We start from the raw sequence: 71,408 nt of genomic DNA on the forward strand, positions 1-71,408 counted from the left end.
CTGCATACATATTTTGCATCAAATGGATGCACTATTGAAATGACAGTGGTCTTTAAATTTCTTTATTTCCACATATATGTATGTGTGTGCACTTACATACACATAAGCAGAGATTACTGCTGTGCTTAATGTGGATTTGCAATAACCTAGGTATATAATTGACAGAGTTTTACAATTAAATTTACATAGTCACACATTGTAAAGAATTCCATTTCTACTGTAGATGCAGCCATTAAATTTTTTAGACACATTTTTACAGTATGTTACAATGACTTGTTGTTAAGGAGACACATGGATTTCTATTGAATCCCACAGATGTGTAGCATGGTAAAATGTTAAAACAAACTGGCAACTCCACATACACACTTGCATTTGCATGCAAAAGGGCTTCCTCTCTTTCATAGCCTATGCCAAGCCCAGTGGAGAGGGCTGACTTCTGTGTGTTTTGGCTCTAACCTGCGGTAGGCCTGCATTCCTCTTCCTTGTTTGCACACTACCTGATCTTCCTGACTGGGTCCCTTAAACACTACAAAGTAATCAATATTAACAGTATAGCAAAAAGTTAATATATGAATGATACAGGTCATACAACTCCCTCCTCAATGTTAAAAAGTCTTAAAAAATTGTCCTCCCATTTCTCCACTGTCCTCCATGGCTTCCTTGCAAGATCTCCAGTGTTACTTTCAGAGATCTCTTCAGGTTTAACTTCACTCTGGTTTTATAAAATGCCTATCACAAGAAAAAGGAATCTCTAAAGTCCAGATCTTCTCCCCCCATTCTCAGGGGGAGGGGAAGGCAGTTTTCCATGTTCATTAAGTTATGTATTTGCATAGGTTTGATTTCAGTGGGAGGTAAAAGTGGAGGAGGAAAATATTAGTTAGAACAGAATTTGACAATGTTTAATGGAAGATTATTTTTGCATATTTTGTGATAAGGAAAATATGTGTTGAATGTACAGATGTTCTGAACAGCAAATAATGATGCTTCAGTTGACCAAACAATTTACAATAATGCCCTCTTGCTAAAGCATACTGATTTTTTTTTTTTAATTTAGGAGGAACTCATATTTACTGCATGTCACTGTCTGTATTGTTGTGATGAATGTTAAACTTCTGAAATTAATGAGCAAAGCTAGCAAAGGAAGTAACAATAATTTGGTTGGTTATTTATTTTATAACACAGAAAGGCTGACCAGTTTAGGTTGGATATTAGGAAGAAAGTTTTTACAGAGAGTGTGATCAGACATCGGAATGGGCTGCCCAGGGAAGTGGTGGATTCACCATCCCTGGAGGTTTTTAAGATGAGACTGGATGTGGCACTCAGTGCCATGGTCTAGTAACCACGGCGGTAGTGGATCAAGGGTTGGACTTGATGATCTCAGAGGTCTTTTCCAACCTGGTTGATTCTATGATTATTTTAGCTTTTTCCCTTAGTTTTGCTGGCAACAAAAAGCTTTTTCTTGTCTCTGTATATATCAGTGTTTAAAATCATAGGCTACATTTCAGCCACAGCGAAACAGTCATCTTTAAGCCCATTCTTAAATTTTGTGTGCACACATGTACATTAAAATGTTAAAAATTTTGAGGGTTTACTCAGAAATAATTTCAATTATTTTTCAAGTAGAAGGTGCAATACAAAAGCTACAATTATCATAACTTGTCCTGCATTTGTAGATTTAAAGTCTTTATCCTTCTGATTTGTTTTATAAATTAAAAATGGAGTTGTCTTCCACAATCTATCCCACGACTAGTATTCATGTACTGTACCCAGCACAAGGATAAAATAAGAGATAACATGTATCTACAGTACAAGTAGGATTTTTTTTTCTCACTGTGTAGCTTCTCTAGAATTCCTGAATTGTAGCAAATTAAATTAGACAAAATAAACAGGCATGCATACTTGCCTACATCAAACTGCCTATGTCCTATGCATAGTTATAATTAAAGCCCAATTTCAAAAGAACGTGCAGTCAAGATTTCTTCTTTTTTCTTCTGGAACTAGCACAAATCATACGTGGTAGCTCAGATTTTACATTGATTTATATCTTACACCAACCATGCGCCAGAGCAAAATATATATTTTAGTGCCTGTTTTCCTTTACTTTTCTCTGGTTGCAGTACAACCTTAATTTCTTGTCACTTTTATATAAAACATATAATACTGCAGACAGCAGTGGGTCATATGGAATAGGTCAAGGGGAAAAAAGACTCTATTCTTACCACCAAAAGTAACACATAAATCCTTCTCACTCATTCTTCAGCTGAGTATTTTGAGAAGCCATTTCATATACTTACAGCTGACATCTACTTGGCTTTAAGTTGGTTTAACGATCACGCAAATCCCCACACTATGGTAAATCTTAATGAAGAGTTCTTCAGTGGGAAGCATAGAAAGTTTTCCTTGATTTTCTTGATTTTTACATATTTTGAATGAAAATGATGACATATGAAAAGAGATATTTTAGGAGAGCTATGTTTGAACATTATGAGACCGTTTCCCATGCTTTATTTTTTGAATCCTGGTGGACTTGATTCAAACTCAGAGATATTTTACCCAATGGCTTTTCATCCAAAATTAAAATTCCACTGAAAGATACATGAATTTAAAAACTTACATTTAAAAACATGCATTGAAACTGATGGAAATTAAAGAAATTACATGAAGGATTTTTATGACAGCTGTTTTATAGTATATTTTTATAATAAAAAAATACAAGCTCACAGATGATGAGAGGAATTTAATAGATAATTATATTAGTAATTCACTACCTTTGAACTCCAAAGACTTTTCAATAACTTTGTACCTAATAACTTCAAACTGTCCAAAGACAGTTTTTAAGCACAGTCATTTGATGGAAAAAAAAAAGGCAAGCTGAAGACTGTGTGTCCACTGGCATGCCTATTAATAAAAGGAAAATTTTCTTGCAAGAGTGAGAGGTTTCATATTCTTTCAGTGGCCGTGGCATAGGAGACAACCAGAAGAGACCCCGTGCTACCCAGGGGTCTTGGTCTCAACTTTTATATTAGGAGAGCCAGTTATATCTGTAGTTTGACATAAACCAGGATAATCTTCAAGAGCAACTCACTGTCACTCATGAGAAAGAGATATCACCAGATGGTACAGCAACCTCCAACTGGGCAAGTGTCAGTTACTGAGACTGGCACTCCGCGCTCACACTTGTATGCGAGAAGTGACACTGTGCACAGCACGTAACCACAGCCCTCCGTGCCAGCTTCTACCAGTAGAGGTGTTCGTTCCTTTTCCAGCATATGCTGGGTCTTTCCTGCGTGATAAGTCACCATGGCCCCCTCAGGGAAACCCCCAAACCATAGCAGAATCCTCCTGTGGTTTCCAGAAGGTTCATACATTTCATCAGGTAAAGACAAGCATGTCAAGTTCAGCCCCACCCTCATCCCTCAGGAATTTACACTTCTTGGCTTCTATAACTGAAGATCAAATGTGATTCCTTGTGCAAAAGAAATACGATGCAGACACAGCGGCAGGCAGTTGTACAGGGTGGGAAAGATAAAGGATTTGCCATAAATCCAGGGCACAACCCCAGGCAGGGCTAGGCACAAGCGAATACTCCTGTACCTGCTCCATGAGGAATACATGCACGCAGTAAGTGTTCAGACTGTATTCCCACCTATCCTCCAGCTGCCAGTGACAGCAATCTTCCAGCACAGCCTCCAGCAGAATGTGACTGCTAGGACTATTGCTCCATTTCACTTTGGCAGCTGCTTGTTTCTGACTGGATACACCAAAGTTTTGTACCCATGACACCCAGTGCTCACACTCACTGCTGCATTGCAGAGGTTTCACTGGCTCCAAATATCTCCCCTCTCATTGTAGGCTGACGCTTCGGGTGGATTAGGAAGGTTTTCCAGTTCTTCACTGACATAAGAATTGAAGGACAACTAAATTCTGCTAAGCACATAGGCAACTCTATTTGGTTCTGTGGAGAAGAGCTAGTGATAGGCTACAGCCCACAAATCTTGTTACATTGCTTTTTGTATTTGTGTGATCCTGTTCAGTATTTTAAGGCCATAATGCTTTAATAGTTGGCTTGAGACAGCTGCAGCCAACTTCCTTTCTTAATTACTATGCTGGGGTTATCCCAAGACATTTTTCAGCTGTAAGCTGTGTCATAGCATGAAAACATTTGAAAACTGCTGATTTAATAAAACTACACACTGCTGGCCAAAAAAGCAAGAACCTAATTTGGAAATGATGTTAATTAGCTGTATGGCATGGTGTCACTAAGACTTTGAAAGACTTTGAAAAAGGCAAGTTTTACAGTTACTTCTATCGCTTTTCAAACAATAATCAAAAGCATAATAAAAAACCTGCAAATTTTCACTTTATGATCAATGTCAATCAAAATAATCACTTAAATGGTGCATTCGGTAACATTCAACTGTTTCTTAATGAAAACTATAGAATCACAGCACCAACATTTTACAAAGAAAATGGGGTGGGTGTTTGTTTTAGAGAGAAGAGGTCTTTTTCATTGAAAATTTTTTCATTGAAAATCTTTTTCATTTAAAGTGCCTAACCCAGCAGCTGCTATACACCTAGAACTGCACAGCAAAAGCAAGAGGAGAAACAGCAGCATTTCACCTCCTAGCCTGGGTGTCCTCCTGGCTGATTATCAGAAAGCAACACAGAGAAAAGCTCCTCAGGAGCTTCTGCTGGTGCAGACCTGCTGGTGCAGACCTGCTGCTCAACAGGATGGGCCAGAGGCTCAGCCTGTGAGACTGCCACCGTGGTTGCTGCTCATTTCCTGTGTGCTCTGGGTATACTGCAAATCATGTACTTACATATTTGAGGATTTATATGCCTTGCCCATCACTGCACTAGAGATCACCTCCCTAATATTACTGGCACTAGCAGCTGTTACCAGCGATGCAACTTCAGCATCAGCCTCTTGGTTGCTAGGTATATGCAGCAGGGAGAGTGCTTCCATTTTCTCTCCAAATTCAAACTCCCATTGCAGCAGCTGAGCCAGAATTTGTTAAACCAGTCACCAGGTTGGAAAAGTATTTTTAGTGTTTAATATTTGTAGTAACTTTGTGGAAGTACAGCTACAATATCATGGTTTTCCTCCACTGTGTGTAGATATAGGGATTGTCCTCTGATACAGGCAGTCATGTCAGGCCTGATGATCTTCTGCTACAAGCTGATTTCACACTGCTTTGGCATAGTAAAATTACCTTAATATGGGATTAAATGACAGTAATTTACAGCCATGTTGCCCTGCTGATGGACTATGAATTTACTATACATGAAAATCACACCCATTTTTAAATTTAATTCTTTGCTCTGGAACTTGGACAGTAAGTACAGATTAGTTATAAAAACACAGATTCTCTATAAATACAAAACTACTATTTGTCCTGGTTTGCAGCACCTAATCTAAGGAATACAAAACTTGGCATTATGCCTCATCAAGGCCTACTCTCTAAACTTAGCAGGAAGCAAGTGCATGTGCAGTTTTTCAACCCTGAAGTGACTGCCTAAGTCTCAAACATGGTATTCACATCACATACCACTTTTTCTGGTATGATGAATTTCACTCGTATGATACATCTTTAGACTTGTCTCTGAAAAAGAAGATGAAACCCCATTCTAAAGTCAGGTAAGTATACACATATGGTCCTTCCTACTGGAACATCTGTAATCACACACTGGTCTAAATTGTGGGGGGCAGAAATGTGAAATGTGAAACACCACAACAAAAAGCACAATCCCACCTTATTCCAACAGCAGCAGACACCAAAATTTGCTAATAGATATGCCTGCTAACAACTAACTAATCTCATTTACCCTACCTTTTTCTTCTGCAAGTATTTTCTTCAGGATAAATCCCATGCTAAAGCTGGCCTCCACAAGATGCCACAGCTGCACTTCTGCCCCATCCACAGGTGGAAACACTGCTGAAAGAAGAAGTTAGAAAATCTTAAATCCACATTCAGATTTTTTGTGGACGTCTGTGTCAAAGGAATGGTTCTGGCCTCAGTGTGCTCCATCCTCATTTATCTTTTAGGTTAACTGCATCTCACTGGCAATGTGACAAGACCATCCCATTGCCTCTAGAGCATCATAAAATGAAGGTTTTGTAAGCACAATCTAGAAATGGCTGTGCACAAATGTGCACACACGCATGCACACACAAACTGCTCTCTAAGGGGACCCCACACCATAAGCATGACACAGTTGGCTCAGAAAGCAGAAAAGAAGCCGTGGGGGTGAGTTGAAAGCAAAGTTACAGACATAGCCACTGAGACACTAATCTTCCACCTCAGAAGGTGGCACACGCACTTGTTAGACCCAGCAGGACCAGGCAGCCGCTGGAGCCACAGCCAGAGCCAGATATCTTGGCAAATTAAAAATACATTGAATCTCACTCCAGTCCTAAGAGCAACTTTTCTCAAATTCTCACAATAAAATCTTCACCTAAATTTGCTTGGGAACTTTAAGATGAAGCAGAACAGTTTTCTCATAAGCATAATGTACTTCACAAATGAGGAAGAAAACCATCCTTTGAGGTGTTGCAGGTTTACACATGCCTATCGCTCCCGGGTTCATAGTTCATACAATGGCAAAGAGTATCAGAATCAGACCCACCATCCTTAGAGTAATTCCTATTTTCTCTTTTTTCTTCTCTCAGTTAACATGTTAAAAATTGGCATGGCACAGCCCACCACACCCCTCTTTCTACTTTACACAAGGCCTTTTTACACTGAAGTGGAAACAAACTCTGGAACAAGTGAAAATCCAGAAAATACACAACTTGGACCGGTGTTCAATTCTGTATCACAATACTGAGTAGTTACCAGGTGGTATTAAAAGTCAGACTGATTATGTGAACCGATGTCACAAACTTATTAATAAAAATAATTAACAAATGTTAAACAAAAGATACTGAATTCAATTCAGAATATCAATTCACATTAAGACTTTTGGAAAAAAAAAAAGAAAATGCAATGAACTCACCAGAGACAGGAAGCTGAAAGTGGCTGTTGAAAATAAACGTTACGGAAGTCAAGTATTCTAGACGAGACAGGGGAAGAAAAAAAGAAGAGTGGCGTTCTGTGTTCTTGGCTTTTTCAGATGGACTTTTTTTTAGCAGATTAGAACAATTATATTCTTGAAAGGACAAAAAAACCCAAAACCTCAAGAAGTAACCAGAGACCACTGCACATTCAGGCCAAATTAGTCCTGGCAACTGGGTCTAGTTCATCTGGAGGCAGCACTGACAGCAGACCCAGATGCAGTGTGACGAGAAAGAGTGGAGAGGTTTAGCGTAAGTCAGCTTCCTGGTGAGAGCTTCTCAGCTCTGCCTGTGTGGGTTTGTTGTGGGTTGGTATATGAGTGTATATATCTTTCTCTCTGTGGTGACTATGGGAGCAGCTGTAAAAACCTTGACTGTGGGGGAGGGGGGCAAAACCTCCAGCCTGCAGAAAGCTTTCTCTTTGCTGCTCCTACAGCTGCCTCCTCTCTGCTACAGGGGCTAATGGCATAGGGCAGCCCAGCAGCTCCCATGTGAGTAGAAACGGAGCAGACTGACAACTGCCTGGTAGTGCTACATGCAATTCACACTCCGGTAGCATGAACGAGACTTGGGATACTTTTCTGCAAGCTGGAATATGGTCCTGCCTTTAAAAGGAGAGTACACATATTTAGTTGACTTTGTGCAAAACCCAAGACAGGCACTTTTGGGCTGATTCAACATTGGCTTTGTTGTAATAGAGTGAGGATCCCTCTGAAGCATTGATTAGGATTGATTAGTAGTATCATTTTATCAGTATGTTCTCTCTTCTACCAGCATAAAGAGGCTGAGCAAGTGGAGGGACTACAGTCATTGAGACTCCCACCTTTCCCAGCATAGACAAATTGAGCTGGCCAGATTCTCATCATTTGCAGATTTCCTACACTGAAAGCAAAGCTGTGATGATAGTTTCAGGATTTCAGGTGTCTATGGTCTACACTCCAGGGGCTGTCAGCACAGGATGTTGTCCATTTTATGTGATTAGGCAATCAGACTACAGGGATGGCATTCCTGTCCCATATTCCTTAAGCAGCCCAAGCACACCAGCACAGCAGAAGAGCTGCCCCAGAGCTGAACACGAGGGGCCCGGATGACCAGCGCAGTGGACTCTCTGGTCCTCAGGCAGAGCAGTGGGTTCCCATAAGCTTTGAAACCCAGAGGCACAGAAATGGAATCCAAGTACTTTTCAACAAATATTTTGGGTCAGTAAAGCCACTTCAGACCATCTCTAGCCATGAAATAGTAGGAACAGGCTGCCCGATCCATATTGAAAGCTATGGATTTTATGTTCCTTGCAGGAGGGGAACTCTCTGAAGATAGCTAGAATTTGTCCACTTTAACAATGTGACAGTTCAGTGCATTCCAAGATAAATCTTGCTTCCAAGAAAGATTAAAAAACAACAGAATAATTTACAAGATAAAGCAAAAAGGAAACAAAAAAGAAAATTTATGTGTAGATGAAAGGCAGTTGTGCCAAAAATATAAATAGCTGCTGAAAGAACACAACCTATGTAAACATGCTGTAAACCCCTGCTGATACAAAGCTCGCAGAACAGTGCTGCACAGTTAGGATGGGGAATCAATTTGTTTCTTTCCCTAGGAAATGAAACTGATTCAGTTAATTACCAACAGGGATGAAGGTCAGGAAGGATGGCTCAGAGAAGGCATTTTTGGAATTCTGTTGTGAGAAATAGAAACCCAGTCGGGCAATTTCCAATCAGAATTTTATTATATGATAAAAGCAAATTCAGCTCTGGGTGATCAGGGAAGGGGTTCAACAACTCCCAAGGCCTGTCACACCCAAAGAAGACACTTGTTCTACATTTATTTCCAGCTACTACATGAATATTCATTATACATAAGTATAAACATTACACATTGTTAGGTACAGTGAGTATAAACATTACACATTGTTAGGTACATGAGTATAAACATTACACATTGTTAGGTCAGACATTCCACAGATATTTCTTAACCAGAATGTTATCTATAAGCATCCATAATATATTGTTAAATCAGACTTTCAGCAGATGTTTCCTTGTTATCTATACAAAGTTATAAATTTTAAGAAAGGTGCTATTATCTAGCTAACTAAACAAAATTCTCTCACTATAAATCCTACACAAGGTAAAAGGGAGGTAACTTGTTTTATCTCTTTATAGGGGCCCAATTAAGTTTTACAACTTGTTTTTCTTTTCTCTCCAGGTCATTTGACCCTACACTGTTTTCTCTTAATTAGCTCAAATCATTTTCTCAGTTTATCACACTGTTTTATTAAAATCTTCAATCTTCCTTTTTGTTTGAGACAAAATTTTGGATAAGGGGCTTCAGTGCACTATCAGCTTGCATGAGAACTTGTGTTACTTAATTTTCACATTAAATATCTATTCATCTGTTTTTAACTGAGTTTGGGTTTTCCAATACCAGCGTATGCAATCAGGCAGTAAGTTTCCAATGCAGTTGTGATAAAGAAAATCAGACACCCAAACACTTTGAAATGTTTCCATCAGAAACATTCAGAACTGTCAGAAGCGGAGAAATAAATACTATTCACAAATTATACTGATATAAATGTCTTTGGTGATCATCACCAATTATAGGTCTGCCACAGAGGGCAGATACTTAAAAATGCAACTACTCCTTTCTGTTTCGTGCTGAGACTAATCCAGATGTGAGGCCATCTGGCTAAGTAATTTGCATTTCTGGAAAAAGAGTGCATCCATCTGTAAAATACTCCGTAAACAACTTTTGAACCGAGTGAACCCAGCAAATAAACAAGACTGGAATATAAGAAATGTGATCTAACATGTCTTGATTTCCACCCGTTTCCCTCCATTGTGCTTCCTGGAAGATCTTGACTGAATAACTTCCCAAAAATAGTTAAATTTGATAAATTTGAGACCTTTCTTAGGGATACACATGCTTCACACATTTGCACCATGACTTCACTTCCAAGTGACCTGAAACTCCAACAAAAGACCCTCAGCTCCATGCTCTCTGCACAACGTGTAAGCAATGCCAAAGGTAGGTGTAATCTTGCACCCTGACCTGTTTCACTTGATCCTTGGTTGGTTGTAGGGCTTTTTTTTTTTCGTGTGTGTGTCTTTCTTATTGCAATTTTTCTGCTCCCTTTCACCTCTTCATGCTGTGCAATGAAGGGGAACATCTGGCTGTGAGAAAATAGTTAATACATTAAAAAATACATCACTTCTCCTTTTTTTAAAACTCATTATGAGTCATTATCTGGGATATTCAGAAACGAACACTTTGTTGTGGAAAATAATTACAGGGCAGGGTGGAGGATTGCAATTTATTTTTGCATTGAAAAGTAAGCTGAGAGCAAAAAAAATAGAGTCTTAGACTGCAAGTAACTAAGGGTTTGTAACAAATTATCTAAAATGACATGACCCCGGGTTTTGATGCGGTTCAGTTTACAATGAAAGGTCACATTTGTTCTTCATCCACTGATTTCTGTCCCTCTTGGAGAAACCAGCAGCGGCTGATGGTAGAAGGGTGTTTGAGATTAAGGAAGGAAGCCGCTCCTATCCCCCCTGCCTGATTTCCTTTTTGTTCTCAGATTCACTCAGCTCTGATTTTGGTCTGCCTCAAACAGTATGGTATGTGCAATGCTCAGGAAGTAAACCATGACATTCTTGATATTCACTGTATTTAGCCCTACAAGCCTTTCTCCTGTCCTACAGGATCATTATATTATAGAAAATAAAGCTAATAGTTGCTTATATCTAGCCACTGCACCAGAGCTATAAACAACATACAAGAAGAAGTGTGCTTATTTTGTTTAAAAAAGAGCTTAATTTTTTTTTTTTTTATCCTTTTTTAAAGAGAGGCAAGAAAAATATATGTGGTCAAGATGCCAGGTGTGCATTGGGAAAACTGGGATGCGGCTATTTGCTTTCCCTCAAGTTTCTGGGCAGTACAGGGGAAATCAGGTAGGTTGCCTGGACTCATTTCAACCTGGAGGTGAAAGTACTCCCTTCCCAGGAACAGATACCTCAGCAAAAGGGAGGCTTTCTCACAGTATGGCAGAGAGCACTGCTGAGAGAGTCTTTAAAGCAGACCAGGCACAGCAACTTCTGCAGCATTACTCAATGTGAGAGCACTAAATCTGAAAGGGGAAATGAAAACACAGTTTCATAAGAACTTCCTACATGGATTCTGGCGGAACTCTCACGCTATTTACTATGCCTTGATGAATTTAGGCTCTGGTTCCTCAGCAAGCCAACGTTGTGTGTTAGACATCCTCGGGTTTGGTATTGCAGTGGCACAAACTGAAGCATGTGGTGATAAAAGAGAATCCAAAATCTAGCATGAGACAGGTTTCTGACACATTGTGTGGGCAGGACTAGAAGCCTTCAGAGGGTGAGTCAAAGCCCTCCAGCATACTGAGGCTGGAGCATGCCTGACAGAGAAGCCTAAATGAGGGAACCTGCCTGAAATGCCACCCCCTCCCTATGGACCCTCCTGCCTCCCTCCTGAAAGTTCAACCTTCAACTCAATCCAGATGGAGCCCCGTCCCATGCCACTGCCTCTTCCCCTTCAGTGACAGGCTTGCCCTATGCTTCAGGTGGCCACAGAGCAGCCCTCCAGCTACCCCTGCTCTGGGGGATTTGGCCCTTGGCCACCCAGTTTCTGAGTGTAGTGCTGAGATGGATCCAAGGTACTGAGCAATTCAGACCTGGGCATGCCTGAGCAGCATAGACCTCTGAGGCCCAACACAGATAACCCTGAGTTGTGCAACTGATGATCAAACTTGGGTTTAGCGTCAGCATTTGCATGCAGGTATCTACATTCATCCAGTCTCTTTTCAAGACTGATGCAGCTCCATACATTAAACCCATACACTTGTGCAGGTAAGGAAGCCAGAGATCTCCCGATTTTCTGAGATGAGAGCTTTCTGCTATCTTAACTACAGAACTACTCTTTATGACTTTTACGTGTTTTCTCACTGTGTACAGATTAATAATTAGCTATTTCTCTGGGATATTTCTGTTGAGATCATATTGTCAGCAACACGTGCTGTGACAAAACTAATGTTTACACACCTTTTTTTTTCTTGCAATCTGATACACAGAAGCCAGTGTCCTAATTTCCTAGCGCAATTCCTCCTGTGACGTCAGCACAAAACTGGTGGTCAGCACAAAGTACAGGAAGTGCTTTCCTCCAGAGCAACATGAAAACCTACATCCTCTTTCTTGAAAGTGAAGCATGCTTAGGAACTGTGCTGAGGGTTACTTAACTCCCCCATCTCTCATTCTGGGACAGCCTGTGAAAGCAGTCCCATCACAGAATAACAAAATGTTAAGGGGTTGGAATGGACCTTAAAGATCATCTAGTTCAAAGCCCCCCTGCCATGGGCAGAGACACCTCCCACTAGAGCAGGTTGCTCAAGGCCCTATTATCCAGCCTGGCTTTGAACACTGCCAGGGTTGGGACACCCACAACCTCCCTGGACAATCTGTTCCAGTGTCTAAGAACAAATTCAATCTTCTTCCTTCAAATCAGATACTATTCCCTAAATATCCATCCACCCTACTGAGGGAAGAAGATTCTTTCCGTGGTTGTCCACTTGTTATTTTTTTTGCTGGAGCTCTTGGGAGACATTTGCCCCCCACTGGGCAGTCCTGCGGCTGAGGGCAGCCCTCTCCAGCCGGCAAACGCTTCCACAGGCAGAACGTGCAAGCCCACATCTGTTTCTCAGAACCGTCTGACTTGTGCAGTTTTCTCTCTCCCGAGGGACATTTACACTTCCTTCCCCCATCTGGATTTAATGCAAAAATAATACCAGTGGCTTTGCCGAAGCCGTGGAGGAGGTTCCAATAGTTTCCTCTGTGAAGTCACACCCAACTAGAGGGTGCCCCGGCTTCAGGGCCAGCCGAAGGCCCAGAGTCCCCGATACCCTCCCAGCGCGGCTGCCCGGGGCAGCAAACGCTGGCGCAGGCGGGCAGCGCTGGGAAACGCTGTTTCCTCCTTTGGCTCCTCCCGGGAGGCGTCCAGCTGCGCTGTGTCGCAGCAGGGAAGTGCCGGGGGACGCCGCTTTCCTCAGCAGCCCCGCTGCAGCCGCCCCGGGGCTCCCCCTTCCCTGCGCCCGTGCCCCAGTCAGCGGCGGCTCCGGCAGCTCGGCCCCGGGCCCGCGGAACCGCGGGACACACGGAACCGCGGGACACACGGAGCCTCCCGGCACCCACGGCGGAGCTGGGCCCGTGCTCCCCGCTCCCGTCTCCCCAGCGGCTGCTCCTCCCCCAGCCCCGCTCCCGCAGCCTTGCCCTGCCCGTCGTTGCTGCTGTGTGTGCTTTAGCCTTGTCAGGAAAGGAAACGCCGGCACAAACCGGGCCTCCTGCCCCAGCTGTCAGAAGCCGTTGGGGTTCCTCTTGGTAAACTCAGCAATCTGAAGGCAGCAGCTGGTTTTGTTTTGAATGTACTTTTCCCACTTGCTCCTGTTTCAAAGAAGGAGATAGGGATAGTTAAACTTTGCAGCCTGAGACTCTCTGCTGCACCAGCCAGTTTCTCCTTTCTAGTCCATGAATATGGAGAAGTTGCCCCAGAACAAGGCTCAGAACAGGAGCTTGACATAGCTGCCCTGAATTGCTCCCAAAGCATTCTTTTGTGAAAGCCTCCCTGCCAGCCAGGGTGCATCATCCCTACCGGGATGTTTTGCTCTCCCTACAGCATATCAAGATAGCTACTTTACATGGTTATCTTGAAAAGCTGAAGCTCCCAGTCACCTGTGACTTGTCTATATGGCACTGCAAGACAGTGAAAGGAGATAATCTGGAAAGGCAAGAAGGATGAATAGGTGAGGAAGACTACTTCTGCCGTGATGTTGAGGTAGGAATCCGAGGCAATGCCTTAAGAGTTAGCCTTAAGAGTTAGCTGACGTGGAGCAAGCACTACCATGCAGAACTCCCACAGGCCAACTTGACAGGACTACCATTCCTCCATTTACAGACCAAACTGATTAAATCTGTGGCACAAGCAGAGGACTTCCACTGCTTGCTCTGCTGGCCATGTGTATGACTAGCCACAGATGTGTACACAGGAGAAGAGTCCGTTCTCAAGATACACAAAAATAATACTGATCCATACAGTTGCTTACCAAGCTTGTAGAAAGAACATTTGTCATCGCAGCACTGCCACACTCAAATGTTCTACTGCCCAAAGAAAGTTGTAGATATCAGATCCTGATCACACAGAGGAAATGCATCAGCATTTAATATTTTGCTATTATTTTAGCATTCCCCAAGTCATATAACATTTCCCTGGGCCATGTTCCCTACTCACAAGGACTATACAAATCTAGTTTCAGACCCAACACCATGACAGAAGACACAAAACAGCTTTGGACAACAGGGAGGAAAGAAAGCAAGATGGTGGCTTTTATCCTGTGGTCCCCCTCAGTCCTTTCTGTTCCCACGGCTTGAGTTAAAGGTCAGAGAGCATGACAGCACAAGGGTCTCAGGCCTCTAGTGGCACTGGGGATACGTGAATGTCTTTTTCAACCCTTGAAGTGGCAGGGATTGCCATAATGTCCATTGTGGATTGGATGCCAAAGCCCCATTTGTTCATCAAAAGCTACCAAAACTGCAAGTCTTCCCCACCGCACCCCTAAAGTCTGCAACATAGTTTTTTTTTTCTCAGTCAAGACAAAGATCTGTGTAGTATTCTTAAAATATAAGTGTTACATAAATAAAGCTAAAAGAGGACCCCAAACCTGAACATGGTACAAAACAAGGATGTTGAGCCCTCTCTACTACATTTAATTCAGCAAGACTTCTGAATGGTGTGTGCCAGTGACAGCCTGCTCTGAGAGGCTGGTTTGGATATACCACCACTGCTCTACTGGAGCTGAGGGAAATGGGCTGTCCCAGCAGTAGTGCCCCATCTATGCACGGTACCCTACTTCGTGATCCTGCGGCCCCTCAGGGTCTCTGGACACCTCTGCACTGCCCACTCACCACTCGACACGTTTCCCTGTCAGGTTTTGCAGATCCCTTCTAGTGTTTGCCATCCTCTCAGTTCACTGCCATGTCCTTACTTGGTGCCACCATCCATCCTCCAGCATAATGTCCCTCATGCTATAATGCCTTTCTTCTTCATCTCAGCAGTCTCTTGATGTTGGTCTGGATCCAGTAGCCAGCCTTCTCCACAGCTCTTTCAGGGCCTGGGCCTGCACCTGGCAATGTGGTCGCTCAAACATGGCCCATCTACATGCCTCCATAGATCTTCCCCACAAGATTCTTACAGCTTACAAGGCATCTCTGTACTCTGTAGGCTCCCTCAACATCTCTCTAATGAATTTTCAGCTGAGATGTGGGGGAGAAGGCTGCAGAACTGATTCAGCATCCCAAAGGCTCTCCAGCAGTCAGGGACACAGGGCAGACTGGCCCAGAGAGTGGATCCTCTGAAGGTCCTAACTGTTATTTAGGACAAACACAGGCCCCGTTCATAAGAAGGGTTCTCTGAGCTTATCCTCGGAAGACAAATGCCTCCCAGCTCCATGCCATGTAGAAGCCACTCAGGCTATAGGAAAAAGGAAACTTTTAATGATGCCGACTAGTGAGAAGCCACTGCTAGCCCAGCCAGGCCCCCATGATGCAGAACGTCAACCAATATCAAGAAGATCCACCCCCACGAGGGTTTTCAAGATGACTGTGCCACCAACAACATCCACAGTGGCACAGGACTTCACCTGACAGCACAATGCCTTTATATCCATCTCCAAACTGATATATCCATCTCCAGACTGATCTGTCCAAACAATCAGACAATCAACCTACAAAAACCAACACAGGGCAGCTAACAGAGAAACCCCAGTATTATCATCTTCAAACCTGAGTGCAAAAATAAACTTGACTTGCCCATCTTTAGCACAGAGCAGCAAGTATATCTTAAAAACAAGCTACCCCACCCACCTGTAAAGAAGAAAGAAAAGTCACCAAAATAATACTCTGAATACAGGATTCTTCCCCTGAGAAAGAAATGAACAGCTCGTGATATGTAATAACATCCTTTAGTGCCTGTCATACAGAGAAACAACAGCTCTGGTAAGGGCACAGTAAAAACTGCTGCCACCATCACTCTGTGTCGTTGGAAAGGGCACCACCTATTGTCGAGCTACCTGATATGTTCCACCAGCAGACACAAGATTTAATTATGCTTTAATAATCTGGGCTGAAAATTTCTGTTTGCCTCCAGCAATATTTTTATATTACCACACTTCAATTGTCAGTCTTAAAGTTCAAATTATTTCCCTAAGTAAGGACAGAGAAAAATATTCCATTTCTTATATTTAAATAGGGAGAAAGACTCAGAAATCCCCAGAGTGCTGTTGAGGAGCTGGAAGCAGAGGAGCTCAGGGCTATTCCAGGACTCAGAGGAAATAAGGGCATGAACTGAGACAGAGGCTAGTGAATCAGGATGGACTGTTTTAGCAAGGGTAGGAGTTAAGCTGGGTCTCCACATTGAACTGCAGTCCTGTCTCCAGAAAGAAGGCAAGTCCACTAGCAGTACCTCCACTTTAAAACGTCACAACTTGAGAGACTAATCCCCAAGCTGGTCCTTGAATCACACTGCCAGAAGGAAGTCCTGTAAGGAGGGAGCACACAACCAATAAGGCATTCACCAATGTTGTGGTCTAGTAACTGTGGCTCGGGATCAGCCATGTCAGATCTAAAACAAGATCTGCCAAGCTTTCTGTGTTCCCAAAACCTGATTTCCCTGCTCTCTTGAACAGCTTGTGTGTTAGGGCTTTGCTGTGGAAATGCACAAGGCTGACTTGTTTCTGCAGCAATCCAAACTACAAGGCAATTAAGTCATAGGAACAATTCTGCAGGAGTCAATTTGGGTCGAAGCCAGTTGTCCTTAAACTGAGCTAATAAAATAGGCTGCACTCTAGCCAGCACTTTGGTCTCAGGTGTCTTTCTGCACTTCCAGGACAACACAAAGGAATATCTGCATCTGACCAGAATAGAGCAGGCTTGGGAAAAGCCAGACAGGCTTACTTAGCTCCGAATCCACAACAGTACAGAGTTGTGCTTCCTCAGGATCCAGCCTGTCACTGGCCCTGACCTAAAGGGTCTTGCTAAATCAGCTCTATCCAGAACACTTCCCTCCCCCAAATTCCCATGATTCCAGAGGTCAGACTGGCCTCTCTCCTTGACGTACACCACTGCTCCACTCTCCCATAAGTAAGCTAGGCTGGAATAGCATATTTTCAGCTACTTCAGGCCAAAAAAAAAATCTGATACCATGATCCTCATTTTCAGTAATGTGAGCATTCAGCTCCCACTTGCAACACTGAAATTCAGGCCACAAATCTGTTCCTTTTTATGCCTGCAGATGGTTGCTTCATCTCCCTACAGATGGTATCCTGAAGCCAAGGCAAGTGGCTTTCATGAAGAACTCCAAGGCTACTATTTGACAAAATCTGATACAATCTGAAGCCTGGTTTTCCAAGGAAAGACAGAATGCTGTAATTGTGGCAAAAAAATCTTTATTAAACTAGATTTTGTAAATTCCTTTTCACATTAGAAATTCCAAATGCAGATTACAAAATTATTTCAGTAAAAAATGAAAGTTAAAGTTAACAGCAAAATTACAACTTTATACAAATAAAAAAATCATTTTTTATTTTAATTTAAAAATAGAAATTTATATCTTCCAATATACTTACTGGTCCTAACAGCTTTTACAAGTGGTAGCTGCAGTACTAGGTCTTTTCACATGCATATTCACATATAGTCATTTAATCCTCTGCACAATTTATTTAGCTGAAATAGCATGAACAGTTGGGCTTTGGTTGGGTTTGGGAGGGAGGTACCACATGATATTAAAAGCAAAAGCCAAAGTATCTTGAAATATTTTTTAAAATAACATTTTTGCCCTACTACTTTCACAATCAACTGAAATGTTTTTCAATGGTCACATTACTTCAGACAACTTTCTGCATTGCACCGCTGGGTCTTTTTTTTTTTTACTGTAAGATCACCCATCAATGTTAGCACAAGCATTAATTTTGTACAATAAAAACAGGATAATTTTCCTAAATTAAAATGTGGGATAACTATTAAAATGTTTTGTAAAAAAGACACCAAAAGTCATATATTAAAGTCATCACAATCACATGCTGCTGAAGAACAGAATAAAAAGTGGTACACAAAATAGGTATTTTAACAGTCGCACATTATTTTAGAGTGCTGGTGGCAATACTGCTGTTTTAATTAAAAGTGTAAAATGATACAGAATTTACATGATACTTCAGGATTCTCACTGATGTAACTGTAAAAGACATCAGAAAGGCTGGAACTTCTAAAATGTAACCTACTTTAAAATACCATTTGGAAACAATTATATTTCATAGAGTTCGTCACAGAATACATTATAAAACCAGTCAAAGAATACAAGATCTCCAGTGTTGTGTTTCTGGAATACTGGCAAGTAGCTGAAGGCATGAAGATCCTTACTGATAAAACTCTACTTACTAACTCACTGTGCACTGAACTCCTGCTCCATTCTGCATCAAGCTCAGCACAGCTTTTAAGCACATGCTTGAGATCCTAAAAAAGAAAAAGCTTGAGCTCATCATATTTTCTCTGAGTTGGAACTGCAGTGCCTCATCTTGAATTGCTGAAGCTGACAGAGGCTCTGCCACTATTTTCAATAGAGGCAAGATTGGTTCTACCCATGTTACAATTTTAAACCATCATCTTCCATCAGTGTTCAGGTGGTAGTCAAACAACTCATACTAGGTGAATGATCAGCCTATAACCAGACAGGGTTTAGTAAGCAGAGTACTCTAGCGAACCTCAACCTGTACCCAAAAGGACAATTAAAAGAGGAAGAGAGAAAACTACCCCAAACTGCTCTTAAGCTGTGAATTTCTCTGCTGACTTTTGACAGACTGAAAAAAAAATTCTCCAAGCAATGGGTGGAGCAATGGAGGTTTTGCCCTGAACATTTTAAACATATTTATCCAAATAGGACTAAGAGATGGAAAAATAATATGGAAGGACACTGAAGCTCAGCGGGGACAGCTGCTTTTCTGAAGAGTCCTGGCCCACTTCCAGACACTGTTTATGCACTTTTAATTCTTCAACCTCATTTGTCCCCTTGATCTTGCACTCTTAGCTTGCAGTGGCGATTTTGAAAGAGGCTCAGGAAGTGGCGACTTCAAAAATAGTCCCGAGCACATTGGTCAGAGCATTTTCTGGGGAAGTGAGAGTCAAGTGCCACCATTATCATCCACTTGTGAAGCCAGAAGGCAAAAAGCTGAGTGTTTCTTATCTCCAGGGTAAAGTTGTCAACTAGATTATGATGAACAGATGGACAAGACAACAACTCTTTCTGTTCATCTTTCAAAATAAAATCTAAGCTGTCTTTGTTCATGTCGGGAATGGTATGAATATGCTTGAATGAATCAGGCTCCCTCCCAAAAAAAACAGAAGTGTTGGTACTTTCCTGTTTACAAGCACATCACTGTAGGGTTTGGGCATCCAGAAGCTCAACACGCAACAGCCACTCAGGCCAATCAACAGGGCTGGTACTCCAAAGAGCTGTCCCAGAGAGTTGTACTTTAATTTGTTAAAAACAGTAGCACTAAGGAAAACCTGTTCAGGAGCACAAGGGACAGCTCTTGGTGAAAAATAAAAATCCTAGCTCTGCTGGGACAAGACAGCTGATAGTCTGAACTGCTGTCTTGAGGCCAACTGCCTAAATGGCACCTCAGTCCATTTTAGGCACTGTCACAGAGGGTGAAGTGTGGGCTTCACCACACAGGACATCGTGCAGTGGCAGCGCTCTGCTAGTGCTGTTGGGGGAACACAGGTCTTTTGAATTTCACCACTAGTTACCAGAGCAGGCCCGAGAGAAAGAAACAGAGAAAGGACACAATTCAGATGAACTAAGTATCCACAAAAAATATAAAACTTATTATGGCAGTCTATTATTTTAGAAAGAGTCCCTTTGATTAAGTATTATTCTAGCTACTCTTCCACTTGAAATCACCATGAAAACATTATTATATCTGTTGAAGCATGACAAACTCATTTTTAAGTCTACTGTGCATTACATTCACTGTGTATGTATCACAGTAAACATGGGTATTCAGGAAACACCATGTCTTTCAGCTTGTCAGCAACTTATACAGACACATTTTCAAGTGAAATCTATTTCCGTGGACAGCTTTTCTCACAGAAGTTCCTTGCTTATTAGTACCCATGCACACAAATGGCAGAACTTGCACACACATATGGATTCATACAAAAACTCTTATGTGCATGTAGGTCCTGCAAAAGTGGTTAAAAACTTTAAAAATACTCCCATTAATCTTTAACCTATTAATATTATTCCTAATACAAAACTCAGACCTGTTCTGAAAAAGCCTTAAAACAAAATTCATATTTTAAGAATATGAATATTTCAAGAGGCAAAGATGTAAATAAAAGTAGTAATGCATTCTAGAAGATATTTCTATTTTAAAAAGTGTTCTGATTGTCTACTGGAAACACTTGCCAAAAGTACAGATGTTTATATTTCATTGTGGAGATGTTTTGTTTGCAGTTTTTCTATGTTGTTTTGGATTTTTTTTTTTTACATAGGTATTTCTAGATGCTTATGCCACACCACCAAAACCAGAACTTTTGTACTCCCAGACTTTCCAGTCAGGCAATTACCAGTGCAGTATTAGCATTCACTTTGATGTTAAAAATACATTTAAAATGTTTCACAATCATATTTTCTACAAAGAAACCAAACTTAATACACAGAGAATGAAGACATCACTATTAGACACTTATTAAGTGAAAGAGTACTCAATGTGGTTCACTTAAAAAGCCATAAAATAAGAAACACTTTTAATCCAGTAGATGGTAAGGGCAAAACTGTAAGGGCATTTCCTACAAAATTACAGTATTAGCCATGTGTAAGAAGAGACTGAACTACAGCATTGTGGGTTTCCCTTTAACAGACCACACTAAGTCTGCAAAATTACCAAACACGGAGCTGGTCTTAATGCACAGGCCATTATATGCAACTTCCAGACTTGAGAGAAGTTTAGAATGGAATACAGACAATAGAACTGGTCAACCCATCACAACATAACCACTAAAGCAGACCTTTGAAGAAACCTGGAAATATTTAGCACTCAGCTGTAACTGTATTTGAAATATCAGTAGTTGCCCAGTTTCACCCTCTCCTTTTGTTCTTCTGAAGGGTTTAGCACAAAGTTCTGAATCACAAAGTAACTTTGCACAAGGTACTATGTTTTAAAAGCACAGAAGTCACGGCAATCAAAATGTGTGAGGGTCAAAAGAAATAGATTAGGTATGCTGAGAAGACACATTTAAAAATCGTACCTTAACTTCCCTTTAAGACATCACGTATTTCTCAGCAAAATTCTTGATCTGCATTTCTGAGACTTCAAATCCCTTAAGTATCTTCTTGTTTTGCAGGTTCAAAAAAGGATCCATTTCACACAAAAATTTTATTGGAAACATTATGACAAAACCACTTACTGTAAATTGAAATAATTTCTAATAAAATATCATCCTTTAAAACAGATTACAAAATACTAGTACAATTGTTCAAAACATCGGTCTTTTTTCTGTAATCTGGATGTAATCACACACCTCAGTTTCTATATTCCTCTTCTCCACAACTCCTCAAATGAGCATGACTTTCAGGCAGCCTGGTTTTATTTCTGTGAACCTATAAAACAAGAGAAAATGAAGCTTCACCATGAGAGCTATGTGCAATGCCATCTCCTTCAATCTTCAAACATATGGAAAGTGGTAAGGTTCTCAGTCAAGGATACGTGCATGTGAGTCAAGAAATCAGCACTATGTCCTCGCATGTGACAGTAAAGGAGGATTTTACAGAATCTGGAGATGCAAAGAGCTGGAAATAGCAGAAACTAAGATAAAAATTTAAGAAAAAGCTGCCCAGTATTCTTGGTTATATTCATTCTGCTCCTCTATTCCTGCTCCCCATTCACTCCCTCTTCTTTAAAAATGGATTTTAACTCTTGTATTCTGTAGAAGGTAAGAAGGAAATGGGGACAGAAGTCTATGTTATTTTTGAGTCACCTTCACAAAATGCTCTAGAGAAAAAGCAGCAAACACACTGATGCTGGCCCAGACTTGCTAAATTGCTATCCCCCATAAACTGAGCACTAAGGCAGGTATTGAGAACCAATAAAAAGCCGGATTAACAACTTTTCACAGTAAAGACAGCAACCTTGAATGGAAATATGTAATTGAACTATCTCAGAGGAAAGGATCTAACATGTAATAGGTGCCCTGTATAAAGTGCTATTGTGTCACGCGATTGCACTGGATTTGTGAAACAGCAAATTTACTTTAATCTGAAACAGCAGACCTGCCTTTATCTCTGTAGTCGCTTAATAGCATTCTAAAACTAACTTCAGTTTTCAGTTAGTTAAATGTGGGTTGAGAAAAAAAATGTATCATTAACAAAAATCTAAACTCACCTGAAGTTGTGGGTTGTGAGGTATCTGATAGCTGCTGGTCTGATGCGAGCAACTCCTCCCTGACTATGGCTTCCTCTTCCCGTGATAACAGTGAGATATGGTTTACCACCAGTCTGCTGGTGCTCTGTAACAGCAGGAATTGTAACAGTTAAAATTTTCCCTCAGCAGAGAGTTGGCATTTAGTATATACCTTCAATGCATTCTTCTGAAAACTCTCACTACTGATTCAGAACCTTGCTTTGCCATGCTGGCTATGCATGTTTTATGTAAAAATAGCCATTTTTCCCCTGTTCTAAAAAAGATACTCTGAAAAACAAACATAGTCAAGCTTTTTAAATCTAGATTGCTTGCAATATGCATGTTGTGATCATCACAAAATCCTTCTAATTTCATAGCAGCTTTACTGTTTCTGTCATCTAATACTTAATTGGAATTTACATCCTGTGACAAATTTAAATTGCAAAATTAAAAGAGGTGAGTGTAATTTACTCAATTTTTAAGTGACACTATTGTTTCATATTGTATCTTCAATTAATGTGAATAAAGAAATATCATTTTATTGAATAAAGAAATTAAGAAGAAAGAAAGTATAAATCCAGCATTTTTGACATTTAAGTCACACTTATTTGGATTACTTTCTGCTATGCTGGAGCATGATCAACTGATCAAAACCTTCCATGAGCTGTATCTAGCCCTGATAACAAAAGAAATTGCTCTCTTCCCAGAGATAACTTCTGAACCTCGACTGATGAAGAGTTTGAAAAAGAGGAAAAAAATATATTAAACTAGATTCTCAAAACGAGCCAAGATTTGCCAGTTTGGAATTATCAGTTCTCATGACATCTTTCCTCAACTACTCCCTCTCTCTCTCTCGCTTAACTTTATTTAGGTTTTATATCAGTTTACTGTCAGCAAAAAGTTCCTAGTATTGACCTCTTTCCCATGTCCATACACTGAAATTAACTTTTTTTTTTTTAGATTTAGGTGAATGGACTGCACAGAGAGCCACTACTATCAATTCCAGGACTCGTGATGTAAATGCAGTTCTGGAAATTTAGCTCTAAAAAGCATTAGGTTACAGCTTAAATTACACAAATATCATTGCAAGAATAGCACAACATAATGCAATTTATTGCATATTGAAAGAAAAGGATTATCTAAGGCCCCACTGAACACTTTTGTTTATACTCTGTGGAGTAGCAGATTCAAAAAATCAGGTTTGTGCAGTAGTATCTTGTGTAAGAAATATTTCTTATAAAAGCATTCCCAGTGTGCTTAAATTTATAGGGTAAACTAGCAATGCAGAAAACGTATCTTTTTACAGCAAGTACACTCATGAAGTACTTGAACACTCCACTGGAAGAAAAAAAATGAGCCCTCAAGCAAAACTGCAGAAAATCACAGGTCTGGAAGCAGCAGTATTCTGATCTCCAGAGATCCTGCCGACAAACTGATAGAGAAGTTTCTGAAAGATGGCTCAAATCACACACTTTCATGTAAAAGTTGAAGTCAATACAATCATTGTGGTTAGAATTCCAACATAATAATTTTTCTTTAAAGATTAAGAAAGCAACATAGTCCTGACAAAGTAATGCAAAGATGACACAAATGTTTGTATTATCACCTCGGTCAAAAATGTCAAGAAGGACAGACCATACAAAAAAAAAAAAAAAAAGATAAAACAGAAGAAAGATTTTCAAAGAAGTACGGGGGTTGGGAGTAGGGTGCAAGACAGAAAAAAGCAAGAATCATTGTCATGTCAAAGAAAAACAAACCATGGGTATTTTGAAAATAAGACAGCACAAAGCCTAGTTGTTTTTAACACACATTATTAAATTAAATTAATTCCCTCTAATATTGCCATGAATCATGATTTCTTAGTAGAAAATGAGGATAATAATTCTTAGGGAGTAAGAATTATTATCTAAACCCTACCTTCACTTTTTTCCTGCAGCACTCTGGACAACTGATTCACAGCTTCATCCACGTGGAGACCATGCAAATCCAACACATTCATAGGCAGCAAGGAAGAATTTACTCTCTCAAAGATTTGCACAGCAGCAGCATGGTTGGCTTCCTTCATCTTCTGCTCGTGAAGGCGACTCTTTATTCATAAGCACAGTGACTATTACACACCAAGGCATAATCTAAGCTCCACACTGGTCATTGGTTTCAAAATGATAGGACTGGCGGGGTGCTTTTAGCTCACGGTTTGAAGCAGTAAAATTTATAATTGCAACAGAACTTCTGCAAGAGGCTCAGTGAGACCTACTCAAAAGGAGACTTCATGAGACCTGTTCATAAGAAACTACTCAAAGCTGGCACAAAGAAGGAATTATAACAAAAGCCTTACAAGGAAAAAAAAATGCCAGATAAGGCACATAACCATAAGGTCTTTACATAAGCTAAAAAGTTACACTCCATGCTGAGTTTCAGATTTATTCTTATAACAGCAGATTTTTATTTTCTGCAAATATTTTGCTAAAATTGTAATGAAACAATGTCACAGAAACTGCCCAATAGTTAAGGAAAAACCTGTTGACTGTTATATTTGAGGTTAAGTCTTCTGAACGCATTCCCTAAATTTCAGACAAGCCAAGAGTAAACGCTCTTTTTTTTTTTAAACAGGTGCCTATTATCTCTCCTAATACTTTTGACAGATCTTTTATGATTGTCAAGGTCAATATAGCCCCTTCTGGAACGAGGGTCAAGAAGCAGTACAAAGTTAGTCATCTTACAGAGTAAACAACTACCAACTACTTCCCATGAACCTTGCAGTGATAAGTCTGAAAGATCAAAGCAACAAATTATGGCCTTGAAGATCTGCAAGCACAGTCTGAAAAGGAATGGAAGACTTAACTCGAGACTGACACGGGCTCAAGAGAACAAAAGTGACAGTCTTTCTTACACTTTATTAAAATGGATCATCTGAAGTGTATTAGTGTCAGAGCCAAGACACCAGCTCTGTAACTCTCACTTGCAGAGGATTCTCAAGACAAAGGCCACCAAGCATAAAGTATTTTTCATGAATAAAGGTAGCTTTTTATTACCTAAATGAAAGTGTATAATAAATGCATTTCCAGATTGTATTTGTTCATATGGTTAAGAACAGAACAAAAGAGAGGACTTGAAATTAGATTTCTATTAAAAATCATGGAGACCTTTGTTTAGAACTTCTAAAAGCTTCAAGAATGTATGAATAAAGAACATAAGTTCATTATAAAGACTGATAATCAGTATTTTCTACATGCACAGTAACAATCTAAACATTCAGAGTTATACCATTTATGTGAGAGCTTTTTTAATAAGCAAATTCAAGTGATTTATTATTACATTTTTTTCTGTATAATGCAATTCATAGGTTAGAATTAAATGCCTCTATAATGTGAATTCTTACCAAATTTTTATATGCTATTAGATCAGGGAAAACCTGTTGCCTTTGAAGGCATTTGTAACAGAATTTTTAAGAGTGGTGTGAATAGAAGGGTCTCCTGTGAAGGCACTAAGTGTACAGGAACGTTGGTTACAAGAACAGTTGATAATTAAAATCAAGAATATGATCAACTGCAATGATCAGCAGTAATCAAACTGGTACATACAGAGAAATGTGGCTGAACAAGACCAGAGAGCCTGTGCTCCAAGGCCAGAGCACACAAGCCTAATCAGCAGCAGATCTACATGCCAAAACCAGATGAATTGTGAAAAGCCTGACATGCCACACCTCCTTTATCCCAACCCAAGACAGACTGTAGCCATAAAGACAGACAAAATGAAGAAGCAAAGACAGCAGGCAGCAATCTTGCCCAAGATTTATGGTGGATGAAGCAAGCGTGATTCTGTGGCAAAAGATTACATCTTAATACCTGTCTGACTCCTAAAAAGTACAAAAAACTAACAGTTCAGCACCAATTAAGAGGAACCCAAGAGACACAGAGGATTCAAAAATTGATGTTTGTTGCAGTACATGTCATACCCCAGTGAACCTGGCCAGATCGCATGGACACAAATTTTGGTGCTTACAAGTTTGTGGATGTGAGAGAGATCTAGGACAACAGAACATATGTGACTAAGCACTAAGTATCACCTTTCATGAGGTCTCACACTGAATTTGGTTACGTAGCTTCCTGTGCCAGTATCAATTCTATGAAAGGGAGTTTACTTGTGATTGTCCCTATAACAATTACACAGGGAACAGTAACTGAGCAAATGTGTCAACTCTAGTAGGCACAATGTTTTCCTTATCACTGCCAATTCAGTATTTAAGTACCTCCCTAAATTCAGACAAAAAGCACAATATTTAAGTTTACCTGATGTGCATAAAATGCTGCCACAGGCTTCATACCCATCCGATAGGCCTCCCCAGCCTTTTTCAAACATTCTTTTCTCTTTTGCTGGTGACAAAAAGCTTCTGCTCTTAAATCATCATATTGTGGATACTCAAAGTCTTGAAATATTTCACTCAAAGGATCATCCTCTTCCTTACATTTTTTTGCCTGTAGGAATTTGCAATGTTGAACGTAAGTATGCGTTGTAGGGTGTTTTCATTAACATACCTTTGGATATCCTTATAAGTTCTATTTAAAAAAAAATAAAAATACCTTCTTCTCCCGGTTTTTTGCACTGTAGGAAGTAACAATTTCATTTTGCTGAACATTTTCTTGAGCTATAACTGTTTTTACAGGATCTGCCTCCAGGACACAGTTCAGAAACTGTTCAGTTTGTTCTAAAGAGTAGCTGTAAAAGATAAGTAAAATCTGTGACCTCACTGTCAGAGACTGAAACAGTTAATGACTTACACATTCTAAGATCACCAAAAGACTTTTGCAAACTGAAAAGCAGCAGCTGCTCACCCAGCAAAGCCCACCCCTCCCTGAATACTGCCAAAGGACCTTCTGATCAGATAAGCGGGTGCCAGTGTCCCATATCCTGGGTGCAGATGCCGGTCTGAGGAAGGGAAGAGGCTGAGAAGAAGCAACTCCTGCAAAGCAGGAAAATCCCTTTTATCATGCCAATGTCCTCATCTAGCCTGGGCTATGCATCTCAAATGCTGGACCAGGACTGATGCTGGCACAATAGGCAGCTGCAGCTGTCTTCAGAGATGTCAGAGGCTCGTGGCATGGTCCCGTGACACTATCCATTCTAGAACTCCCCAACCCCAGGGAGGTACAAGGCATTCCCACCTGAGCTGGAAGTGTATAATAACTCATAACATCTTTGAGTTGTGGGGGGCGTTTCCCCCAACCCCAATAGACCAAGACCACCACTTCAACCAACAGACATGGAAGCTGCAACTACCAAGTTTCATTGCTGGACCCGGTGGGCAGTGACTATATACTTCTTTCCACCCTTATCCTTTCTTTCCCTTATGCATTTCCTTAAGTGTTACCTGTGGGGTAAAGTCACAGCCCCACAAATGAAGTTTGGAGGATTTGGAGTGTTGCAGAGTGTTGGGCCATTTCCCGTGAGAGCAGTGGAGCTATTAGTTCCCATGGACACAGCCTTGAGCTGTGTGGCTAAGTGCAGGTGCTGCGTTCCTGGATGTTGTTGTAAGAATGTTTGTGTTGTGTATGGGAAAGTAGAGGTGGGAGAACTGAATAAAAAAGCTGCCTGCTGCGTTGAGCCAGCAGACATCTCTTTGTCTCACCATCCTCGTGTGTGTCGTCTGTCCTTCTTCCCCCCTTCAAGCCGAGGCCCTTCGACGGATACCCAGCGACAGTTACCTTTATGCTTTATTGCTATAGATGTTATGCTTTAACAATGCTTTATTGACATAGATGCTTTAATACTGCTATGCTTTAATAGTGCTATTTTAATCTACAGATGCTTTAGTATTAACAATGCCATATTGCACAGATGCTCTAATATTGCCATGCTTTAACAGTGCTATATTGCTATGCTCTAATATTGCTTTACTGCTATTGATGCTTTAATATTAGTATGCTTTAATGGTACTATATTGCTATGCTTTAATGTTCCTATACTGCTGTATAGATGATAGCATACATACAGATGTTGTATTGCTGTAGAATGATAACACCCAACATGGCAACATACCTGTTTACCTTCGAAACAAAACTGTTCTAAAATAAACCCTACATATATATGTTTACAAACCCCGATTATTCAGTGTCCTTTCAGTCTAATCCATCTCAAGAGATTTATTCATACGCACCTGGGTTACCCTCCCATTTCTGGGGCGGGTCACAACACAAATATATAATAGGTGCTATATTTAACAAAAGGCATATTACAAACATATTGTTACAGAAATAGACTACATTGGAAATAAAGCACTGGAATGGAATATTCCACTGGAACAGAATATTCCACCTTATTGCAAAAAGGCTTGCAGACTTCCTGGCATTACTGGCGTCAACATACATGCAATCTTGGTTGACTGAATCGTAATTGAGGGGCACTTGAATATTAAAAGGCAAATGACATACTAAAGTAAATTGCATCCTACCTTGATCAAAGAGACATAAGTAAATGCTGCTTTTTGGGTTGGATAAGATACTTTATCTTAAATCTTCTCTGGTCAGGGTTAGATAATACATACTAATTTAAAACTAGCTCAGTTTTCTGAAATTCTTATGAAGGAAAATCCCTGTATTTTTACTCAAGCTTTGTTATTAAATTTAATTAAATAGTACATCAGTTGCCATCAGCTTTCTAATAAGCCCTCTTCTTTATTCTTGCTGTTCAGTAAGCTAACAAGAAAAAGAATGATCAAGAGTAAAGACAGATTTTGGGAAATGCAACACTATGAAGAGAATTTAGAATGTGAAAAACAAGAGATGGTGAAATGTATGAGCTGTAGAGATGGATGAAGGACATATTTTAAACAGGAAAGATTTTTATAACAACCTGGACAAGCAGAAAGACTGAGAGGTAGGCATGCAAACCCATGTGTAGAGACAGACACTCAAATGGCTGAGGATAAAAAAAAGACGTTTCTTTCCAAAAAAATTCAGTTCTCAGAAAAGTTCAGTTCTTGGATTTAAGAAAGTAGACATGTACCCCCAAAATATATTGCAAAAGAGAGAATGTCAGCAGGAAGAGATGGAGAGATGGCTCATTCCTTCAGAGCTGCTGTAGTAGCCAGGAAAGTACTCACAGCCAACATCAGGTGATGGTACTTTTCCTCTAGGGCAGATGACATTTTAACTTATTATTACCACACCCACTAATTTCTCCCACTTGATTTAAATCTCAGCTCTAGAGCAAATATGCAGTTACACTGACAATCAGCCAGTGGTCAATAGCCAGAGACATTCTTCTCCCAGTGAAAGAAACTGTCTGTTCTCCCCCTCCACAAAAAAAAAAAAAAAAAAAAAAAGTCTACACTAAGAGTTTTTATGCCCTTTTTGCCTTTAAGATCACCTAATTTTGCCTTTATTTAAATTACCAAAAAGTTGCTAGTTTGTAAAAAGCCATTTTTTAGCAGTATCTTAACTCTTAATATTTAAGACAGCAAATGTGCACTACAGAATGTTACTGAGTACCATTTTCACAAAAACCTGTAAAGATTTCTTACTTGTTGTCCCTGAAGATATCCATTAAGAAACTTTGATTAATAGTTGGAAACATCTCAAAAAGTTGCTTCTCCTTTAGTTTAGCAGCACAGTCTTTTCTAGCCGTAGAAGGAACACGATTCTACCCAGAAGACAAAAGAAAAATATTACAAGTTCTTGATTAGAAAAAAATATCATAACAGGGGAGCCAATCAACTTTACTGTTATTTGTTAAGATTCAAAAAAATATCTACTCAGTTGGTATGCACCCACAGCAATGACAACATGCCAGTATCAGCCTGCCACACTGATCAGCATAAGGAAGGACAGGTGAGTTCTATTATACACCACTGCAGTACTCTGCAATCATTTGAAATTATGCAGCTGGAGCTCCCTCATAACTTGGAAAAAGTAAAAGGAGGATTTTTTAGGAGGAACTTAGGTTTTGGAATTTATTCCCTACTAGTCTATCTAGTCCACTGCTAAGCTTGTGCAAAGTCCACTTCTCTTCTCTATACTGAGGGCCTGGGGTTGAAACAACATTTTATTATTAAGCAGCCTAAACAATTTTGGTTTGCTGTATCTGAAGCTGTACTGTAATATTCTTATTTGTGAAGTCATCTGAGAAGATGACATAGTTATAACTCAAAATAAATCAGACTCATCATTCCAATATTGATTTAAAAAAAATAAAATAAAAAAAGTGGTCAAAATAAAGCCAAGCTCCATGAATTCAAACTGAAAATAAAGCTGCAGACACGACACTTGTTTTTATCAGTAGGACACATACACACAGTTCAAAGAAAGAATCCACAAGCCATTTTTCAAAGTACAGGCTAATCCGTCCAACTTTCTATACCAGTTCAAAGCTCCTCTTTTTTAGGACAGCTGCTTATCAGAGACAATTACAAACTAAAACGCCTACTCTGAACACCAGCAGGGCAGCAGAGGGCAGTATTAGGCACAGGCCAACAGGCAGGGTATGGGAACTGTGTAGAAAATAAAGAACCAGTAAAGATCTATTAAAAATTTACTATGTTCTGACAGAGGGTACAGAAGCTTGTTTGAGATTAACCTCAAGTACTTATTTCAGTGTCTCATCTGCTAGAAGTGTTCTAGGTTCTCCTTACAAAACATTAAAATCAATTCAATACACTTTTAAACAAACAAGGCATGGAGCCAATTTAGAACTTTTTTTGATATTGCTGTCACAATCAAAAACATGGCAAATCACACTGATCTTTGCTTTTGGGTGAGCAATCAAAAAAGATTCAACCAAACAGAAATGCTAACCTATACAGTGAAATGCACCATGATCTGTTTGTGAAACAATCAAAATACTATATTCTAAATGAGACTATTTTTCAAACAGAACCATCTACCAAAAGCAAACTCCTGTATCACAGTAATCAACAATACTAATTGGCATAAATTCAAGCTGTAATCAGCAGCACAAATATGAGTCACCAAAAAGTCACATTCTGTTTTATTACTAGTAGTAAATCTAAACTGCATAAAAAACAGGTACTATCCATACCATGTCCTGTCTCTCCTGCATAGCTAGTTCTTCAGAAATTATTTGCCTGAGAGAAACTTTCTGAATCTGAGCATTCCAGTGATCCATAAAAGGAAAAACGTCTGATGTTGCTGTTTTTTTCATCTGTATGTCATTAGATGTGCCTGAAGCCCAGCTCATTTTTTTCTTCTGTATTTTACTGTCTGCATTCTGAGATAGCAGCATTTCTGAGTCATCTGTATCTATTTGCTGAATCAGAGTAGAACCTTCAAAAGCAATAAAGATGAGGTGACAAATAAAATACTTATTAGCTTATATACAAGCAATGCCAAAATAATTAAGACAAGTTTTTTAACCTAGACAGTTTGAGTTTTGTTAAAAGAAGATTATTAATGCTAAAACAGAAACCAACACATTGTTTTCACCTTCCTCACTTCCATTTTACAAAGACTGTCTGATCATCTTTATCTACTTTGTGAAACAAAAGCAAAACAATCATACTTCCTCACCAAATTTTCAAGTGTTAAGACATATCTTACAGCTGTAAACTACCTTGTAGATAACTTAAGTGTGTGTGTGGAGTTGTTTGCTTTTATAAGAGAATCTGGTTTTACACTTCTAAGAGTTAATGGCAACAGCTGAATGAAAACTGGGTTGCCAGAGATGTTAACACTTTTTGAATAAAGCATCCACCTTCCTGCTACAATCACCTTTGACAAGAACAAACATGTGAATGTTGCATTTCTGACCTCCCTCCCTCATCTGCAGAAATCTTACTCTGCTAGTAATTCTCTGACCACATCTTTTCTTGTCACAGATATTACAGAAGTCACCAAACAGCTGTCTGGTTCAGCCAGAGATTCTTTTTAAGTTGTCTGAATTACAGAAAATGATAGGCTCTTTGCTTGCATCTACCTGGTACTAGTGATTCTGCTTATAATCAACCTCTCTCCCCTCCCCCACACCTCCACAAGAGAAAGGTAAATGGATCCAAGGGCAATAAAGTTTAGCTTAATAAATGAATCCATCATTTTTCAGACAGAATATTTGCAACCTTACTTAAGTTTCAAAGAATTAAATATTTTTATAATGAGACCTAAGTATTTTTACAATTAAGAAAAATATACAACATACCTTCTGCAGACAACTTACATGATTCATCTCTCCTCTGACGCTTCTAAATAAAAATAGTAAAATCATTAGAGTTATAAGTTATAGATTTCACAGCAAAACTTCAAGTAAACTTTTAAGTTTCTAAGTAAGCCAGCTACAAAATAAGATCTCACAGTATTTCCCAAAGATTCAATATTTTAAAAGAAGTATATTTAAGAAAAGTAATTATGAAGTGGAATTTATAAGCTAGAACTATCTTTCTGAAAATACAGACTAGAGGAATATGCCCCACTGCTAAGACTTCATAACCTTAATTAAATAAAACAAACAAAAATTTTATCCCAAAACACTCAAAGTTTCATATAGCTATGAAGGAACACAGGTTGGAGAACTCATCTCAATTAATGCACATGGAGATGTTCTGTATACAGAATAATTAATAAAAGAATTCTTTTTACATGTCAAAAAAACAGTAATAAGTTTTGGCCAGTGGAATTTTTGATCAATTTGGAATGAAATTGTGCACTATCATCCTTCTTTTTTAAGAATCTCAGTTTCACGATGAGGTACTCGTGACATACCTTAAACTTTCAACAGCGTTGGTTGTTATGACATACTGATATACTCCACATATTTTAAATTACTGTTATATTTTATCATTGTCCTTACACATTTAGACCAAGAAATATGGAGATGAATGGTCTGATAAAGCACAAGTGTGCCATACCACATCACAAGCAAGAAATCTACTAACCAGAATAGATTCTTTCCATTTTTCATGAATCACTTTTGCCAAATTTAGATCAATGTGAACCACACAATCCTCAACAGTCAGTGATCCTTGTGGAACAAAGAAAATATATTCATTAAAGCATTCTACAAAACTTAGCAATTAAAGTACAATAGCCAGGACTTATAAATTCTAGTTCTGGAGATTCAGCATAAACTGTCAGGCTTGAATAAAACCTGCAACTGCCAAGTTCAACAACAACAAAAAAGCATTCCACAGAAATTGTTATCTGGTGTTCAAAAATTCAGAAAGGGTAGGAAAAAAGCAAGTTAACTTTAATTGTATATTGTTGAAATGTGACTACCTGAACAATGGTGTTTTTTCCTTTTTTCCATTTTTCTAGCAAAACCTTCTTTTACAAAGCCATTGTTAATTTACAACAGTTTCATTCGTGAAACTGTGACTCCCCCTATTCCACTGCAATCCACATGGCAACTGCTCTTCTGTGCCACAATATACCCACCACAGCCCAACATCAGTCACATCCCTTCTTTCAAACACACAAACTCAGAGAGTCAAATTCCAAATATCACCTCTAACTCTAAAGAAAATGGCAGGAATCGTCATGGTATCAAAATGATACATCTTTTCCCTAAAAGATCTTTTGGATACTGTTTCTCATCCTTTCAAAACTAAAAAAGCAAGAAGTACATATGTGTCAAATAAAAATGCAGGGCGTATTTCAGACACAATTGAACACTTTTCTGCTATAGGAAACAAACTTTTTCTTTTGATGAGGTAGGCATGGAAGGCAAAGAGGCCAGCAGTCAAACCCACCAATAAATCAGGTATCTGGGGTATCACATCAAGTAATCGTCAGGATAAAAGAGGATAAAAAAAAAGAAATAAAAAGGGGGGGGGGAAGAGAGAGAAAACCACCAAGCTGTATATTCCTTCTATTTTCTTCTCTTCCTTTTTCAATCAGTCTGTAACTTTTGAGATGCTTGTTCAAGCTGCTTGTGGCTTCCTTAATCATAATCTCCCAGCAACAGACTAGGCTGTTTTCATCTTTTAAGTACAGCCACACTTCATCTTCTCTCTAAACCATTTATCTTCTCCTTCCCCAACTTTACTGATGCCTAAAACTTTCTTTTTTCTTTTTTTCCTAATCAGCCACAATTTGCATATTCCTCATCATCTTAATATCTCTTCAGTTTGAATATAGGCTCAAAGGCCTGTTGTTCAAAATGCAAATAAGTCCATGTATTTTCCTAATATTTTAAAGTATGTACATGTACAAAATACAAAGGCAAACGGTAGCATTACTGCATTTATATTTTATGCCACGCTTAATTCAGTTCCATTTTTGGATAAACAATAGCAAACAGTATAATGAGGAATTATGCAAATCTAATCCCTAAAACTGAAGCATGAAGGAAAAAAAGCACAGGCAAATAAATAAAGGTTTTCTTACCTAAACCAAGGTTTTTTCATAAAAACACAGATATAATTATGCCCATACCTGCATCAATGCCAACAGGCCCAAATATCTCTTTCAGCTGGAGTGCCAATTCAGGAGGTAATGTTAGTTCTAGGCAATCTATACTGAAAGCTGCATGTGATGCTGGTACAGGGCTTTGTCTCTTGGCTTTAGCTGCAGACCAGCTTGGACTTTCAACTTCTTCTTTACCACATATCTCCTCAGAACTTTCCCAGGTTTCTTTATCCACTTCCATTTCTTTATCACTCCTAGAACTGACCAGAAGCACATGATCCATTTCCAGTAAAGAAGCAGTCACTTTGGAATTCTCTGCATTGCCTTCTGAAGGATTAATGTCACTTTCATTATTTAATCCACATTTCAAATTGGTAGAAGTTGTGTTAGGACCATGAGGCAAAGTCACGGGTGTAGAGAAGGCTGCATCGAGTTGTAAAAGTGATGGCTTATTTACGGTTTCTTCAACAAGACTCTCAGACTCCACAGACTGCTTTCCTGAAATGGATAGCTCAGTGACACCTGCTGCTGAGCTGTTTGTGTCGGTTCTAGGGGCTGCATCCATGGAATTTTTCAGTTCTTCTGTATCATTCAGTGAGGTAGCAGTGAATGAGTCAGGTACATCAGCATCTGTCACAGCTGCCTTGGCAGCCCTACTTTCTGCAACGCTGAGTGATGAGTTCTTACCTTCTGAAGCCTCAGGGATACCACCAGCCCCAATTACTTTCGCTGTTTGTTCGCCGTCTTTGAGATTCTCATCACAGTTTGCACCTGCCTTGAAATCAAGGTCTGCGACAACTGGCTCAGCTTCTCTTACCTGAAAGCATTCGGTATCAACAGCTTTGCATAACTTTTCTTCAGAGTCTAACAGCAAACCTGTGGCCCAGTCTATGTCTTTGTTACATCTTTCATAGAGATCTTTCAGAGCTTCAAATGAAACAGACTCAAAGAGCTTACACAGTGTATCCAGCTTTTCAGAGTCATCAATATTGGTAAGTTCACTTTCTTCTACAAACGTACTTTTATCATAAGTAACTCGATATGGTATTTTTTCCTGAGAATCTGAGGCATTATCAATGTGTTTGGGTTTGAAGCCATCTAGTCTGCCATGCAATACTTTGGTAGTGTCAGGAAAAAGCATTTTCTTTTCTAATCTCCACAGGAGAGCAAAGTCCTGTGATTCAGTCTGTGAATGGCTACTTTTTTGTCTACATAAGTACGTGTCCTGTTTCTCTTCTGTAGTGTTAAGGTTAGACAAGTGGTCCTCTTCTTTGGGATGGGGCGAACTGTTGTTTGTAAAAGTGAGGGCTAATCTGTGATGTTTCTTTGTTCTCTTATTTTGCTGGCTTTTTTCCTCACCTCCTGTTTCACTGGTTACTATTTCATCTTGGTGCATAGGAAAACTCTTTATATCTGGTTGCTCTGCAGTGCTCACAGGTGTCCCACAAAGCACATCTACAGTCTCAAGAGCATTTATGTCAATGTCACCTTCAGGATTTCTACCTTCATCAGACTGATTTGTCGTTTTCATTCTCCTTGACCTTTGTTGTCTCTGTTCTAATGAGGCTGAGATAGGCCAATGTCCTACCATTTGCAATTCCAGTGTAACTTTATCTGAACTAATAGAGGAGCAGCTAGAGGCTAGATTTTCTTTCTCATGTCCTCTCTCAACAGTGTATGTCTCAGGCAGGCCCACTTGCTCTTTACCAATCTCAGGATGCTGCTGACGTGGAGTTTCACTTTCCTTATCACTCTTCAGAGAAGATTTTTCTAGTCTTCTAGATCTTTTGACTCTCTGTCCCATTGTTTGTTCTACAGGCCAATCACCCAGGAAGTTTAGTAGTTCAGGTTTCCCTGATGTGTCAAAAGCTGAACTGCTTGGTTCCACTGTGTTACTAGTTTGTGTTGATTTTGGTTCCATAGATATGGAACCCGACTGTTGAACTGCAGTTTGAACATTGACAGTGTTGTTATCACCGTGTTCCTCAGCTCCTCCTGTATGCAAATTCACAGTCTCTTCAGCTGTGATCACATCAACATCATCTATTTCTGTTTCAGCATTTTTTTCTACTTTTTCTCCCTTTTCTTCTTTCTTCTCTGAGGGCAGCTCTTTTTCGATGCACTCTGATAAACAGACATCCAAGTCATCTTGAACAGCACTGTTCTCAGAATTGTGTTCCACTGAGTTATTTTTCATTTCTTTTTCCTCTTGCTGAAAACGTTCAGGATCACAGCTGCTTTCTAATATCAGAGAATTACGGGGAGAAGTTTTATCAACTTCAGCTAATTCAAGAGGCTCCACATCAAAAGCAAAAGGTGGTTCTTCCTTTGCATCAGAATGTGCCTCTGTCTTTCTGAAACACAAATTGGAATAAAAGATAAACTCATTTCAAACCTTCTTAAAGCATTTGTCTACTTTAACTCCAGTTAGAACTAGAGTGAGAGTTTAACTCTAGTTAGACCTCTAGTGAGAGGAAAACAAATTTACGACAACTTAGCCCTAACTTCAACGCTCCTCTACAAAAAAGGAGCTAAGGAAAGACCAACATTCCTTGGTAAGTATCCCCTTCTTACTACAGAACAGGACTAAGAACACTTTCTCAGGAGTCAATTTTCCCCCATTCCCAGCATTCAGTTATGTACTGAAACACCCTGCTGCCAGACATTTCCTCATTCAGATAGCAAATCCGGTAAATCTGGCAAATCTTTTATTTAATGATTGTTGTTCTCTCCTGATGCCTTAATGCTAAATAAAATCTAGAACTAGGAGAGAGCATGTGCCATTTCTTGTCAAACCATTCTTCACAGTCAACTACATTCCATTAATTATCAGTGCCAATTTCATTTCAAATATGTTAAGCATGCAAAACCCAAATGAAATAATAACTACAATAAAATCTGGGTTCCTCTGCATTATGATACACAGCATCATTCAGATTAGCCACTACAAAACAGTCACGTATACAACCAACATAAGTCCAGGCAAGTTCCAATTAAGTGTATTGAAGAGCAAATAGGTAACTCTGCATGAAGAATCCACCTTCTACCACAAAGATAACATCAACACTAACATACAGATCTAGAAGTAGTAATTTGCTCCTATTTGGGACTACACTCATCTAAAAAGCATTTTATAGATTTTAAGTGCTTCATATCTACAACATACATCCAACAGCATATTTCTATGATAAGTCAGTCAAAATTGGCTTCTTGAAAAGTAACACACAGCCATAATGGGAGGATTTCAAAAAGCATTGGAAAGTGACTAGATCCCTTGATTGCTCATTTCTAGAAATCCTGAAATTTTTAAAAATTAGGAAAACTATGTAGTGGGTTTTTTTTTTGTTATATAACTCTCTTTTTTAATGCATTCACTGTTCAACAGTATTATTCAGGTTCTGTTACTAAGAAGTCTGACTTTTTAGCTTTTTATTTGAGGCTACAAAACTAGTGAAAGAATCTAACCTATGGCTTTCCTCCTGAGAAGGATCTTCACTCCAACCAGCAGCTTCTGATTTGTCTGGAACTGAAGAATCCAATATTGATCTAACAGTAAGGCAGCGTTCATATCGTTCCAACATTCTTTTGATCTTTTCTTTAGATACACCATGAATGTTTCGCCTATGAATTAAAAAAAAGAAACATTTCAGATTTGTGTATTAGAATGACAGAAGAGAAAAAGTAAATAATAATTTCATAAATTTACAGCAAGATTAATCAAAGAATTCATGGGGCCAGAGGAAAAGCTGTGAAACAGCAATTCTTTCTGTATCAGTGCATTAAGGCATTCCAAACAGGGCATCTCAGACAAACTGCTGTTCCACTTGACTTCTCCACCCCACTTGGTGTCCCTGTACTGCAATGGGATATTTTGCATATTACTAAAATCTAGAACTTTGTCCATAATGCATCATCTTTAAATAAAGTTTCAGAAACATGGCATATCAGATCCTGACAGTGATGCAGGATACCAAACTAGATATGGAAGATTTCTGAATTCAGTCTTCTTTCTCTGGTTTTGCTAAACTATGAACTCCTTGAGCCTTGAGGAAAACCTATTCACCTATTATTTTGGACACGAGTTGGCTTGAAATTTTCACTAACTCTGTTAAACACCAACTGGCACTGTGTTCTGCAGCATTTCCACCTAGAACAAGTGAATCCTGCCAAGGATGGCAAAACAGAAACTGAAGATACAGGAGAAAAGGTTTAAGATCTATTTTAACAAAGAAACTGATCTTCCTTACCTCACTTAAAAAATGGCCAATCTTGAGCTAAGTATGCAAATTCAGATGACAACAGATATTATGAAATCACAAAATAACTTATGTTGAAAGGGATATCTGGAGGCCACATAATTCAATCTCCTACTCAGAAGACATACAGCTAGATCAGCTTGCCCACAGCTTTCTAATGTCCAATTTTGATATCCCAAATGACAAAGTCTACAAACTCTCTGGGCAAACTCTTTCAGTACATAACCAACTTCAAAGCAAGTTTTGGGTTATTTTTCTTTCATGTAATCAAAATTCCTGAAGTTTCAACTTGCTGATGTTTGTTTTGCCCTGTCCCTGCAGAGTTCTTCTTCGCCTTCTCTATAACCTCTCAAAAGGTAGCAGAAAACAACGTAATCCTTCCTTAATGTTCTCTTCTTAAAGCTGAATAAGCTACCCTTGCTCAGTTCAGCATCATCTTCAAATTTTCTATGAGTGCACTCTGTCCCAGAATCCAAGTCATTAAAAGGACATTAAATAGTTGCAGTCCTAGTATTCATCATAGGGGGACATCAGCCTTCACTCGGGACTTTGGACACTGATCATACCATTTAAACCTGGCATCCAGCCAATTTTATACTTATTATTAACTTACATAGGGATTATGTCTTGCTTATTTTGGCTCTAGGTAACAGAAGGTCCTGCTAAAGAAGAGGTAAAAGCAACAGTGGTGATGCACAGGGGTTTGCCCCTCTCAGGCCATGAGGTGCTGATTGCCCTAAACTCAGTGACAGCAGAAACCTTTCAATTAAGGCAACAGACCAGCTGGATGCAAAAACAGCCCCCACTGGACATCATTTTTCCGATCTCAGGAACCCAAAGGAAGAGTCACTGTACTTTAAACACAAAGAACTTGGAATAATGAAAACATCACATAATAGCTATTGCTAACAGTATCTTTTGTATGTAATTAAACTAAGGTGACAAAAAAATCTTTTAATACATAGAAAATCCCATAAAAGTTAATATTGTAGAAAAAGAATGTTAAAAAGCTACTTATTATTACCAAAATCTGGACTGGTATCTTGCTACTTCATTAGCCACTGTGCTAAGTGATACCTTTTTAAAAATAATAGTTTATAGACTGTAAAAGATATACTGTCTAATGTGGTATTTTCCTTTAAAGTCTTACCTTTCAAGTTCTTTTGGTTTAAACTTCCACCAAGTGTCTGGTTCTCGGAACATTACTTCGTATTTGAACTGCTGAGCCTGAATAAAACAGATATAAAAAAGAACAAGCCCCATCACCCATTTCTTATTTCTATGACAAAGCACATGATATGCATAGTCTCCTTTTCAAAGCTGTTTTTCGTATTTTTTGATACCTGTTAAATACTTGGAATAACACTTCCATTCAGTGTTTCACTTATGTTTATGTAAATGGAGATTTTTAAAAACATGGATATGCATCTCTTACTGTAAAATTAAATGTGTGCCATGAATTGCCTCCTCTGAGACAAGACTGCAGAACATCTCCTCTTTCCAGATACAGCATGCATATGTCTATGCAGCCTCTCCAAGACAGAGAAAAGCTCTCTGCTTACATTCAGAGCTGACCAGATCCGAACCAGCTCCAAAACAAGCAATTCAGTTACATTAACACAGCTATTGTGGATGACCTTCCTGCCATATGGGAAACTTGAGTGAGCTGCAAGTAAATGGTTCCTATATGGTCTATTCTCACCATGACAGAAAAGGAGCCTAAGTCTAATCAGGAGAAACACTGTGAATAGTACTGTGCTGTTTCTCCCCATTCCTGTTTTCAGAAAAAATTCTTGTCATCTTACCAAAGAACTTTTGTTGCACCTTTATTTCAGTATACAGCAAAATCAAGGACATAATTTACGAAAGAACTGCTAATCTGACAATTGTTAATAAATGCAAGGAAACATTTTATTAATAAAAACTATCTGTGTTAAGTCCCACTGTTCACTACTCCCTTACCATATACAGCATATGTAGAGTATCTGCTTAAAAGCTATCAATTCTATGTACTACATTCTCTGATGTCTTTCTATATCATGTAAAGAGAAATCACAGATCTACTTCCTAATATTTCTTCCAATATATTATTTCTGTTAATCACAACCAATTTCATAAAATAATGCAGTGCTATAAATACCAACCAAAACACTGAATGCCCAACAGCAAAATAAGAGCTAGAGTCTGAAAGTGCTGATGCCCATTTAGAAACTATTAAATGAAAAGGTGAGAAGGTCATAAAACTGGAGTATGAGAAACCTATAACAGAAGTTCACCAAGTTATTTAAATAATTAAATATAACTTTGGAACTTAAATGTAGATTGCATTAACTTAATAAACTAAAGCAGGTCACTTTCAGTCACTAAATAAAAGCACCACACTCCTACCATAAAATAGTGCAGGTGCATTATTTTGATTACATGGCTTCAGTAAAAAACATTAAGTAAATCTGCATAGCCTCAAGCAAGCTAGCAACATCTGATAACTCTAGACTTCCAACTGGTCAGCTGGTATCTGTCTCTATGTCATATTTAAGGTGAAATGGAGACTGAGTCTTCAAGTTTCACAGAGCATCAAATATCATTCTTACTGATTAATGTTGATTATCTTTTAAAGTAGATTCTAATGTTACTAATCATATGAAAGAGGAAAAAAAATTTATTTATTTTTGGCCTCAAGTACAAAGCACTTGGCTTTGCCTCTTGGAAGCCCAGTCAGGTCAATACTTAAATATGCACAGAACATGACACTGGGTAATATGATTCCATGTAACACGTTTTTTACTCCAAACTTCATTGTGGAATAGCACCTAGACTGAGAAAGACAATCCCCTATTAAAACAATGTTGTTGCTGTCCTGGTCAACAATCTCTTTTCACATTGGTCAAAGTGTAATACTAACCAAAGTAACATAAGGCTTCATCTCCCATGCTTGTATGTTTGTGTTGTCTATTATTATAGGAGTGATTCCCATTTCAAACGCTTCTTTGGCTGAAAAACACACGTACAAAAGAATGTGATACAGGTAATTTCATTATAATAGGGTGAACACATACATTTATACTAATTTTCTAAATTTGTTTTATTTTAAAGTAGATAATCCACAATGATTAACCACTGTGTGAAAAACTGTTGCCACAGCTTGATCTCTTCCAAGACCCTCTCTTTCAGAAATCCCCCCTCATACATAAAGCTACTGAGATATGGCATTATTCTTTTGAATTAAGGTAGGTATGATAATCAAGGAATGAAAATGCAGATGTAAAATGCACCAAAGATGACTAATCAATCAGTAAATTAAACTAAAAAAAACTACATGATCACCTTAAAGTGGACTTCATTGTTGCATACAAAATTCTTGGCTTTATAAGAGTCTTAAGATTAGCCCACTCTGTAAACTGTATAAAATACGAAAAATCAAATGAATGATTGTAATTTAAATACACAGTAATGAAATGTTTAGAATCACTAGCTTTGAGACACAGCATCATGTTTCTGTAGCTATGTTACAATGAGTCTGAACAATCACATTACTTGTTGAACCACATATTTCTATCAACCCATTTCTCCACTGGTAGAAATTTGACAGTAGAAAAGTGATCATGGTTCAAATTTAGCAAATGAAAGCTTTAAAAGAGTTGTTCTGTGGGGAGTTTAGCATAAGGCACTGTCAAAAAATAAACTGATTATGGAAAGGCGGAAAAAAAATTCTGTCTTGCTCTTGTAATTTAGTTTTAAATTTCCCAACAATTTAATGCTCAAGAGAAAAAAGGTAATGAAGAGCAGGAAAATATCTGTGTTACTTGTATCAACATCCTCATTACTTATGGCATATGCATATTATAATGGATCATCTCAGAAGAACTATTTCTGGGAGAGGGTATAGGTAACCACTCCAGCAAGGGGACACAAACCAAAATACACATCATGACAAAACTTGAGGATAAAATAATCTTGTGACAAAAACACAGGCATTTTTAGTTGCAAAACACACAATGAATGGATGACTTCTGAGTTTGTGCTCATACTATTTTCCCACACATATTAAAAAATACTTCTATGATGGGATAAATGCATGTCCTGTGATGCAGGCATTACAAGCCAGGCAGGTTTTTTTAAAGAGCACACAAGCACTGAACTGTAAATGAGCAAGCTCATCCCTAATTTACTTCTCACCTCGTTTCCTGTTCCAGTCATGCGCTTCCCCTAAGCAATTGGGATCATAATGGTATTGTCCATGTTTATTAAAGTAATCATCAGTACTAAGAATTATTCCACCTGGGTTATCCTCAAGGATATTCCTGTGAAAGATCAAGAAGTAAATAGCTTTTCCCCCTTCTTCTCCCAAGCCCTGATACTTGCTACCACACATACATTTTTTTTTAGTCTCTTGCACAAAATCAAGATTATTTGGAATGGAAGCAGCAAATTTAGGTGAGGGGAAAAAAAAATCACCCTCCAGGCAAACAGTCTATATTATAGGTCTATAATACTTTCTGTCCTTTTTCCAAAAGCTGAGGATTTATCTAAGGGAGAGAGCTCACAGAGGTTCCCTTCAAGTCTCATTTCAAAAAAAAAGAAGAGAGGTATTTTTCCATCTACATGAAATGACACACTTTCACACTGACAAATACACAGTCTTAATTGCACCAAATGTTTCAAGTGCCAGTCAAAGGAGTCTAAGATCAATCTAGGCTTTTGGAGAGTAAGAAAATAAATCAAAAATTCACCCCAAGAAGCCTCACCAATACTATTTATACAAAAGAATTCCCACAGTGGAAGGGGAATTTCTGCCTGTAAAGAGTTGGCACATTTCCACAGATGTTATTCGAAGGAAACACCTGAAATAAAGAGGGACTAGAAGAACATAGCAGATCCAACACTATGGCAATGGTACTCTGCTGACAAACTCCTTCATCCAGTGACAAGTTAAAGCTCACCCTTACTACTTCAGTTTCCACTAGAGGTCAAGGAGCTGCAAGTAACTCTTAGTCATCGCGCTGCATGTACTGTGGCATTTAGGGTATAACCATAAATATTTACAAACGTCAGAAAATTGTCTCTGCCTGTGCTAAATCCTGTAAACAATTAAGCGATTTTTTTTTTAGAAGCTCACAATATAAATGTTCTACCTTGCCAAATATGATTTTCCTGATCCTGGAACACCTCTGAGAAGAACAAGTACTTGACCTATAAGATGCATCTTTTTTCTCATCATGTGACAAACACGTGGTTGCTGTACTTGCGAGAGGTTCAATTTTGAGTTTCTATCTTGATTTCCCCATACCTTCAGAGAAGGGTTGCTATCCCAGGCATTTGAAACCACTGGGGAGGAAACAAAAAGTCCTTTTTCTGAAGTCCTACAGTCTGAACCAGGTCTCCACTGCCCTGGACTGGCAGCCACAGGAACTACAAAGCTGTGACTTCTACTGGATGGATAAAACACAGGAGCCATGAGATTCCAGCGTTGCTGTGATTGACCTGATGGTGTAGAAAAATTTAAGTTATAACCCTGCTGAGTTTGCTGAACATCTGCAGGTTTTTGTGTTTTCAAACTGGATGTTTCAAGAGAGACATATGCCTCTGGAAGAGAAGTGCTCTGGTAGCTGTTAAAGGCAGTCACTACCTCTTCGGGCTGTTCCAGGCACCTTGAATTAGGATCTCCAGTGACAGTTACTCCAAGTTCCAGAGGGCTTTGGGAGGACTCACCAGAAACAGGAGTGACACTACTTTGATCCAAAACAGTATCTTGTGTCTGATCAGAATTTTCAGATGATATTTCTCCATTTAATTGCTTGTACACTTCTGAAGCTACATCATGTTGAGCATGTATTTCCAACAAACCAGAATCTTCCATTATCTGTGTAAAAGTGCCTGATGCGGCCGGTGAGCTTGTCTGGATGCTCAGCTGACTCACTGGTGGCTGAGAACAGAAGTTTTCTAAAACCTCATTATTTGTCTCTGCTTGCTGTGGAAAAAATAGGACATTGCAAACTGAATCAGATTTTTCCCACTCGGAAAATTCAATTAAGCCATCGTGCTCCACAGGGTGCTTATGTACTATTTGGTCATTTGCAGAATTAGGTAATTCATCACTCAAGCTGTAACTCTGAAAGGTATTTTCTATTAAGGAATCCAGTTCTTCAGTCAGCTGCACATCAGATGACAGGACCTTTTCTATGGCTTCTCCGGGTTTACTTTGTTCTGCAGTACTTTCCACCATTCTTTCATTTGCAACAGATCTTTGCTGATTAACAAGAGCTAATGATGCTGCTGCTGAATCAAAACCCAAGGTTTTTGAAGATGCTACTCCTTTGGCATGGGTGGACAGCTCTAGAAGATGATCCATAGCATTTTCTACTGTTGAAAAAGGTAAAGAGAATAAAACATGGTCAATGAACAAACCCAATATGAGGTACATGCAATTTTTTTACTTAAAGAAGCATTTATCACCACTAAAGAAACAACCAAAAGACAGTTTACCAATTCATCTTTAAACACACCTTCTGCAACTCCCTTGATCTCATTAGAAGGCAGAACTTAATACAGACATACTGAAAAATAATAACCTAATAAGCGTAAAAATTACAAAGTTTAACTGGAAAAAATATCAGCACTGGATGTTTAAATGGATACTTATTTCTAAACTGTCTCATATAGGTGAAGTAGTGTAAAAATAACTGAAGAACTAATACTGAGGACGAAAGAGATAAAAGTCCATGAAATATGTTCATTATGGCCCAATTTAAAACGTCCTGAAAAATCCAGTATCTGCATTAATCTTTGTAAAGCCACTAAATAGGTTGCCAGTGATCAACAATATGAAAACCTGGCACAAGTACCATCTGAGCCCTAAGGCTAAGCTTCTGTTTTCCTGAAAGACAGTGCAGCAAGAAGTCTAAGTCCAGTTAAGTCCGACTCTTTCTCCATACACATTAAACAAAATCCCCATCATCCTTCCATCTTTTCAACTATATGGGAGCAACTTATTACTCATATGAAATTCTTTCCAACACTATCAATTCCACGTGTTTACTGAATTCTCCAATAAGTTTTATATAAATCTGTTATTTTGATAAAGGTGAATCTTATTAAATAAGAGTTCAAAGCATGAATTGGTAATTCCATCAAATTCAATTTTAAAAGGAACAACAACCATAATAGCACTCTCACTTTTTTATTCAGTTATAAACTGTACAATTTAGGCAACAAAAACAGCCCTTTTAATGGTTACCTAGCTTTCACATATATTAAAAAAATTGCCAAACTCTGCCTTCTTTCAAATATTCTTAGAAAAATCTCAGCTAATCACAACTGATCATAGGAATATGGATTGATTAAAATGCTCCATATATGACATTCTCCTGGCAAATAACTCTTCAGACGTCGCTATCCAGCATCTCATCCAGTATTTTCATTAAAAGCAAATGAACTTGCATATAGAAGAACTTTAAAACCACAAACAAATGGAAAGGACTGGGCATAAACATGAAAACAGTCTGCCAGGAGAGGTGGGTATGTAGCTTGACAGAATACAGGGAAAGAAACACAGTTAAAGCAAGGCTGCAGAGAATTAAACATGACAAACAGAATTTATCCTGCAAAAACTAATCCTCAGTGGAGATGACAAGATGACAGTGCAAAATAAAAGTAACACAAAAGCTCAGTTCAAGTATTAAAAGAAAAGCAGTTGTCAAGATCACACATGGCACAATATTAAAAAATTGTCATCTAGAATATAAAATATCCCTCCTGCAGAAACACTTTAGGCATCTTGCAGATATGCACAGAAAGTAACTGGAAAAAACAGATTCTTTTCACAACTCCACTACTGCCTGCTCTGTGTCACAGAACAATCCACTCTCAACTGTACCTCCATTTATGAAGCACACTGCTCCATTTACCAGCCTCACAGAAACGTCAAACTTGGAGAATCTTGCCTGGTTGTAAAATTTCAAAATATTATGACTCACCTACTCATTAAAAGCTAAACTCACAAATATGCTTGCAACACCCCCACCAACTTTCGTGGAGTCACCCTAGTTTAGAGCTGTCTGCATATAAAACAAAATTGTAATGCCAACTGTACATTATTTACCTTTAAAATCGCATTCAGACAGAACCATATAAACCACGCTAGGATCTAGGATAGAAAACATCTCTGACATGCTGTTGAAAAGCTCTTCCTTGTTGACATAATGCACTGCTTGAGACATTAAGTGTCTTGGGTCCCCTTGGGATACAGCAAGAGCAGTTCTGTCAGAATTGCCACTCTTCTGAGAAGGACTCCCACCAGTTTTCCTTCTCCGTGGCATTTTGTTTTCTAAAAATCAGCGTGCTTTTTGTTTTGGTTTGTTCACATGAGGCTGACAGCACCAGGCTCAAAAGTCACAAAAAAAGCTCTCATAACTGGGACAGACATAACAGAAACGGCAGACCTGGAATAAAAAGAGAAGAGAGAAATTTCAATAAAATACAGTCACATTGCCATGTCTCCTATTTAGATAGCTAAAAGATCAAAAAATACAAAAGCATACAGGCAAGCATTTTGTAGAAGTCTGCCTTTCTTCTTTTCTAATGGTTGAAAGCTAAAGAGTAGCCTTATTTTCCAATTAACTAGATATTGAATCTGCATCTGGAAGAGAGAATAAGTAAAACACAACTTAAAGGAAATCCAGAAGAGTAAAGTTTGCAATGCAAGGCAGTCAGTTCACAAATATTCTTCTGCTCCTGATGATCAGTTAACATATATTCTGTTAACATTCAGAAATTTTACTCCTCTTACAAAAGTACTGGAAAACCAAACAGACATCTTCAAATCTTCTAGAAGTCTTCATGACTTCCCTCCACCCACGATCTTTTAAGAGTAAACAGTTAGGGTTCTTCAACACTGAAGCACTGGCATAGGTTGCCCAGAGATGTTTTGGAGTCTCCAATCATGCAGATTCTCAAAACCTGACCAAACACAGCCCTGCTTGACCCAGGCTGCTTCAAGGCTCGGGCAACCTGCTTCAAGCGCCCCTGCTCGAACTGCTGGGATGAACCAGATGACACTCAGAAGTGCCTCAGCCTGTGTGAAGTTTATTTCATTATTAACATTGTTTATAAACCATAAAGCAAGAAGAGGCTTCTGTCCACCCTCCAGAGTTCTGCCATGAAGCCTTTGAATACATCTAGTTAAAACATTACGGTATCTATAACTGCAATTATTGCCTTAATCTTGTACAGAAAAGGAAACCGATTATTAATTGAAATACACACACAATGGCATGGTCTCCCTTTCTTTCTTTATATCAGCATCAAAGCTCTCTTGTGCTCTGGTGGTGGTCATAATAAACTATATTTTTTACTAATAATTATTCAGAAGACTAGCAAACCTTAGGAAGGCTCAGGATCTGAAGCTAATTACAGCAAAGAGTCACTGTTTATTGATAACAGTTATGGATTAGGCCATAAAATACCTGTTTGTAAAGACTATTTTGCCAGTGATGATCAATTCAACACACGCAGATAAATCAATGGCAGCACTTCCACATTCACTTAGTCCTTCCCTCCCTGGATCTCTGGCACAAATGAAACGCCAGATTAGTGGCAGATTCAGACAGCACATCTCCATTATTCTCTAACAATCTCTTCCAGCAACCAAGAGAAGTAACAGTTAGCAGAAGGTGGGCTGTTACATTCCGAAGTCACAGAAACTTAAGAAAGCAAAACAGACAACTCCAGAATCTACCACGTGTACACGGACCTTACACAGACAAATGAGACGGATGTCTGAAACAATGAAGAGGTCAAGAAGTCTGAAATGCACAAGGAAAACAATACACAGGAAAAGGAAGAAGCAGACTTCCAAAAATAAAGGAGAAACCACAGTGAAAAATGCTAGTTATCCAGACTGAGCTGGGACAATTGCAGCTGTTTTTTTCATCAAACATTTTTTCGTTCACTCTCTGATTAGTCATCCTTACACCATTCTTTACCATCATGAAAAAGTATTCAACAATCAAAACAAATTACAGCAAGTCCCATCTTTCAAATTTTTATTTCTAATTCATCCATCCTCTAGCCAGTAAAAAAGGTTGACCTAACTTCACACATTGTCAATGCTAAAAAATGTGATTGTTCCTAAAAAACAGGTTCAGTGACAAAGAAAAGATCCTGTAAGGGAGAAAGTTATTCGTGTTCTTTGACATTACTGTGCAGCAACACTTTAAGCAGAACATTTCAAGTGTTGTCAGTGTTTTAATTCAGCTCTCATATAATGATCAATCCTGTAAGGACCTGCTGCTGAAAAACGTGCTCTGTAGCTAGGACTTTATTCAACTGATTGCCTTATCTCACTGCAGGATGTTCCTGCATGTATTTCCTGCATTGGGCTGTGTATCCCACTATATATTAGGATGCCTTACTCTAAAAAAGCCACACACTTCAGTCTGGATTAATCTAAATCAGCAAATCTGCAGTGCATTGCTTCAGGATTATTAAGGCCGAAACTGTCAATCGCAACTAATGACAGAAGAGGAAAGATGGCAGAAGGGAAAATGACATCAGTCACCTCAGAAATTACACGCAGGTCAAAACCTTGGTGACTCCCACCATGTCCCAGTATGCTAAGGCAATGCACAGATCCACACTTCATTCCATCTCTCCATCTTCAACCTATCAAAAACATAGATCCTCATTTCCCAGTATTTCACTTAAACAGGGTATTTATCATGGCCAGTATCTCAGACAGATATTTGGACAGAATCTCCCTTGTTTATCACAATATAGACAGATTCCTAGGAGATAGCTTCTGTTGATACTATCAAGGACAATGAAAATATATAGAAATAGATGCTGATGAATACTTCTTATGCAGGTGGCCTGACCTGCAAGCTGCAGATTGAGACTGAAATGCAGATTGGGCACTGGGTGGGAGCCCAATCTCTGGGATAACAAAGGACATGAAGATGGGTGACAGCCAGCCAGGTGAATGAACAACTGAAAGATATGGCAAGAGCTGGGAACTGTGAAGCCAGCAAGGTGGATGGACACGGAACAGTGAGTGAGGGGGGCAGGAGGGGAGAACAGAAAGAAGAATGGGACTGGTGCTCAGAGGAGACTGTGAGGGTATAAAAGCTTAGGGATTCTCGGGTTTGGGGCTCTCCTCAGAGGGACTGTCTTGAGCTGTTGCTGTGATACTGTGCCAGGAATAAACTGCCTTATGGAATCTGATGTCTTGGACTCTGCTATTGGAAATCTGGGGTCGAACCAGGAAAGAAACCTGGTCTGGCTGCGTGTAAGTGGGCTGTGTGGGGAGCCAAGTGGGGACCAGTCAGCTCACTGGAGCCACCCACCATGAGGGGGCCTTGGTCCAGCAGATAAAGTCTCTGGCAGTAGGAGTGTGACAGCCAGAGAGCCTCGTGAATGGTCAGACTGGGAAGTTTCCTTAACACAGGTGCCTGCACACAAACAAAGCACACTTTACTATACTTCCTAAGAGATAACACTAGTGCACTCAACTGAAAGGAGTAATTTTCACTTGCATTTAAGAGCACGGCCTGAACTTTACAAAGGGTTTTTATCTAGGGGCTTGCCTTTTTATATACTTATGTTTCTTTTTGACTATTACCTTTACCAAGAAAGAGGAAATAATTCCAAATAACCCAACAGCCTGACATGTGGCTCAGTTATATTCATTGGTTCTGGATAACATAATATGAATCAGTCTGCAGTTTGCTGTGGGTGGGGTGGTTTTCTTCCACCTGAAGATGAAAATAGAGTTGTAATAACATAATGATTAGGAAGAGCAGGGCTGTGTTGAACACAGTGATTGGGAATTCTAGACAATTAGTGAGAGGCTGCAATGTACTCAGAGGTTCAGTAGTCAGTTCTGGGTACCACCATCTGACACACATCCAATCAGAGCAAACAGCTGTTTCATTTCAGCACACATAAAAAACAATACTGCTGTGAAAAATCTCAACTTTACCTTTAAAAACACAACAAAACAAAATCCCTAAGCGTTTCTTCACACACAGTTCTTCAGATATACACAGCTCCTGACATTAAGGATCCCCTCACAATGTAATTCAACTACCATAAACAAGCACATATACAAAAATATGCCTGTAAGGAAATTATCTTACAAATTATGCAATCTTACAAATAAAGCAGATATTAAGATACCTGCATTCTCTACAAAGTAAGATAATTTTCAAATGCTACTAACCTAGGAAAGAAGAAGTAGACTTGTCAGGTCAGGGTGCTTTAACATCACCATCTTTCTAGCTGGCCAGAGTTTATTTCTGATGGTAGATAACGAGCCTCAGGTGATGCCTGTTCCAGTACTGCTACCCCCCTAAGGAGCTGGACAGATGCATCATAGACATTCTGCAGATACAGACCAGATATTATTACAGAAACAGGCAGGCACCTACGTAATCAACCTAACACAACACATTCTTCTTTTCTGTTTGACAGATAGAACAATGAAGTGTTGAGAAGTGGCCAACCTGGCACAGCAAGATGATGGACCAAGATATCAAGTCTCAATCTCAGCATCTTACTAACAACATTCAACTTTTCGGTGAAAAGGAAACCGATCATTTAATAAACTACTTCTAAGAATGCATTTGTAACTCCCATGGGGGACTTAACTGTAAGATGTCCTTAGAAATATTCAAAGTGCACTCTTACTGATGACACGTAATCTAAAGAACGCAAAACATTTAAACCATCAAAACAAAAACCTAAGGGGGAAAAAACAATCCCCAAGACCCTCCAAAACAGAATCCATTATTTTTAAAATATCTAAGTTTTCATTTATTTTAGGAAATAACCATTAACATACTCCTGTCACACACAAGTCACCACACTGCTAACCAGTACAGTCGTGTCAGCAAACTTTCTGCAAAGAATTCCTAGTTCTTCGAAAAAAGTTTAAAAAACAAGACTACAAATGTATTTTCTAAAATTAAACTAAAAGGCATGAGTGATGTTTGTGCTGAGGCTATATTAAATTTGCCCAACTAAACAGCCCTTGTTTTCCATAGTAAAAGCCAGAAAAACTCCCTGGCTTTCTAAGAACTCCTATATATTGTTAAAGAGACGTATTTTTACAAAATCAGACAAAAGCTATTATGAAGAGTATTAGGCACCGACTGTTGTAAAATTTCTGGAAAAATAATATAAATCTCAGGCTTGTTTCATTCTCAGTGTAATATAAAAATGTTTCTGTAGTTGCTGAATCTGATGAAGAGCTGACACATCATACACCTTCTACACTGGGATGTCTTCTTAGAAACCATGCATGGTAGCTTGCCTTTTAGGATATGTCAAAATTCTCAAGTAAATTGGACTGACTGCAAGTTCTATTGGAAACCAGTAGTATTCAAGAAGAGACAGAACATACAGAATAAAGGAAGAAATACATTAAACTATTTTTGAAGTGAGTTAGATAGTCGATACCAAAGTATTCACAAAGCTCTTTACATCAAAGATACTGCATCAGCAAACAATCAACAGTAAATATAATTTTTCAAAGTCATTACAAGAACTTATTTTTTAAGTAAACAGACCAGCAAAGTATTCTAACCACTATGGAAAATTTACTAAAAGCACTAAGCAGCACGAGACACTTCTGGTTTAACTGTGATCAACTTCAAATGACAAATGTTAGCAAAATTATTTCTATTCTTCTTTTAAGGACAGAGGAAGTCTCCAGCCTTGACACAATGTAAGATTCAAGCAATATGAATAAAGCTGCCTGATTTACATATATTTTTAAATTTCTCTGAACAATTTTAGTAAGTCAACTCCATACATATAAAAGAGGCTGGTTTAGTTTTGGTTCTTTGGTGGTGGTGGCTTTTTTTATTATTTTGGTTTGCTTTTGAGGTTTTTGAAGCATATTTTAATTTTAAATTATATAAAATATATCTCATGTAATGTTCATGTTTATCTTCCAGCTTTTAAAAAACACATATGCACATATATAGTGACATGATGGGGACTGGAAAAAAATCTCAACTGGTAATACAAATAAAGTAGCAATGGCACAGAACTTACATTTTCAGCTTCACTGAATTGTTCTGCAATGGGTGTCTTCTCATCTTTCCAAAACCACCACTGATGGCACATTTAATAAAGATCTGCTGTTATAAAATATAATGCACTCTTCTGTCAGGAAACCATGCCTCCCAGCATAGAAATCAAACATCATCAGAAGTAGATTTTTCCTCCTGACAAAAGAATAAGCAACATGCAAATTAAAATTTGCATTTTGCTCACTATAAGCAAAGTTTTAAACACTGAGCAATACACTTAATTGGTTTTAGTAGATTAAACACAGCCAATACTTTAACTAAGTATCCAATATACCAAGTTGAGCTCAAGTGTAAGTCTTCCAAGGATAAAAATACCTACTTGATTTCAGTTTTTAAATGATTTCTTATCTAAAAAGGCTGACTTAAGTCAGGTAAACACATAACATAATGGCAGAAAAATTAGTTAGAAATAAACGTAAGTTTCCTCACTTGTTGTTCCACTTGGTTCTTCACCACAGTTCTTAACCATCTTGAAAAGTTGTACATATCCATGCTGGTCAAGAACAGATTTGTTCCATCATGTCGGAAATTAGGCAAAGAAAACCTGGTACATCAAAATAAGATTATGTTACTTATACCACTTATTTGCGATGCCCTACTGGTGCTAAAGAACTGCACTTCTGTTCATCAAGCGGATTTAAACCCCTAAACCACTGTGTACACACCGAAGATGTTTACATCTGCTCAAAGTCTGACTTAATTCCAGTGTACATATTAGCCTAGAGCTCATGCTTGGCAACAGTCTTGTGCTTTCAAAATAAAAAGAAATAAAACCAAAACCAAACACCAAATTAAGCATATACACCTAATCAGGCAAAGAATATGAAACAACTATTCTGTCACACTCATAACATGACAGGTTGATGGCTCAAATACTTTATAACATTCTTCACAAGAGATGAAGAAACCCATCTCGCATTTTGCATGTGACCTCATGCCACTACTCCTAACTCCTTATTGCCTCCTGGCAATAAGAATTGCCATCAAAACATACAGAGCACTTCATGTAAGCAAGAACTTGACGATGAGTACCCAAATTTACAAAGGATAGGACAGGTTGCAGACACAGAATGTTATTCACCTCACTCTCAAACACATGGATTCAGAAAAACCACACCATGAAAGGCTGAAAGCCATTCAGTGGTTTTACAGAACAACTTTTTAACAAAGGTTATTTCCACATTTGTTCATTTGCATTTTGAAGTTTCATATATGGAGCAAAATAAGCATTTAAATACCAGCACAAGAGAAAAAAGCAGCCAATGAAATCAAACTGAGACCAACTCATTGTACTTTCTAGTTGTACTTATAAAAAAAAAAAGAAGCTTTTCTTTTTGTACAATATTCGAGCCCCCTCTCTAAAAACCAGAAGGTAAAAAAAGAGAAGAAAAAAAAGGAAATGGCTTCCAGCAGCTTTTTTTCAATAAGCCTGAGTAGCAAAGGAGATGGTTTAGGAGCCTTTTGTGTTCTTCCATTTCCACCAGCAGCCAGCAACAGAATGGGCCACCTAAACACTTTGTTATTGAATGTGAAAATCGATACCCAGCTAGAGACAAAGTGCTTCTAAAAACACTTCAAGCGTGTGTTCTGCTCTTCCCTTCTGCCCCTCAGTATTATTCCCAGTATTGTTCCAAGGGCTTTGGCTCGTTCAACAGTTTGAAGTAAGATCCTCTTTTTCACATCAAATTCTGTCATAGTGCATGACACTGACACATAGAACTCATTCTTAACTAATGTGCATAAACTTGCTTTATGCAATCTGTTCTGCCAGGATTTTTTTCCACTTTTATGATTTTAAAGTCTGGTCCAAGCCATACAGATTCTTTTGAAGCTGCTACAAAAAAAAAAAATCTTCTTTTCAGTATGAAACAAAAATTTCATCCAACTACACACACAGTTCCAGAGTACAAAACCAGCACAAACTCATCAGAAGTAGATGCTTAGGAAGTAAATAAAAGGAAGAACAGAGTCTGTTTGCTAGGATGGACCCTAAAGCTCTTCTCCACGTGCCAGGTCATAAGGAGAAGTCAACCTGCAGTGGCAGTCAGCTGGTATTTGACAGGTGTCAGAAGCTGCAAACTCCACATCATGCAGTTTCCTTTTAAGCTGGGAAGCTGCTCTTGCTAGAAGCCCTTCATACACATGAGCACAGGCTCACGTACACCACATCCTGGGTGTACATGATTAAAGTAGCAAGGTACGAGGAGGGAGAGCCACCAGTGATCTTGTTCTCCAGCACCAAGTCTGCTTGAAAAGAACTACTTTTGTACTCACCCTCCTTTGCTGTGTGCTAAAGGTCAAAGTTTGGCCTTGGGATTATGAAAAGTGCAGATATGTAACCTGACAAGCTGGAAAAATCAACAAGCAGTTGTTTTCCTTGTTTAGGTAGAGTGTTGTTGCTTGTTATGTTTTGAGTTCATGCATTTTTTTCAGAAAACAGTAATACAGAGTATCTGCAAAATGTCTTTCCAGCCCTAGAGGAGTTTAGAGTTAGTTGATCCTTTCATAGCTTTCCTCCTACATCCTTTGGTAGCCTCCCATACAGCTCACAGCCCTCTCGAATATGTGGCAGTAAGGGTTACCCATGGTGAACTGGGCTTTGAGGAGAGCTCTTCCAGGACACAGAGCTCTCAAGCTGCCTGGGCTGTCCACACAGCTCAGCTACACTGCCATGACCTATGCCAGGCTCCAGAGCAGTGCCACAGGCTGCAACAAAGACCAGACTCATGTTTATGGTGGTGCTTCCGCAGTTTCACACCTGCAGTCAGTACTGCTCCTTAAGGTTGTATTCCTGCTCCACATCATGAAACACAGAGAGGTATTTGGAAAGGGGAAAGAGAACTCCTCCCAGGTGGAGCTGTGACTTCCCACATAATGCTTCCGAAGACTGGTCAAAACTCAGGCTGAAGGGCAGTGAATGAAACCAAGACATCCCTGGAGAATTAACATTTCCTCAGCATTACAGAATTTCCTTTCATGTCGTCTCCAGATGAACTTTCATAACTGTCTCTGAAAAGCCTTTCTAAAGACAGCAGTGCCTGGATCTTGTAATTCAAGGCTTGGGGCCTAAGTTGCAGGAAATAGTTTGTAATCTTTTATAAATTGCGACTCTGGTATTATCTAGCTAAGAAGCTAAGCCATAGTACATTTGAGGTTGATAAAAAAAGGAAAATGTAAAGATTTTTTTTCTGTGACTAATACCTGGCCAAAGGATAAGCATTTATTTTAGTGCTTGTAAAGCCAGCAAAAGGGTGGCAGTGAGGGTGAGGACTGGTTCTATCAAGATGAGAAGATACTGTAAAAGAGGAGTATTACCGAAGATCGCAAATGATGCTTATTATTATGGGCACACACATGCAGGTGGCATTATGGAGGAAGGAAAAGTGGAACATTAAAGCAATACTTTAATTTAGATTTTTCTGCACTGGCAGCAGTCAGGGCTGGCAATAAATGCAAATACTACTTTCCCAAATCTTGGCTTGCTTTAGCTGTTGATGCAAATGAAAACAGGTTTACTTTCTTCTTATAGATGATGCTGCAATTCCAATGCACCTGGGAACAAAGGGAAGTGTCTGTCAAAGACTGAGGCTCCAGAGCATGAATCTTCAGACCTCTGCAGACACCTAACATGGCTTCTGCAATGTGCCCAGGTCTTGGTTCTGGTGCTTCCACATAGGCTTCCACAAAAGTTTCTCAGCTCTCCACCTTTCCTTTGTGTGTGATACATAGAACTCCTTAATCTTTGTTCGTGAAGCCTAGCCATGATACATAGAACAACTCAAAGGCAGCACTATCTGGCCAACTCTCCAAAATAATCTCTTCCTACCTGAAGGTCAGCTTACATTCAAACTCACAACACATACAGTGCTGCACTCCAGTGATCCCCAGCAGCCACTTCCCCACAAACAGCCTAATACAGTTTTCAGTGCTGTGACTCTAAAGGAAGGTTTGTTGCACACTGGGACAAAGCTGAAGCACAAGAAATTTTGGAACAAAATGATGTACTCAGGTTTGCAGAAAGCACTTGCAAAAACAGGAGCCTGAGGAGATCATGCTGGAGCATCAGAACACAAAGTGTGCTGGAACTTAATATTTTTCACCAAGGTGTTACCTATTAACCACTGACCTCAGAACGGCAGCAGCCAGAGAGCAGGAAGCAGGTTAGAAAGAAACATAAAGCAGTTTGTGAATTTTCCTGATGGTCCACATGCAACAGCAACATGAGAACCACTCCAGAATTTCCTGAACAGGAACATACCATAGTGATACATAATACACTTCACCAGCTCACACTGAGTCATGTTGCATCATGCAATTACAGCTTGAAAAATAAAGCCAGAAAACAAATCACATAAAGAAAGCATGATAGCTTATTCATGGAGACACCTTAAATATTTTTGGGGGGGAGGAGAAGGAAATAAAATCACATGTGAGGTCCCAGGCTGCACACTACACTGATCTTATCAGGGCAATTATTTCTACTTCATTTGTTCAAATGCACTTCCACTGCTGAATCCACTAGGCCAGTTGAACGTAGAACACACACAGCCATTACACAATAAACACTATTCTGAGTTTGATATAACCCACAGATGGATGACCATCCTGATCTAGCTACATCAACAAAAAGCTTACAGCCTCCAAATGACTGCCATTACTTACTTGATAGATCTAGACTTAAACCTGTCATTTACTTTCAGAAAGTAGTTCACCTGAGATGACTAAGAAAACATCAGCCAGGACCATTTGAACAGTTTTAAATGGTGGTTTGAGTTAACACAGGCAATTTTTGAGATGGAACAGAGATTAGTTACATAAACCAACCCACTGGTAATCAAAGAATCCCCTGCAGAATCATGAGAAGAAACAGCTGTAAAACAACCTCTTCCATGACCACAGCCAGATTCAGGTGAAAAGGTACAGCATTACTCACTTCTGAGGCAGTGTAACTGACAGCTAATTAATAGCCTAATGACATTTTTATAGTAGCAGAGCCTCTGTGAGAAAAACAAAGGCAGCAACTTCACAAAAGTCGAGGATTAATAATCCAGAAACTTTTACAGAACTAAATTCATATGCAGAAGAACTCCATTTAAAATAATAATTAGACTAATTGAGTCAGCGACTTAGCACAGACTACAGATCAGTACAGTGAGTGCACTAACAGTGACAGACTGGAGCGAAAGATGAGATTGTGCAATACATCAGATCTACAATCCCCCAGTCCCTAATACAATATTTCTATATCTTAATTCAAGACAAATTAAAATTCTCTTTTGTAAAATGGACAAGGTAACAAGTAACAAGCCACCTACACCATAAAGTGAAAGAGCTGTAAGTCTGCATGGATGTTTCTTAACACCATGCCTAGGCTACCATTTTTGTCAGGTACTACTGCACTTTCACATTGAATCATTAAGAACTTCATTTCCCTCTACATCAGTAGCTTGCCCAGCTGAAATGCATTAATGTTAATGCACCACAAAAGGAGTTCTCTAAATAAAAAGTGTAAACAAGACTACAAAAGAATTAGAGGACAACTAAAAACCAAAACAAAAACCAAAAGACAATAGGAAAAAGCCTATTAAAAAGAAAACAAAGGATTTTAAGATGTGCTTCTATACTGTTAAATTTCCCTCACAAGTTCTTCACATAATCAACAGGAACATAAACTATTGCAACTTGAAAGCGCTGCAAAGGTGCTGCAACCACATGACACACACAAGCCCTACCCTACTCATGGTGACCCCACCCAGATGAATGAGGGCTACAGATGAGGGCTACAATTTTCAAGCTTTACAGACCTATACCATACTTAATTTTTCCTGCCCTTCTATAATTTTCCTCATGTTTATATTTCAACCTTTGACTCTCCCCTCACATCCAAAGACACATGATCTAAAACTTTTATTCTTTTTGGAGGTCTTTTGCTTAAGTTCTTAAGCTTGCTTATTTTGTTTAAGTTCTATATAAATTATGCTCATCTTTTCACTGCAGGTCCTACTGCAAGCCTGAGATGCAGACCAAACTTTGTCAAGACACTATATAAAAGCATTAAAGTGTTTCTTAAGAGTCAAACTGTCCTTAGTCTTTTAGAACAGAAGTTAAGAAAAGTAATATGTTTTTTATTCTCGCCTTGGAAGTCAGACTTCCTCCCAAGCCCCAGTGACCTTATCGTACGCGATCAGCAAAACCGCAAACTGTGTCCAAAGCATTCAGGGATACTACGCAATGGAGTAAACACATGGTAAACACCTTTCAGCGGTTCTCTTGTTCAGAACGCACAAGCCCTAAGAGTACTTAGAACCTTCTGATTTCATTTTGAACGGGGTGAATTCATACTGCGGGGCTCTGTTTTACGAGACGAAGTTCACGAGCACTCCGCACTGTCTGCCCGGGGCAAGCGGGCGAACCCTTTTCGCCGACACGCCAACCCTGACCCTTCCTCCAGCGGCCACAGCCGCCGGCGGGGCAGGAGCCGGGATTTCTGCGGAAGGCCGGGCACCGCGGTGACGGGCGAGAAGGAGCCGCGGGCGGCCGGGAAAAACGGCGCCGGCTCCGCGGAGCGCCGCCCGCGCTCACCACAGCGGCGGGGAGCGCCGAGGCCACGGCCAGGCCCTGGGGAATTCAGGCCCGAGTGGCGGACCCGGCCTGGCGGCGGCGGGCCCACCCGCGACCGCACTGCCCCAGCCGCTTCCCGCCAGTGGCAGCCCCCGCCCCGCCGCCCCCCCTCCCACCCGCAGGCAACTCCTCTGCAGTGACGCCGGGGACGGGCCCCCAGCGCAGCCGGGCCCGCCGCCATGCATAACGCGCCGGGGGGGCCGCCCGCCTCCCGCCCCCGGGAGACCGCGACGAACAGCCCCGCGCCCTATCGTGAGCAGGGGGAGGCTGAAGCTCCTCCCCGGCCCCGCCGCCAGACCCGCCGGCCCTTACCTCGCTCGGCTCGGCTCAGCTCGGCTCGGCTCCCCTCACTCGCTGCCGCCGGCGGCGGGCGCGAGGCTGCGACCGCGGGAAGGGGCGGCTCGGGCGGGGCGAGCGCCGCGGGGACACAGCGCCGCTCCCCGGTCGGCCGGGGCAGCGCAGCCCGGGAGGAGGCACCGCCCCCGCCCCTTTCCCGCGCCGGCCGGCTGAGGGCAGCGCTCCTGCCCGGGAGGCGCCCCCACCCCTTTTCCCGGTGGTTACCGGTCACACCTGCCTGCCGATCCAGCCTCGAGTGCTCAGCTTTGGGAAGGGTCGCAATGCTCTGCCGGGGTGAGGAACCAGCGCGGGAGGACGGAGCTGTCTGTGGGGGCCGCGCTGCTGGGTACGGCACAGGTGAGGTCAGGAAGAGCGGGAGACCCCCGGCGTTGAGCACGGTGACTCAGCCGTGTAGTGACAGGTTTCACACGTTTAGTTTCTCGTACCGCTGCCCTGTGCTACGGATCATTTCCTCACGTCGAGAAAGCTCCCACAGTCTGGAATGATGCCGTGGGTCAGCGGGCTGATGCCGAAGGGGCAATGGCAGTAAGCGGCAGAGGAGATAGAGAGTTTTTTACGAAGTTGAGGCGTGTCTGACGGGATCTGGCATCAGTGATTGCTGTGGAACTTAAGAGCTGCAGCAGGAGAATAGAGGAGCAACTGGTTAGGAGGATAGGGCTTCGTTATCTCCACCAAGCAATGGACGTTTGATGGAGATGGACAATGGAAGATTATGGAAAGATGAAAGAGAGATGTGCGTTTGACAGACTAAGATGATGATAAGCAGCTCTTAAATTAGAACTGCTGTGAAGCCACCACAAAGGGAACTAAGCATCTGGACAAGAGTTTTGAATTTATCAACACATTTCTTGTGTTGATACACAAGATGCAAAAGGCTTTTATGGGCAGAGCTCTTATAATAAAATGAAAAATAATTAAAAAACAACACTCGAGGAGGTTCTGCGAGGAGAACTTTCAGGTAGTTTTATAGAAGTTCGTTGATCTGAGAAATTTCACAGTCACCAAACAGGCTTTAAAATCTAGTTGGGAAATTACATATGAAGTTTACCCATTACTGATTTCTAAGAATAGGACTTCATTACATAGCCATAGGCATCCTTGTCAGCTCTGTCTCCCTGCCTGTCCCAGCAAGATAATAGGCAGGGTCTCCACTACTTCCTGCTAGTACATCTGACTCTCAGACGGGAGCTGAGTGCCTTCTTATGCCCCATTATCTTGAGACATCTCCCTACCATCTGTATGCGACCAACTCCCACCTCCCATCAGGGCACAGCGCTTCAGGAGGACGTTTGCTGGAGGTGTCCCACTGCGATACTCCTAGGGAACAGAAATATGACACTCCTGTGAAAAGGGAGAAGCATTTTCCCCAGAGGAGTGTCATGACCCACTCGGTAGGATGTGTGATGTTCTTTATAAATTCTCGTCAGGCTGAACAAAGACACCAGTCCTTATGTCAGGGAACTCTTATGCTTTATTGTATCTTAACTTCTTTAACTCCAGCAAATAGCCCACTATTTAGTCTCAGATGTGTTGGTGAACAAGCCCTTAACTTTTACAACAAACTTCAACAACCTCCCAACTCCCGCTGTCCCACCTCTGCAGGACGCTCCCCTCTCTTTCAGTCACAACTTTCCTGTAGCAACAGTCAGAACTTTTGAGATAAAACATGCTTACCTTCTTATACCTGGTTCTTCACAAGGGGACTAAAGTTGTCTCCCAGTCCAAAGATCCCTTATATTGTGCTTCATCCCATTCAAAGGAAGGGGCACCCTGAGCCTCATTTGTCATTCATTTTCCTTCAAAGAGGGAAACGTGGACAGACTGCTAAAACGCTGCTTATTTAGCATCTAATCTTAACGTGCTTCACAAGAAAGACCAAGAAGTCATGGCCAGCTTTGTGTCTGAGTCACTCATACTCCCATTGCTGCTTCCTTAGAGGCCTGGAGAGTTCTTCTGCCACCAGGATGCACCTGTTTGCACCAGAAATGTAACTTTAGTTTTAATGCCAATAGTGAATAAACACGTGCAAAAATAATAGATAGTTCTAGGGTGAGCTAAGTATGCACGAGTAGGTCACTACAGTTGTTTTATGAAAACTGTGGAACACTGCACAGAGTAATTTGTCTAGAATTGTAGGGATCACAGTCCCAAGGTGCTGGCTATTTGGTAGCAGCAGAACGGCAAGTATGTTTTATATATAGGATTGTATACATTCCTCAATAAAAGTAGTGTTAGAAAATCAGTATTCAAAGCATTTAATGTTTTAGGAAATAAATTGATTTAGGCATTGCTAGTTTGCCCATCACTTTGCTATTTCAGTACCTATCTTGTAGCAATATAGTGTGCAATATTTAAATAAACAAGGACAAACATTCCCATTTCTAATACAATAATTAAAGCCTTCACATCCACAGGATGTGCTGGTAAGCCTCAAAAAAGCTGTCTCTTGCCATGACTCACAAAAGGAAAATAAATAATTATTCAACATGCTGCTATTGTGAGCATCCAAAAATCTGCAAGAAAAGCCTTGATCAGAATTTGTGTGTGCATGTGGTGTCAAGTAACGGTTTCATGGACGTACCAGGAACAGTTTCCTTGCATCATGTGTTCAGTATCTGGATAAGTATCAGAAACAAAATCGTTTTTCTTTAAGGGTGTGATGCTGGTAATGTGTTAATCGTACATTTGGAAAAATAGGTCAAGTAAATTCCAGTGTAATGACTGTGTCTTTATATTCTTAAGGTTGCCAAAAAAGAGGAAGAGAGAGGTTTTCAGTATGCTCTAGTGTGATAGCCTTCTTTAAACTGCAACGCTTGGGATGTTGCTGCTGGCACTTGATGCATGAAACTATGCTGTTCTTTGCCAGTTGTACATATTACAGTATTTGACACCGTGAAAATACCAGACTAATTTGGATACTGGCAGATTTCTCACTACCACAGTTAAGACTTTAAATAGGAGAGATTTTGATATCTAGAAAATGATAATTACTGTAATAGAGACTCTTTCAAGTATTCATGTCCTTTTTTTTTTAATTTTCACACAACTTTTTCAAACAATACAATAATCCCCTATTATTTATTTTGTTGTTGTTTTAGGTTTGGGTTTTTTTAATTCCTTTCTCTCTCCTTATGTCTCCAGTTGGCTTGTTTTTACTTGGAGTGGTTTGAACATACAGCATGTAATCTGTGCTGTTTGGCTCAAGTGTTTAGTCTGGTCTTCACTGAATACTTTAAGAACAGATTTTCCATTTTAGTTTCTACAACGCTACCTTCTTAAAGAAAAATACTTTACTATGTTCTTGCTTATGTTATAAATCACAATAAAATAGCAGTATTACTAGAGTTGGGCCATAAAAAAAGGAAATGGCCCTATAATGTTTCTGATTATATACAGCCTATGTCTACTCAGCAAATTGTCATTTCCTTTCTTCTATACTCAAAATGTCTTTATAGTTAAAAAAATTATTATATTTTGATTTGCAAGAACCATTTGCAGCTAGACTTTTGGTTTGAAGAACATTCTGGTATGGCAAGAAAGACACGTTTAACTTTGCCAGTTTTAAAGACTTGTTTTTACTTACAGGAACATGTTGAATATACAATAATAAATATTGTAGGAAAAGGCCTGAGAAATTAGTGGGCATTAAAAATTAATGCCTGCCTGCAGCAAATTTGAAATAAGTTACCTTTCCAGGAACTTAAGGTACAGTTTTTATAATTATTCAGAACTTTACTTTGTACATTAATATACATAATCAAAGCCCCAAATTATCATGGGTTTTTCCTTCCTTCAGAAAGGAAAGATGAAGAGCCCTCATCTAGTTCCTGCAGAAATCATTTTCATCAAAGTTAATCCAGTCCCTCCATGCGGTAACCCCTCTTCTATGGAGTCTTTCACATTCTGTTGCCAGCTTTAAGTTTCATTTACCATTGCAGAAAATAAAAAATTTTAGCTTTCCCCCTCTATTTTTTTAATTGATTAACCTTAATGCTGATTTGAGATGTTTAACTTGGCTTCTTGGAATGTCTGTGTCTCCAGTTAATATTACTTTGTCCATGATCTTAGAGTTTGTGTTCCTATAAAAGATAACTCTTCCCTCTGCCAGAATTTGATTTTCGAAGTACAAATTTAATTCCCTAAGAAAAAAAAAAAGAGGGGAGAATAGAAGTTTTATAAAAACAAATATTTGCAGAATAACTCACATAAGTGTCTTGTCTCCTCCACCCCTCTCTAGATTTAAGGCAAATGCATAGTGATTTTTGGTGTTTTATCTCCATAAAGGAACTTCATATCTGGCTTCTATACTTGAAATATATTGATCTTCTGTTCCATATAGCTATCAATTCCATAGTTAACTGTAGAAACAGATTGGTATCACTGCAGTAATGTTAGTAATTTCACATAAACATTTTTTATTCCAAATAGTACAGTTTTACTATACCTATATTAAAATAATGCCTTAATTCCCTTTATACATGGTTCTATTTCAGCATTATTTTAAACAGGGAAAAAACCCAGTATTTAGAAGCAGCAGAAATCTAGATTATGAGGCACTTTTTGCCCCACTGAAGACAATAGCAAAAATTGTGCTGGTTTCAATAGGATCACATTTTTAGATGAACAGGTCACATTAATTCCAGCATTATCATAAATGAATACTAAAGAAGTTACTTAAGAAATCAGTACTTCTGTTCACATACACATCAGTAAACTATCAAAGGAGTTTACAAGGTTATTGCTGAATGTTAATAGTTGTAAATTTTCAAATTGTGGTTTAAAGGCATTCTAAAGCAGCATAATACCAATCTTCATTTAAACTACTTGTACTTTATTGAGATACTCCAGATATATTCCAGAACAAAAATAGAATTTCCTTATTATACCTGGTATGCTAAACATCTCCAGAATATATGAACTACAAAGATGCTTGGGTTTTTGGAAAGAAGATGCAGAGATATGACAATAAACACTACAATCCAAGAGTGAAAGAATTACACTTAATTGTATCTTCTCTGCAGGCATAGAATGAGGTTTTGCCTGTGTAGCTGATAAAATCCTCACTGCTACAAGGACCCTCTGAATTTGAATAAGCTCACACTTCAGATTTGATTTGTGGTGAATCTGATTCCTGTATTGGATGTTCTCTGCTATGCTGTTTTTATCAATCTGGTATGTCAAATTCAATAGATATCAAAAATACATCCTAACCTGTTTAAAGTGCAGGAAGGTAGAATAAACAATGCTTAATATGCTTCTTTGGCATATGATAAAAAGTAATAAGCTGACTTCCATTGTAACTGTCATGTTTTTATCTGTTGCATATCCCTGTCTTTATTTTTTAAAACTGCACTGATCCTATACCATGGCAAATTTAATATCAGATATCTTAGAAATCCATGTATTTAAGACATGGCCTAAGAACAAGGCTAGCAGTAAAATTGTATCTCTGTATTATTTTTAAAAATCAGATTTCATTTCTATCACTGCAGTTATTAATCTAAGCTTAACAGGAAATAATGAATAATGGTTGACACTTCTGTAACTTCTACCATCCCCAAAAATGCTGTTTAACTACACCATGCAATACCACAGAGTAGATTATTAGGCAGTTATTATACATCTGAAATTGTAGGAACTCTGTAAGCAGGGTGCTGTTATCCTAACTGGAATTTGACCAGGATGTGAAAGTTTACTTACTGTTTTTAACAAAACAACTATTGTATGGTGATTAAGAAAGAGGAGGCTTCCAAGGAACAGTATCATTGATGGCCTCCAGTCGTTCATAAAGCCAGAGTTATAAGAACAAAACTGCCCCAGGACTGTAAATCTCCAAGTTTCCCATCTGCAAGGTATCTGCTGTCAATTTTCCTCACTCACCATTTGTTACACAAAAGCTGCTAGTTACAGCAATCCTTACACTTCACATCTGTCACAAACATCTGCAAATTATTTCAACTGCTTGTAAAAATAAATTAGGGACTTGTTATGGTCTAAACTCACTAGCACTCATTTATTATAAATTTCACTGAGTAGTTTCTAAACTTGAATAACTTGTGTGCTGCACATCTTATGCTGAAACAAGAAGCCAGGGAGATGCGGGAAGGGAGCAAGGAGTGAGTGATGTGCATTTAAAAACAGCTGTATAGACCACTTCTTTTTTTAATGGAAATCCTTTCTTTAGTATGTGATTCTTCGTAACTGTCACATGATGGAATCTAATGATTTAGATAGGAAACCAACTCTATGGCTATTTGGTTGTTGCTGAAAGGGGAACAAGGCCTTCCTTTGCTTTTCTGTAAATTCTGACCTCTTGGGTTTTTTTTTTTGTCTCTTTAAAATCCACCTATCACTTCTATTTTTTAACATTTCACACCCTCTCTCATTGGAAATGGGGCCACATTCTTTCCTAGTGAATAACTCCAGCAACAAAAGAAACTCAAATTTAGAAAGCGACAGGCAGCTAAGGACCATCTTACAGTTTCAGAGACATAAAAGGACAGTCAATCCTTGTAACAGGACAGTCTATGGTTTCCAATTTATTTGAGGACTAGGCAAAAATTAGTTAGCTTGGACCTGTCAAATTCATGACAATTCCAAGTTGAAAAGAGACTCATATCTTAAGAAAGCTTCACTCCACCCTGCTCTAGCTCATGGCAGTCAGATTGGTATCTGCAACGAGATTATAGCTCGCACACACAATTCATGATGGAGCAGAGGTGGTGTCATTTGGATCTGAGCCCATCTGTAATAGACGACTTATTAAAAAAAACAAACCAATAAATCCAAAATCCAAAAGAGTTGATACAACCAGCATGAAAACATGTTTAAGCCTTCTTAAAATAGATGATGAAACACTGAACTCTTTCAACTGCTTTATTCCTCTGATTACATCCCCCAAAACCTGGAAGAAAGAAGACACTAATTTAAAAGAACATTGAAATAAGAGTAATTCAGATTTTCTGTGTAGTTCTTCAGTTTCTGAGTTAGTATTTCTTTTTCTGTGCAGTGGTAGTGGTTAGGATAGAATGATGTGTACCTCAGCACTAAGTAAGAATTTTATCTTTATACCAGTTTTTATTATGAACTTGCCTATTTTTCATGTACAAAAAATAAATTATATATACTACACAGTACTGTAGAGCAGAAAATTAAAAGCAGCAGAACAAATTGCCGATTTCCCCCTAATTCATTGTGCTGGTTTTGGGTGGGGTAGAGTTAATCTTCTTTGCCGTGGCTGGTATGGGACTGTGTTTTGGATTTGTGCTGAAAACAGGGTTGAGAATACAACAGAGATGTTTTTGTTATTGCTGAGCAGCGCTTACACAGAGTCAAGGCATTTTCTGCTTCTCTTATCACCCTGCTAGTGAGGAGGCTGGTGGTGCACAAGGAGTTGGGAGGGGACACAGGTGGAACAGCTGACCCCAACTGACTAAAGGTATATTCCAGACCATATAGTGTCATATATATATATATAGTGTCATTTAAATCTGGGGGAAGAAGGGGGGATGTTTGAAGTAAGAAGGAGGAAGGGGGGATGTTTGGAGTGGTGGTGTTTGTCTTCCCAAGTCACCATTACATGTGATGGAGCCCTGCTCTCCTGGGGATGGCTGAACACCTGCCTGCCCAGGGGACATTGTGGATGAATCCTTGCTTTGCTTGCATGTGCAACTTTTGCTTTACCTATTAAACTGTCTTTATCTCAACGCATGAGTTTACTTACTTTTACTCTTCAAATTCTCTTTCCCATTTCACTGTGAAGGAGTTATTGAGCAGCTGTGTGGAACTTGCTTGCTGGCTGGGGTTAAACTATAACATTCATACAAATGTTGGTAATTATTTTCCTCAGCAGCATTATGCAGTTTCTGACTCTGATGACTCTGAGAGGCACATTTTTGGACTTTCCTAATTGTTGCTGGTCATACTTCTACTTTTCAAATTCAGCAACTATAAAAGACACAAGTTAATCTGTCTCTGGATTATGTCTAAACCTATTATAAGAATGAAATAGAAAACAAACATTTCCATAATTTAAGCTTTTTTCATTTACCTTTCAAAACTCTACACTGTCAGGTTCACCCCTTTGTGGATGGAAGGTTGTGTCACTCCCAAGTGCAACTGGAGCCACTGTCACACATATGTTCTTCCCCAGGCTCAGCAAGAAGGCTAACCATGGCAGCATCAAAACAGCAAGCAGGACATATGCACACAGAAATAAAAGCTCCCAATATATTTTTGATGTAGCTCTCCAGTTGACCTGAAACTCCCCTTCGTATGTAAACAGTTGGCAAAAGAAATCCACAACAATCTCCTTTCTAACTTTGAATTTTAATACTATGCTGTTTTTTAAAAATCTTGCAAGTTTGTTCAGCTAGTTTCAGAAAAGATTATTTTAGTGGCTTCCAAATATGCAAAGACAAAATTGAATTTGAAAGGAGCCCTAATTTTAAGTAAATAGTACTGTAGCTATAACTAGTTTTAAGATATATAACAGAACATTTAATCATATTGTTCTCAGAATTTAGCTTCTCCAGTTCAGCTTGAATTTGGCAAAACTGTACTTACAGCTCACAAATAATATTTAAAATATACTTACAATTTACTCAGTGCTATTTATTTCACCTTCTATCTCTGCATTTTTTGTTTGCTCACGTGAAACTCCCTAGTGCCCAGCCAGCTTCAGATTCTCTACCAGGTGTTCCTATTTGCTCCTCCCATTTCTTCTGTTCATTCATACCTTTTCTCCTGTTCCCATTTCCCACACTCAGCAACAGGCCAAGGGGCAAACCTTTCAGAAAGGAGCACAGAGACAAACACCAAAATAAGGCTTTGGTATGACAGACAAAATATTACTGCAAATTTGCTTAAATTCAGGAAACTCTAAAGGCCTGGGGTTTTTCTCGCCCATAGATTATGTCAGCCTTTTTGTACTCCTGTAGTGTTATTTCATACTTGCTATATGAAGCAGCTTCCTTAGGGGTTTAAGGATCTATTTCTTTTCTCCCCTAGAAGTAACATTATTCTGTTCTGTCTTACAATATTTAGAATCTGATACACTTAACATATTTTTCATTTAAATCTTTTTTTACTATGAAGCTGTGAGAGAACATATTGTTACCGGTTTTGAAGCAAAATTCAAGCCTAACAGTGCATCCAGGCAATGTTAAGCTAAATGATACTGAAAACGGATGAAAAATATGGTTCACTCAAGTTTTCTTCTCCATGTGCTGGATTAGAGCAGATCTTCAAGGTGGTTTAAAAATTATCGATTAAATATAGATCAATGGCATTTCATAAACAAAAAACGAGTACCTCTAAGGTAGTGACTTAAATATTCACGTGCTGGCTAAAAGTCTTTGCCTGCCTTATTAAAGGACTTAGATAAAAGAAGTTTACAATTTTAGCAAGCGCTTCCCTGAAAATATAAATGATTAGGTATAAGTATGCAGTGTCTGGAAGATAAAAAGCACAGAGATAGACTTAAGAAAGCAAGTGTTTATGTGCTTGATACACTGTAGTTATAGTATATTACACGAAGTACGCATGAGCTGCCTTGCCAAATTCAGATAAGATATAAATAGTGGTATTAGATGTTGGTGAAATTGTAAGTGGATACATATCAGTCTACTTTACAAGCACTAATCCCTCTGCTGGCATTTAATATCATCACCTTCATTGATCACCATCACAGACTTTTTTATATTTCATCATGGAGAATTTTTGGCTAGAAATCTGACTATTGTGAACAGTTTTGGTATTACTGAGAACATTCATGTTTGTCAAGACAATGCTTTTCTCGTATCTCTATTTGCTATTGCCTTGTCTAGGCTACTTCTCTCTTTGTCTACTCAATGCTTGATATTCTGCGCTCTCTTTAGACACCAATTCATCATCTGCTTTGTTAAACACTCCAAGTATAGGCTCAAATAACCTTAGCTAGGCTCTCTGCTGCCACATATCCAGAATTTAGGAAAATCTTCTTCCACTGATACTCAGTATTCCCTGCTGCTGGATCACTGTGTTATCAGTGTGCTACTCTGTCATGCTGGCTGATGACCAGCATGGATGCAAATGCCCAGTCCTTTAACTGAAGTAGAATTCTACAGATGAAGTGACCAGAGGGGCAAAAACCAAAGAAGTAATTTTATTTTGTAAATTCAAATGCAAATTGTCCTTCACAAGGGTTTGAAACTCCATCAGGTTCCCAAATAGTGTAGTGGTGTAACGTGTTAATGATTATCTCCTCAAGCCATTCACAGGACACATTGACTGAATCATCATTAGTTGCTCCCCTAGCAGCATAAACCTATATGATCAATATATTTCCTGACTTTGTTCAAAGGCAAAATGTAATGATTCTGTTACTCACAGTCATACCCACACACTTTGATGCTTCCATGAGTTTGATAAATGCAACCTCTTTTTAAGCCTCTGAATAATACACCAATAACCTATCCATCAACATGAAATGACCCCGTCATCGCAGTACAGCTCTGAGACTGCACATCCATTCATCAAACGTCTTTTTTTGACCATAATGGTAAATTCCAAGTTCATATTAATTTGTAAAGTTTCATATAATTCTTTTCTGTACTGAGAGCAGCAGACATTATATCTGTGAAAGAATTAGGAGCTGCAGCATCACAAATATAATCAATACCTTTCACAAAGGAGCCTCTCAAAGAGAACTTGTTGCTACCACACGTTCTCATTTTTTAACAGATCATAGGACAGTTATCATCTAATGGGGCAGAGGGAGAGACTCATACTGTCTTCCCTCCAGAAAGTAGCTGCCATGGGCTAAATATATTGCCAAACTTTCCCAATATTCCCAGTGCTATTTCCTCTGAGCAGTCCCATGCACTCAGAATTTCCCCAAATCTGCCTTGTTGTTTGAAAAAATAACAAGTGAACATAAATAGCCATATGCTACTATTAAAATTACAGGTAACTGTGAATTGTTGCAGCCTGGCTGGGACCAAAAAAAAAAAAATCTGGGAAGGACCATACAGAATGGAAAAGTTTGATTTGAAATAGACTCCTTTTAAGTGACCTTTGGCTGATGACATAGTGCTCTGTCATAATGGTTTCTGCTGTGCAGCAAGTATTAGAGAGCCAATAACAGGGTAATGAAAAACACAGGGCATTCTTGAGTGTGCCATA

General features: G+C 39.2%; 2 protein-coding genes across 14 annotated transcripts in view; both read right to left on the bottom strand.

The window, feature by feature from the left end:
* The window catches only part of RHOH (ras homolog family member H), a 17,463-nt gene extending 8,768 nt beyond the window's left edge, over positions 1-8,695 (bottom strand). Inside the window, exons 1-2 of one of the 2 annotated variants that reach the window (XM_064653002.1) lie at positions 6,997-8,695; positions 5,832-5,933 (exon numbers count right to left, since the gene is read on the bottom strand). The gene's annotated coding sequence lies outside the window, so the exon portion shown is untranslated. Of the gene's footprint in view, positions 1-5,831; positions 5,937-6,996 lie in introns of both variants that reach the window. The other variant, XM_064653001.1, reaches the window with a different exon arrangement.
* A 9,809-nt stretch (positions 8,696-18,504) lies between these two features.
* Positions 18,505-60,285, bottom strand: N4BP2 (NEDD4 binding protein 2). Of its 12 annotated transcripts, none has more exons than XM_064652986.1 (22): positions 60,201-60,285; positions 53,697-53,811; positions 53,230-53,402; positions 51,392-51,552; positions 48,639-48,740; positions 47,276-47,615; positions 44,310-45,537; positions 43,354-43,478; positions 42,080-42,168; positions 40,328-40,404; positions 38,387-38,542; positions 34,949-37,275; positions 33,451-33,536; positions 32,718-32,760; positions 31,605-31,849; positions 30,091-30,209; positions 27,152-27,287; positions 26,861-27,046; positions 24,489-24,657; positions 22,554-22,677; positions 21,694-21,772; positions 18,505-19,909 (listed from the first exon to the last, which is right to left on the bottom strand). In XM_064652986.1, exons 6-21 carry the CDS (start codon positions 47,490-47,492, stop codon positions 21,727-21,729), a joined length of 5,373 nt encoding a protein of 1,790 aa, XP_064509056.1. In that variant the 5' UTR covers positions 47,493-47,615; positions 48,639-48,740; positions 51,392-51,552; positions 53,230-53,402; positions 53,697-53,811; positions 60,201-60,285; the 3' UTR covers positions 18,505-19,909; positions 21,694-21,726. The 12 variants fall into 12 exon arrangements, 11 of the variants coding, with proteins under 11 accessions (XP_064509056.1, XP_064509058.1, XP_064509055.1 ...); XM_064652988.1 differs by lacking the exon at positions 18,505-19,909 and having other exon boundaries at positions 20,590-21,772; positions 44,310-44,658; positions 44,887-45,537; XM_064652985.1 differs by lacking the exons at positions 18,505-19,909; positions 51,392-51,552 and adding an exon at positions 47,715-47,812 and having other exon boundaries at positions 20,590-21,772.
* Positions 60,286-71,408: the final 11,123 nt, after the last annotated feature.

This window comes from Pseudopipra pipra, chromosome 4 (genome assembly GCF_036250125.1).
Source record: "Pseudopipra pipra isolate bDixPip1 chromosome 4, bDixPip1.hap1, whole genome shotgun sequence".
NCBI lineage: Eukaryota > Metazoa > Chordata > Aves > Passeriformes > Pipridae > Pseudopipra > Pseudopipra pipra.

Bases quoted from the DNA above. Each gene is read 5' to 3' on its own strand.
- N4BP2 (XM_064652986.1), bottom strand. From the start codon at position 47,492: ATGCCACGGAGAAGGAAAACTGGTGGGAGTCCTTCTCAGAAGAGTGGC. The intron at 37,276-38,386 runs GTTAGATTCTTT...TTTGTGTTTCAG, and splicing joins TCTCAGGAGGAAAGCCATAG to AAAGACAGAGGCACATTCTG. The intron at 32,761-33,450 runs GTTAGTAGATTT...ATTTTTATTTAG, and splicing joins AATGGAAAGAATCTATTCTG to AAGCGTCAGAGGAGAGATGA.